Below are 69,963 nucleotides of genomic sequence, written 5' to 3'. Positions count from 1 at the left end.
AAGTTTGTGACTCCACAAACGGGACGCATTTGCTGTTTGTTTTGTGTTTCAGATTATTTTGTGCCCAATGGAAATGGATGGTAAATAATGTATCGTGCCATTTTGGAGTCACGTTTATTGTAAATAAGAATAGAATGTTTCTAAACAGTATTACATTAATGTGGATGCTACCATGATTACGGATAGTTCTGAATGAATCGTGATTAACAGGGGAGATTAGCGTTTTTTTTAGGGGGGGGAGGGGGGGGCTATGATATCATTCAGGACTATCTGTAATGATTGTGGCATTCACATTAATGTAGAATAAATTGAGTAGAAGTATGTAGAAACATTCTATTCTTATTTACAATTTAGGGGGGGGGGGGGGTAACTGTCTGTTGGAGGGGACAAGATCTAATCAAATTGTATTGGTCACATACACGTGATTAGCAGATGTTATTGCGGGTGTAGCAACATTCTTGTGCTTCTAGCTCTGACAGTGCATTAATATGTAACAAGTTATATCTAACAAATTACGCAACATATACCCAATACACATAAATCTAAGTAGGAATGAATTAAGAATATATAAACTCAGCAAAAAAATAAACGTCCCTTTTTCAGGACCCTGTCTTTCAAAAATCATTCGTAAAAATCCAAATAACTTCACAGATCTTCATTGTAAAGGGTTTAAACACAGTTTCCCATGCTTGTTCAATGAACCATAAACAATTAATGAACATGCACCTGTGGAACGGTCGTTAAGACACTAACAGCTTACAGACGGTAGGCAATTAAGGTCATAGTTATGAAAACTTAGGACACTAAAGAGGCCTTTCTACTGACTCTGAAAAACACCAAAAGAAAGATGCCCAGGTTCCCTGCTCATCTGCGTGAACGTGCCTTAGGCATGCTGCAAGGAGGCATGAAAACTGTCGATGTAGCCAGGGCAATAAATTGCAATGTCCGTGCTGTGAGACGCCTAAGACAGCGCTACAGGGAGACAGGACGGACAGCTGATCGTCCTCACAGTGGCAGACCACGTGTAACAACACCTGCACAGGATAGGTACATCCGAACATCACACCTGCAGGACAGGTACAGGATGGCAACAACAACTGCCCGAGGTACACCAGGAACGCACAATCCCTCCATCAGTGCTCAGTCTGTCCGCAATAGGCTGAGAGAGGCTGGACTGAGGGCTTGTAGGCCTGTTGTAAGGCAGGTCCTCAACAGACATCACCGGCAACAACGTCGCCTATGGGCACAAACCCACCGTCGCTGGACCAGACAGGACTGGGCAAAAGTGCTCTTCACCGACGAGTCGCGGTTTTGTCTCACCAGGGGTGATGGTCGGATTCGCGTTTATCTTCGAATGAATGAGCGTTACACCGAGGCCTGTACTCTGGAGCGGGATCGATTTGGAGGTGATCTGGGGCGGTGTGTCACAGCATCATCGGACTGAGCTTGTTGTCATTGCAGGCAATCTCAATGCTGTGCATTACAGGGAAGACATCCTTCCTCATGTGGAACCCTTCCTGCAGGCTCATCCTGACATGACCCTCCAGCATGACAATGCCACCAGCTATACTGCCCGTTCTGTGCGTGATTTCCTGCAAGACAGGAATGTCAGTGTTCTGCCATAGCCAGCGAAGAGCCCGTATCTCAATCACGTCTGGGACCTGTTGGATCGGAGGGTGAGGGGTAGGGCCATTCCCCCCAGAAATGTCCCAGAACTTGCAGGTGCCTTGGTGGAAGAGTGGGGTAACATCTCACAGCAAGAACTGGCAAATCTGGTTCAGTCCATGAGGAGATGTATTGCAGTACTTAATGCAGCTGGTGTCCACACCAGATACTGACTGACTTTTGATTTTGAACACCCCTTTGTTCAGGGACACATTATTCCATTTCTGTTGGTCACATGTCTGTGGAACTTGTTCAGTTTATGTCTCAGTTGTTGAATCTTGTTATGATCATACAAATATTTGCACATGTTAAGTTTGCTAAAAATAAACGCAGTTGACAGTGAGAGGACGTTTCTTTTTTTGCTGAGTTTACATATGGAAGAGCGATGTCAGAGCGGAACGGGCTAAGATACAGTAGAATACTATAGACAAACAGTATATACACATGAGATGAGTAATGCTAGATATGTAAACATTAATTGACTAAGAGACTGTAGAATAGTATAGAATACAGTATACACATATGAGATGAGTAATGCCAGATGTGTAAACATTATTTAGTGACTAGTGTTCTATTCCTTAAAGTGGCCAGTGGTTCCTAGTCTATGCCTATAGGCAGCAGCCTCTAATTTGCTGGTGATGGCTGTTTAACACTCTGATGGCCTTGAGAAAGAAGCTGTTTTTCAGTCTCTCGGTCCCAGCTTTGATTCACCTGTACTGACCCTCGCCTTCTGGATGATAGCGGGGTGTACAGGAAGTGGCTCGGGTGGTTGTTCTTGATGATCTTTTTAGCCTTCCTGTGACATCGGGTGCTGTAGGTGTTCTGGGGGGGGGGTGAATAGTTTGCTCCCAGTATTGCGTTGGGCAGACCGCACCACCCTCTGGAGAGCCTTGCGGTTGCGGACGGTGCAGTTGCCGTACCATACAGCCCGACAAGATGCTTTCAATTGTGCATCTGTAAAAATGTGTGAGGGTTTTAGGTGACAAGTTAAACTTCTTTACCCTCCTGAGGTTGAAGAGGCTCTGTTGTGCCTTCTTCACCACACTGTCTGTATGGGTGGTCCATTTCAGTTTGTCAGTGATGTGTACACCAAGGAACTTGAAGCTTTCCACCTTCTCCCCTGTGGTCCCGTCAATGTAGATAGGGGGGTGCACTCTCTGCTGTTTCTTGAAGTCGACAATCATCTCCTTTGTTTTGTTGACGTTGAGTGAGAGGTTATTTTCTAGGCACCACACTCCCAGAGCTCTCACCTCCTCCCTGTAGGCTGTCTCGTCATCATTGGTAATCAAGCCTACTACTGTTGTCATCTGCAAACTTGATGGTTGAGTTGGAGACGTGTTTGGCCACGCAGTCATGGGTGAACAGGGAGTACAGGACACCAGGTGTTGCAAGATAGCTGACTAGTGGTGTTTTTTCAGCAGCCTGGTGGTCTGGGAGTAGAAGCTATTGGCCAGTCTGTTAGTTTTTGCCATGAGGCCTTGACTGCCCGTGTCTGAGTGATGGAAGCGGGGAAGCTTACTTCCTGCGACACCTGATGTTGTAGGTGTCCTGGAGGGCAGGCAGTGTGCACCCAATTGTGTGTTTGGCTGTGTGTTCGTACCACCCTCTGTAGCGCCTTGCGGTCAGAGGCGGAGGAGTTGCCGTATCAGGCTGTGATACTGCCCGACAGTATGCTCTCGATGGTGCTCCCGTAGAACACTGAGGGTCCTCCGGGACAAGCTGAATTTCTTCACCCTCATGAGTTTGAAGAGTCGCTGTAGTGCCTTTTTCACCATCGTGTCCGTGTGGTTTGAACATTTCAACTCCTCTGAGATGTGTACGCCAAGGAACTTGACGTTTTAGAGCGTCTCCACCGCGGCCCGGTTGATGAGGATGCCCAACCTGATGTGTTGTGTGTCCATAAAGTTACAAACTGGAAACCTGACAAGGCTTTACTTTATTCACACACATTGTAAAGTATTTATTTCCACTGAGTGGCGCTGTTGGCCTATATTTTAGTGGGAGCGCTTACAGGGACCTTTCAATAGTTTGCTTTTTTGAATGTCGGTCAGTAAGGCAAATGGACGGGTACTGTGTTAGCCAGTTAAAATCATCTGATCATATTCCAGCTGAATGGACGTTTTCCAATTGGTCACGCCCCCTTAGCGCTCTAAAATACTGCAATGTGACTTGAGGAACGTTGTTACTGGGTGGTGTGATGAGACTGGTATTCGAAATCAAAGGGGATCGAGTGCAATTGTGTAACAGAATACGTCATATTGTCATCAACATTGCTGAGAATGAGAAATAGCAAGATTGGGTGTTTCACCATCATGTTATTGAGAAAATATAGAGCAGACTACCAAGTTTACTGGTGTATTTTATTTTGTATTTTATTATGGGAAAAAACAATGGGACTCATAATAATTACAATTGCCTACATTGAAAGCTAGTAAAACTACACATTGGCACAGCACTTCAAAAAATGTGACCATGTCATATCTATAGAATTCATTCATAAATGGATTACTCATATTATTAGTATGGTGAGGCTTTATAAAGTATTTATTAAGTAATAATATACTGTATCTGTAATTTAAAAAACAATCAAGCTAACAGCACTTTTTAAGACAAATGTTTATTAAATTATATGCAAAGCAAGAAAGTAGGTAGTATCACAGTGAGGTATAATGTCCACTGACACATTTTAAAATATCAATAACATATATTCAATAAATGCAGATTGGAATACACGTAACATTCATATATAGATATTCATATATACATATTTATAATCACAGAGACAAATAGTAACAGAAAAGCACGATGCAAAGGCTTTGGCAAAAAGAGTGCATACATTTTGCTAAACATTACATACTGTATACATATTACAGATCGAAAGTACAAAACAAGCATAATTAAAAAATCCAGTGCAAGGTCAGTTTGTCTCTGTCCATGAATGAGTAGCAGCCTATAGTTTTTGTTTAATTTAAACCCCTGGTCTTGTGGTTGGTGGTGGTATATTGTCCTGAGATGACCGTACGGCCTGAGACCCAGCTAATTAGGGGAAGGGACCAGCACACTGAGAGGAAGGCTGGAGCCGCTCGACGGACCCTTAGATGCCGCCATCTTGTTGACTTCAGTCGGCCACGTGGCGGTCCTCTTGGTGGTCATGTGTCGGCGAGCATGCTTGGTCAAGTGGTCGCTGCGCATGAAGCGCCGATCGCACATGTTACACACAAACTTCTTCTCGCCGGTGTGTGTTCGCCGGTGGCGGGAGAGCTCGTCGGAGCGCGCAAACTTCTTGTCGCAGCCCTCCCAGTGGCAGCTGAATGGTTTCTCACCTGGACGGCATGGAACAAATGGAAACTATATCAGTAGAAGATAACCCCACTACCTATTCAACATGACCATTAATCAAATTGCCATTGGTTAGAATATCCAGTAAATTGTCTAACAAGTGTGGTGGGGAGGTAGTACCTACCAGTGTGAGTTCTGAGATGGGCCTTGAGGTGGGAACTTTTGAAGTAGGTCTTCTTACAGCCGGGGAAGTTACAGACATAGTTCCGTCTGCGGGAGAAGTCGGCTTGTGTGGCATTACTACTCTGCCCTGAGGGCATGTAAACTGGAGCTGGGGCCAGGGGCAGGAGCTTGGTGTTCCCGAGGGTCATGACAGTCTGTTGGCATGACGAGGCCTGGGAAACAGGGGACTGGGGAACCACAAACATCACCGTCCCGCGAGTCACTGAGGAGCCCACCAGCTGCAGCGACTGGGGGAAGGAGGATGGTGACTGGGCTAGTATTGGCTTGGGCCCCCCCTGGGTCTGCATCTGGACCGGACCCTGATGGACAAACGCAGAGATCATCCCTGTCCGCCCACTGACTGGAAACACCTGGCAGAGGACCTGGGAGCTTTGGATGGGGAGCGAGGACCGGGAGATGGCTGTGGCCTGGGATGGGGAACTTTCAGTGAGAGGAGTGAATTGGCCTGTGCTGCTGTCAGGTGAGGATGGACTAACGTCCTTCTCTACCTTAACACACGGACCAGTGTTGCAGCTTTGTGGTTCAGTCTGCATGGGAATGGTCTCGGCCAAAGAGGCTGCTGTAGGGTTTCTGTTGGAGGAGGTGTGCTGTATCCCTATGAGGGACTGAGGTGGAATGTTGACACTGTGCTGTGAGAGGGCCCTGTCAGCAGTGTGACGGATAACGCTGGTCACCATGGCTCTGCTGGCTAGCTCTTGAGCTCCAGAGCTCTCTAAGAGGGGGGCCGTGCCAAGTTGTTGGCCCAGGAGAGGGGCATTCCTGTGGGGCAGACCTGCACAAAGTCTTGGCCGGGTTAAGACTGGTCTGGGGCCTGAGCTGGAGCTGGCCAATGAGGTGGTGGTGGTGGTGACGACAGCTGTGGAGGTGGAGGTCTCGGCAAAAATGGGGCTCTGAGGGGGGGTCATGCACTGGAAAAAAGAAAGAGAAAGATGAATTAAAGCAGGAATCGCAGGTCGTCCGTGACCTTATGCTGCCCCATTTCTGGTGTAGTGTTTTCACTTTGAACGAAAACAAGCGGGTTGAGCCCTGGGCTGGCCTTCTGGGCTAGGTGTGTCTTTGCGCTAATACCGCCTACTCGAATGACCCTGCTGCCCCGGAGCCAGTGTTGCCAACTTAGTGACTTTGTCATTACATTTCACAACTTTTACTGGGAAAAGTTTCTAGCGAAAATTTCGGCTACTTTTCAGGATGCCCTTTGGAGTGTTTTGACACAGAGGGTTTCTATGGTTTTGATAGCATTTAGCGACTTTCCCCATTCAATTCTGCTGCAAACGTGAATGGGAGAAACTGTCTGTGCAACAGAAGTCACATCAATGGTGCATACACAGACAGAGAAGCACAAGGGGGGGGGGTGCGGCTGGAGAGGGGGTGAAAACGCTACGTCAGGGACTGCAGCTGTGCCGCATCAAGGCAAATTGGCGCTAGGATGTCATCGCAGCAACGTGATCTAGCGACTTCGAGCTTAATCAAGGAGCCAATAGTAGATCTCACTGGAAAATAGTTGGTATTTTTTGTTATGCTTTGTGATTCAATAGTTATTTTGTTGGTAATCGACCAAAATAGTTAGCTATGTTTGCCTATTGAGCACACTGCCTGCCTATATACAGCATTGATTCCTACCTAGTGTGAACTACCCACCAGAACGACTGAATACCCAGCGTGGTCAGACAAGTTAACAATGGCTCATCTGCATGACATATTGGTAGAGTATGGGCCATCAAGTCATAGGATGGTCACATTAGCATTACACATGTTACACTGGTTACATTGCAACATTACATCCTTCGGAAACTATTCAGACCCCTTGACATTTTGTTAAGTTACAGCCTTAATAATCCCCCCCCCCCCCCCCTCATCAATCTACACACAATACCCCATAATGACAAAGCAAAAACAGGTTTAGAACTTTTTGCTAATTTATTAAAAATAAAAAACTTACATAAGTATTCAGACCCTTTACTCAGTACTTTGGCAACGATTACAGCCTTGAGTCTTCTTGGATATGCTGCTACAAGCTTGGCACACTTGTATTTGGAGAGTTTCTCCCATTCTTCTCTGCAGATCCTCTCAAGCTCTGTCAGGTTGCTGCACAGCTATTTTCAGGTCTCTCCAGAGATGTTTGATCCGGTTCAAGTCCAGGCTCTGGCTGGGCCACTCAAGGACATTCAGAGACTTGTCCCAAAGCCACTCCTGCATTGTTTTGGCTGTGTGCTTCGGGTTGTTGTCCTGTTGGAAGATGAACCTTCACCCCAGTCTGAGGTCCTGAGCGCTCTGGAGCAGGTTTTCATCAAGGATCTCTCTGTACTTTGTTCCGTTCATCTTTCCCTCGATCCTGACTAGTTTCCCAGTCCCTGCCGCTGAAAAACATCCCCACAGCATGATGCTGCCACCACCATGCTTAACCGTAGGGATGGTGCCAGGTTTCCTCCAGACGTGACGCTTGGCATTTAGGCCAAAAAGTTCCGTCTTGGTTTCATCAGACCAGAGAATCATGAGTCCTTTAGGTGCCTTTTGGCAAACTCCAAGTGGGTTGTCATGTGCCTTTTATTGAGGAGTGGCTTCCGTCTGGCCACTCTACCATAAAGGCCTGATTGGTGGAGTGCTGCAGAGATGGCTGTCCTTCTGGAAGGTTCTCCCATCTCCACAGAGGAGCTCTATCAGAGTGACTATCGGGTTCTTGGTCACCTCCCTGACCAAGCAAGGCCCTTCCCCCCCGATTGCTCAGTTTCAGCTCTAGGAAGAGTCTTGGTGGTTCCAAACGTCTTCCATTTAAGAATGTGTTCTTGAGGTCCTTCAAGGCTGGAGACATTTTTTGGTACTCTTCCCCAGATCTGTGCCTCGACACAATTGTGTCCCGGGGCTCTACAGACAATTCCTAATTCCTTCAACCACATGGCTTGGTTTTTGCTCTGATATGCACTGTCAACTGTAGGACCTTAAAGACAGGTGTGTGCCTTTCCAAATTATGTCCAATCAATTTAATTTAATGAAGTTGTAGAAACATCTCAAGGATGATGAATGGAAACAACAGGATGCAACTGAGCTCAATTTCGAGTCTCAGATCAAAGGGTCTGAATACTTAAGATATTTCTGTTTTTTTGCTAAAATAAATAAACTGTTTTTGATTTGTCATTATGGGATATTGTGTATAGAATTGTTTTTAGTTAATTTTAGAATAAGGCTGTAATGTAACAAAATGTGGAAAAAGTCAAAGGGTCTGAATACTTCCCAAATGCACTGCACCCCCCCCCCCCCCCCGATTAATCGGAATGGCCGATTAATTAGGGCCGGTATTAAGTTTTCATAACAATCGTTAATCAGTATTTTTGGACACCGATTGTGGCCGATTTTTTTAAATATATATTTTTTCCACCTTTATTTAACTAGGCAACTCAGTTAAGAACACATTCTTATTTTCAATGACGGCCTAGGAACGTAAGGCAACGCTCTAACCACCTGCCTTACATTGCACACCACGAGGAGCCTGCGTGGCAGGCTAACTACCTGTTACGTGAGGGCAGCAAGAAGTTTATCTAGCGTGACCTGCGTTGCATATAATCGATGCGGTGCCTGTTAATTTCTCATCGAAACACAGCCTACTTCGCCAAACGGGTGATGATTGAACAAGCGCATTCGCGAAAAAAGCACTGTCATTGCACCAATTAGTACCTAACCATAAACATCAATGCCTTTATTTAAAATCAATGCACAAGTATATATTTTTAATCCTGCATATTTAGTTAATATTGCCTTCTAACATGAATTTCTTATAAATAGGTAAATTGTGTCACTTCTCTTGCGTTCCGTGCAAGCAGTCAGGGTATATGCAGCAGTTTGGGCCGCCTGGCTCGTTGCAAACTGTGTGAAGTCCATTTACTCATAACAAAGACCGTAATTAATTTGCCATAATTGTACATAACATTGAAAGTTGTACAATGTAACAGCAATATTTAGACTTATGGATGACATCCGTTAGATAAAATACGGAACGGTTCCGTATTTCACTGAAAGAATAAACGTTTTGCTTTTGAAATGATAGTTTCCGGATTCGACCATATTAATGACCAAAGGCTCGTTTTTCTGTGTGTTATTATGTTATAATTAAGTTTATGATTTGATATTTGATAGAGCAGTCTGACTGAGCGATGGTAGGCAGCAGCAGGCTCGTAAGCATTCATTCAAACAGCACTTTCGTGCGTTTGCCAGCAGCTCTTCGCTGTGCTTCAAGCATTGAGCTGTTTATGACTTCAAGCCTATCAATTCCCGAGATTAGGCTGGTGTAACCGATGTGAAATGGCTAGCTAGTTAGCGGGGTGCGCGCTAATAGAGTTTCAAACGTCACTCGCTCTGAGACTTGGAGTAGTTGTTCCCCTTGCTCTGCAAGGGCCGCGGCTTTTGTGGAGTGATGGGTAACGATGCTTCGAGGGTGGCTGTTGTCGATGTGTTCCTGGTTCGAGCCCAAGTAGGGGCGAGGAGAGGGACGGAAGCTATACTGTTACACTGGTAATACTAAAGTGCCTATAAGAACATTCAATAGTCAAAGGTATATGAAATACAAATGGTATAGAGAGAAAAAGTCCTATAATTCCTATAATAACTACAACCTAAAACTTCTTACCTGGGAATATTGAAGACTCATGTTAAAAGGAACCACCAGCTTTCATATGTTCTCATGTTCTGAGCAAGGAACTTAAAGTTAGCTTTTTTACATGGCACATATTGCACTTTTACTTTCTTCTCCAACAGTTTGTTTTTGCATTATTTAAACCAAATTGGACATGTTTAATTATTTATTTGAGGCTAAATTGATTTTATTGATGTATTATATTAAGTTCAAATCAGTGTTCATTCAGTATTGTTGTAATTGTCATTATTACAAATACATTTTTTTATTTTTTTTAAATCGGCTGATTAATCGGTATCGGCTTTTCTTGGTCCTCCAATAATCGGCGTTGAAAAAGCATAATCGGTCGACCTCTAGAATTCCACCATGACATTCGGGGGCTCTCTGTATTGAATGCACGCACTCGCATATTCTAATAATAAAGATTTATTACCTTTTAATGTGGCATGAACACAACCAGTCATGATATTTTCATCTGATTGTCAAACAAACCACTTCAAAAAGTAGGCACGTTCGTCCACTCCAAACAAATCCCAGTATCCAAACTGCATGTACTGTATACTCGCGCCATTTGATGAATGAAAATAGACATCCGTTACAAAACACCATGAAGTGTGCCTAATGACATTCAGCGATTACCATTGTTTAGGTCTACATTGATTAGGCCTACATTAATTGATGAGTCTTGCTGATAAATGGAAACATTTTTGTAGCCTGAAAAGTCTGGACACCTGAAATAGGGCTGTAACTGTCCCGTAAAAACGGGATGGTCACCCTAACACACACGGTCAACTTACTAAACTAGCCTACAATGTGTATTACCATGAACTTCTAATAGGCATACCGGTAGCTAGTGATATGTTAAAAAAAAATAGGTGGGCAAGCTAATTACCGGTAACGGTGAAAAAATGTGGGTAAATGGTGTTTACTTGCATTTACTCTATACTAGGCATACACCACTGCCGGTAGCCTACCCTTTTAGCCAATGCAATTTTAAACACATGAACACACGCAGAACAGGTATCCTACATTCAATATAATACATGAGTTAAATGAAAACATGTTTTACACCCGAGTTATGAGTTGTCCATAACTCATGAGTTAATGCTTGGAGTCTTCACAGATCGTGTGACATAAAACACAACCTTTCGTTCCTTACATTAATGACAGTCTTATTTGTCATTATTAAGCATTTTAACAATTGAATTAGAACATTGAATTGACTTAATCCCTCTACAAATGACGGTTCTTGGAGATCTCGGAAAATGCACTGTGTAAGTGTAACTATGCTTATGTGACATTTCATTACGTGAAAACAGTTCTCACGGGCACAAATAAAAATGTAGGCCTATGCCATCGCAAAATCGAATGCTTCTAACCTAGTCAACTGTCTAGTGATATTGTCGAACTCATCAGCTGATCCAGGAAAGAAAACAAGGATTGATTTAAAAAATCATGAAACTGAATAAATGTTCTGTTACTTCTGGCCACGGAGAACACCAGTACCTGCACGCACCTGGAAAAAGAAAGCAATGAGAGCTCTAAACAGCAGACTGAGAAGAGCACACAATGATAAATCAACGGATAAATCTAATGCATTGGAATAAACTACTTTTTATCAGGGAAAACAAAAATGGCAAAAATGAGGAAGTAGGCCCACAAAGGAAAATCTATGCGTAAAAGGAGCTCAGCTGAGGCCGGAATTCAGCACTACTGGATGGACAGCGCCGCCACCGAAATGTACCACTAGTTCACAACTATGGAGAGCATTGAAGATGTGATTTATAAACGGTGTGTACGTTCTCACTAATGTACTCATATTTGATTAATATTATGGTATTGTTCTGGACCTGTTAGTTGTTTAGCACCCCCTAGTGGCAGTTTAAGTGCAGCAGGGTGGAATTTAACTGTTTGTGTCATGTGACAGGAAGCAGTTTCTGAAGTGAAGCAATGTGTGACAGAGTAGTTAGTTATAATCCTTCAACATCCTTCTATATAAGCTTTGTAAGACACAATGTCTGTAAGTACAATTGTTTATTAAGACAAGATAAATGTTTATCACATGTCATTTTCATGCTTCTGTAAAATATGAAGAATTGAGTTAACGGTTAGCTTCTTTGCATTAGCGTCAGTGCTATTTCTTTCCTGGGACGTCTAGCTGAGTAATATTAAGGATACAGTTGCATTCTAGTAACGTTATTTTATATTTGACTCTAGATTGAGTACTCTTATTCCTTATATTTAGTGCAGAGTTATTGTGGAATACATTCTGTGCTCTATACTACTGTAACTGAAAACATACTTTACTGTTCGTTGCAGTTTCACACTGTGATTCAAGTAAACTTTCTAAACGGCACCCAGTTTCACACTGAGTTATTTGAATGAGTGTTTAGCTAACTGAATAGCTGGGTAAGGGCTATTTATCGCGTCCAGTATAGTTATCAAATCAAAATATATTTTCTTTTGGCATATGCAGGATGTTCAGCATATGGGGATATGGCGTATTGTACCGTGTACTATGAAGTAACAATTTGTTTCATGTTTTCCCAATGTCGACCTATAATGCACGGGATAGTTTGGACTTGTTGGATGGGGGAAACATAGTCAGCCATAGATGTGAATATCCTAACTCTTCAGCTACACTACATGCGTCGCCATCAGCAGTGTCCATGTGACGTTCTACCTGCTACACCAGAAACCAACCAATCAACATTTCAATTCAAGATAGAAATAAGGTTTGCGTCAGCCATTGAGAATTGACCCTCTGTAGCAGGGCAGTAAGGATGCATTGTGGTTATACCAGCTCTTATGACCTTCTAGTGGGAGATGAAAGGTAGGAACCAGGAACAGCACATAACAGTTTGTGGTCTGGAGGTGAGGGTCCTGGCAACAGAGTTGTTATTTTAAGCTGCTGTGTGTGGAAAGTATTGGCCTCCCATGATCCGCTTCAGCAAATTTTAGGCTTGGTAGCTAGCTCTATATGTCCTGCCGTGTGTGTGTGTTTCATTTAAGTTCTACAAGTGTTCAATTGTAATTGTCCCATTTCTTTTTAGAAATCAGTCACATTTTTGTTTTTAATTGTGAATTCAAATGTAAAGGTGGATTTTTACATAACAGATTTGTGGTCAGTTTTTTTTATCATGCAGTAAGTAGTCCAAGTTATCCATGGTTCTGTTACTCTGACAGTGTTGATGGTGATTGGAAAGAAAAAGTAATATCACTTGAATAAATTGAAATCTCTTATTTGCTTAAGTGTCAATGGCCTTTCCAAACCATAAATGTCAGAATTCAGACAATGTTAGCTAGCTTGAACACTGAACACACTACGGTTAGCAGCTAATGTAGCTAGCAGGCTAAAAATGCAACCAACACTTACAGTGCATTCGGAAAGTATTCAGACCCCTTGACTTTTTCCACATTTTGTTAAAAGCCTTTGTTACAAACAAGATTCTCTGGTCTGATGAAACCAAGATTGAACTCTTTGGCCTGCATGCCAAGTGTTACGTCTGGAGGAAACATGGCACCATCCCTACGGTGAAGCATGGTGGTGGCAGCGTCATACTGTGGGGATGTTTTTCAGTGGCAAGGACTGGGAGACTAGTCAGGATCGAGGGATGAAAGGAGCAAAGTAGAGAGTGATCCTTGATGAAAACCTGCTCCAGAGCGCTCAGGACCTCAGAATGGGGCGAAGGTTCACCTTCAAACAGGACAACGACCCTAAGCACACAGCCAAGACAACACAGGAGTGGCTTCGGGACAAGTCTCTGAATGTTCTTGGGTGGCCCAGCCAGAGCCCGGACTTGAACCCGATCGAACATCTCTGGAGAGCTGAAAATAGCGCTACATCAACCTAAAAGAGCTTGAGAGGATCTGCAGGGAAGAATGGGAGAAATTGCCCAAATAAAGGTGTGCCAAGCTTATAGCGTCGTACCCAAGAAGACTCTCGAGGCTGCCAAAGGTGCTTCAACAAAGTACTGTGTAAAAGGTCTGAATACTTATGTAAATGTGATATTTCAGGGTTTTTTGCTTTGTCATTTCGGGGTATTGTGTGTAGATTGATGAGGGGAAAAAACAATTTAATACATTTTAGAATAAGGCTGTAATGTAACAAATGTGGAAAAAGTCAAGGGGTCTGAATACTTTCCGAATGAACTGTACCTAACATTACCAGTCCATGAGAGCGGTGGCCATGTTGGCGTCACTCTTTCACCTTTCAAAATTAACTCCAATGTTTATCCGGTTTCTGGATTGGTCATGAACAGTCTTTTTCTCGCTATTTTTTTCTCTTTTGGGGTCGTTGATTCAGATCCAAGAACAGAGAATGGTACCTGTTGGCTACGTCTGCTCTGTTTGTTTCTGCCGGCTGTAACGTTAGATTGTAAGTGAATTTCACTTCCTCTCCAGCTCTGGGGCAGCAGGGTCATTCGAGTAGGCGGGATTAGCCAGACACACCTAGCCCAAAACTAGCCAGAAGGCTAGCCCAAAACGGTTCAGGGCTCAATCCCCTTGTTTTCGTTCCATTTGAACCCAGTACACATGAAGTGGGGCGGCATAAGGTTGCCCACAACCTGCGGATTCCTGCTTTAAACATTTTAACTCTCAAATGTGACACAGACCCATTCAATTCTCTATTCCAAAAAAGCTGATTGTAGTTTTGATTAAAATGGCAGCCGCTGGTTAGTCACAACCAATAATTTTTCTATACTCAGGCTACTAGACTAACTACGTTAGCATAGAAAAGTGATTTTTTTACAGTAGAAATTCAAACCACTGAGGCCTACATAATGGGATTCCACTCACCAGTGATGAGAGTGCGATCAGATCCTTGGGGGACTCCATGCTCTCAGGGTGTAGGAGGAGAGAGTCGCAGGAGTCAGAGGTAGGTGTCAGGGGGCGTGGCTTGTGGTTTGCTGACCTTTGACGCCAGGAGCTCATGCTGACGAGCGCCTCGGCGGCCTCCAGGTCGTGGTACTCAAAGGTGCTGCAGCAGGACTGCTCACTGTCGTACCTGTTCCTCTCCATCATCATCACCCTGATGTCCATTAGATTAGCCTGATGGGAGGCCACAGGGAAAATGCACCGCCAATCACCATCTGTGTCCCAAAATGGAACCCTTTTCCTTATATAGTGCACTACCTTTGACCAGAGCCCTATGGGCCATTAGATCAGACGGAGTGTGGGAGAGAATGAGTTCACAACGAGGATGCACCGTTAATCAGACCAGAAATCAGTTTAGGCAATACTAACATGCACTCTAGTCTATTTATTCCCCCACCCCCCAAATAAAGAAAATTCTATGCAAAAACTTAAATTGAGACTGGCCCAATGGGCTGAAGATGGACCAGCCCATCTGGCATTTGCCCAAACTGCCCATTAGCCAGTCCACTTCGTACTGCTGCTCTTTAATTATTTTTTGCCTAGATTTTTTACTTGACTCTTATTTTTCTAAACCGCATTGTTGGTTAAGGGCTTGTAAGTAAGCATTTCACTGTTGTATTCGGTGTATGTGACAAATACAATTTGATTTGATCACAATTACAGCTCAATAGCTTCTGATGGCTGCAGACTCTTTTCAACACTGACGTGATCTCACTAAATATCTCTAGAGTCCTACTACTGCAATGGTTCCCTCAGATGGTTTCAGCTCAAGTCCTGAACCATATAAGCCTCAAAATGGTGGAAAACACATAGACAGTAGTCAACGAACAAGGGTTGGGTATTCTTCTAGATGTGCATGTAGCGCCGTTTGTTGTCATACGCTGAATGCTCAGCTGCATGTAGTGAGGCTGCTAGCTGCTTTAGAGGAATGGCGAGAGAGAGAGGGGCCCCACTGCAACGCTAGGTTAACGGCAGCCATTTGAGCGGGTGGCTGGCAGGTGGGTGCATCCAATCCTCCCAGTTCCCAGTAGCTCACATAACATTGGACATGACCAAAAATAGACATGTGAGTAATGTGCCACATCAACAACAAAACCCCAGAATAGTCGATTTCATTAACATGCAAGAACTGTGGAGGGGGTGTGGGCTGCATCAGGAAGTATTGGTTTGAATTGAGAACTCCCCCCCCCCCCCCCCCCCATCTTATTTAACTGCTTGAGGACACTCTCCAGCAATAACAACCAGCCACTTGTTTTATTGACACACATGGAAGCAGCTCATAATCCAATTCCAATCGTCATGCTTTTATCAATTAGCTAACCTATGAATCAATCGTCAATTTATGTCCAAAATGTTCAACCAAGGAGACTGATAAATGGCACATAGTAATACAGCAAACACAGTAGTCTGGTTGAGCCCCGCTAAAATGCAAAATGAGATGTACAGTTCCATTTGGCTTTTAGGGGCCACAATTACAATGTAACACGCTATCAAATAACATTTTATTCGTCACATACACAGTTTACAGCAGGTATATAATGAGCAACGAAATGCTTATCCGCTAGTTCCCGCAACAATGCAGTACATTAATCAATAATAACAATAAAAGTAAAAAAACAAAACACGTAATGGAGTAGGTAGTATGCATATTAATAATGGCTGTATTTACAAATATAAGATGGGCAGTGACTTGGTCACGCAGTAGAATAAATAGTATATAACTGAACAGCAGCGTTGTGTGTGTGTGAGAGTTCTACGCGCGTGTGTGAGTTCTGAGCGCATGTGTGTGTTTGTTTGTGTAACAATGTGTGTGTGTACCAATTTCAAATAACAACGTATAATCATATTGAAAAAAGTATTATTACAATGTAACAATGCAGTGCTATAAAGCGGATATAATGTAGCAATGTGTGATCACACATTTGATACAGTGGCCGTTGCGCAGGGATACACTAGTTTCATTCTGACTAGTTTCATTCTGAATAAACCAGACTGCCTGGGTTAAAAAACATCACGTCCAACTTGGGCTGCTTGCTTCAATGCATTCAATTGAAGTTATATAATAATGTAATGTGTGTGTATGGAACTTATCGATGGTCTTGAAATACCTGAAGATCACTGATTTAAATTTAAAGTAAAAATCAATCAACTTACCCGACAAGATTGCTATTGAATTCGGGGGTGATGTGAAAGTCACCATCTGGAAAGTATGAGTAAAACAATAATAGTAGAGACAGTAGCAATTTAACCACTCAACGAGCCCTGAGCACACAAGTATTCCCGCTGCCAGTTGTTGAGACTGGCCTTAGCTGAGTGAATCAAAAGGGGAGACGAAAAAAACAGAAACAAAATTCAGAGCAGACTGGCGGGTGGTAACATGTTACCAATCAAAAACAAAGGTGTAGCGGACGTCGTCCAATCAGAGCGCAAGCAGCGCGTGATCAGTACGTGTCTGCGTCGCGATTGGAGCAAAGAGGGTGCGTGGCTGTTGGAAGGCGTGACGAAGGAGTCAGTGGTGTCAGAGTAAACCCGGTGAACTCAATGCTCGAGAACTAGGGGAAAGGTTGAAACGGCGAATCGTGAGCTACTTGCACGCGTCTGGCTGGCTTTGGAACGAGAGCGCGCGCTAAGCGGGCATGCGCAAAATTGGCACAAAGAAATGAATAGGGAAACTGCAGAATGTAATACGTTGGCTTCGAAAATAAAGAATTAGCTGTTTTTTATTTTATAAATCCGATAATATCTTATAGCGTCTAAATTGTTTTATCGATTAGTGTAATTGCATTGTAAAAATCTGGTTTATAAATGCCTGTTACTCTAAGTGTAAATAAATGTTGTGAATAAATCGGTTCATAAAATTCATATTAGAGATTTTACATTTATTTTATATATACAGTAATAAGATTATACAATTAGGCTATTATGATAGTTTTCATTTTCTGATCTATGGGAATATACGTTGAAATATAAATAGAGCTTCTTCGTTATGACATTCTGAACAATTACGTCAATACCCATAGTAAACAAAAACAATGCCACAATTTTTTAAAGTAAATAATCAAATTATGTAACATGATCAAATAGGATCACAGAGTAGTGTGTGGAAGAATAGAAAATATCAACAAAGGGCCCACTGAAACACTTCTAAAATGCACAAATTACAGAATGTATAACATACTGAAATGTAATTTATATTTATTTCAATGTATATTTAAATGTTAAATGTACACTCAGTGGCCAGTTTATAAGGTAAACCCATATAGTACCGTGTCGGACCCCTTTGCATCCAGAACAGCCTGAATTCTTTGGGGCATGGAAACGTTGCTCAATTGGTATCAAGGGAACTAACGTGTGCCAGGAAAACATTCCCCACACAATTACACCACCACCAGCCTGTATCGTTGACACCAGACAGGAAAGGGCCATGCTGCTTATGCCAAATCCTGATTCTACCATGAGCATGACACAACAGGAACTGCGATTCGTCAAACCAGGCGTTGTTTTTCCACTCATCAATTGCCCAGTGTTGGTAATTGCGTGCCCACTGGAGCCGCTTCTTTTTGTTTTTAGCGAATAGGAGGGGAACCCGGTGTGGTCGTCTGCTGCAATAGCCCATCCGTAACAAGGACTGACGAGTTGTGTGTTCCGAGATGTCGTTCTGCACACCACTGTTGTACTGCAGTGTTATTTACCGGTTTGTGGCCCGCTGTTAGCTTGCACGATTCTTACCATTCTCCTTTGATCTCTCATCAACAAGCTGTTTTCACCCACAGGACTGCCGCTGACTGGATGTTTTTTGTTTTTCTCACTATTCTCAGTAAACCCTAGACACTGTTGTGCGTGAAAAGCCCAGGAGGCTGGTTATGAGATACTACAACAGGCGTGCCTTGCACCGACAATCATACCATGTTCAAAGTCACTTAGATCACTCGCTTTGCCCATTCTACTGTTCAATCAAACAGTAACTGAATGCCTCGATGCCTGTCTGCCTGCTTTATATAGCAAGCCACGGGCACATGACTCACTGTCTGTAGGAGCGAACCATTTTCGTAAAACGGGGTGAGTGTATATTTCAGTTTAGGTATATATATTCTATGCAGTGGAGGCTGCTGAGGGGTGGACGGCTCATAATAATGGCTGGAATGGAGTCAATGGAATGGTATAAACCAAATGGAAAACACTTATTTGATGTTCTTCATACCATTCCATTGACTCCATTCCAGCCATTATTATGAGCCGTCCTCCCCTCAGCACCCTCCACTGTTTCTGTGTCTCTTATTGTCTTCCTGTGCGCTGTGCTGTTTTCCTCCTCTCGCGTCTCTTATGACTGAATCCCGAATCTGCGCCCCCTTTCCCTCCCCCCCGCCCCCTTTTCCCTCCTTTCCCCCCTCCAGCTGGTGAACCCAAGGACTCCTATGCATTGAGGTTGGTAACAGGCTTCCTATAAATAATTTCAGGGTGGGGCCTGGAAGGGAGCTCGCTTCACCCCTTTTGTTGTGGTTGTACATTACATTAACCCTTAAAAGGACCTTTTTATTTCACTTGGTGCTGCCCAGGCTTGAGCACATCCAGGTCCAATGGGCTTTTCTCCATTTGACAGTGAACTGAACCACAGAAAATGAGCACCACTTGTGTAAATAAGAAATGCAGCAGAAGTCTTCCATGTCGTGCGATCTTGTAGGGTTGAGAGAGAATACATCAGTCATTCAGTCTGAGATAGAGGCAGCAGACAAAGAGCTTTTTCTCATTCCCCACCGGGCTCCCTGGAGGTTGTATTAAGCTCACAGAAAGAACCCTCGTTTCAATCTAGAGTGGGATCCAAATTTATTGACACCCTTGATAAAGATGAACAAAAATGTCTTTATAGAATAAATACAAATACTGAGCTATATTGTATGCACCAAAACATTTGGAAATTATATTATTTTATACTAATACAATTGCTCAGAGCAAGAGATTTTGTTTAACATGTAATATATATCTTTTTTCAAAAAGGTAGTGGTCAAAAATATTGACTCCTCTGTTTTCAATACCTTTCAATACCTCACCTGGTGAGGATAACATCAGCAAAACCAAGGAGTTGATCGTGGACGACAGGAAACGGGGAGGAGCACAGCCCTATTGTCATCGACAGGGTTGCAGCGGAGAGGGTATAATAAAATGTTCCTCGGTGTGCACATCACAGAGAACCTCACATAGTCCAACCACACCACCACGTGGTAAAAAAAAGTTGCAGCCGCACCACTTCAACCTCAGACGCCTGAAGAAATTTGGCATGGGCCCTCAAATCCTAAAGAAGCTCTACAGCCGCACCATCGAGAGCATTTTAAACCGGCTGCATCACCGCCTGTACGGCAACTGCACCGCCCTCAACCAGGAGGCCCTACAGAGGGTGGTGCCGACGGCCCAACACATCACTGGGGTAAGCTACCTGCCCTCCAGGACATCTACAGCAGGCGGTGCCTGAGGAAGGTCCGAAAGATCGTCAAGGAGCCATGGACTGTCGTCTCTGTTACCATCTGGCAAGAGGTATTGGAGTATCGGGTCTTGAACCAACAGTCACCAAAGACAGCTTCTACCACCAGACAATCAGACTTCTGAAAAGCTTAACCCAGCTGTATCTCTTCACAGCCCTGCACCTTCGAGACTATTTGCACCAGAGAGACTATATACACTGTATATACACTACCCACACATCAGATACATATACATATAATACAGTCCATTATTACTTTGCATACGACTCCTTCTATTACTTCTACTACTTGTTATTTTGACACATTTCATTGTTGTTATTCATGAATGTACTGTGTTGTTGAGAGAGCTACCACATAAGCGTTTCACTGCACCTTTTATACCTATTGTAAACTGTATGTGACGAATGCATTTTGATTTGAGCCTTTTTCTAAAATGTTTTCTGAGTTGGAGAGCACATTGGGAAGGATCTTAGACCATTCCTCCATACAGAATCCTTGATATCCTTTGTGTGCACTTAAGGACTGCTCTGTTCAATTAAAACCACAGGTTTGTCATTGTTCCCCTCGAATCAGGGACTGATTTAGACCTGGAACACAAGGTGGGTGCAACTAATGATCAGGTAGAACAGAATACCAGCATGCTCCGGACATTGTAGGGTCAGAGTTGAGTACCCCTGATCTACACGTTGAAGATAAAGAAAAGCTGTCAAACACCTGAGTGCATTTCCAACAAATGCCAATTTCATTCTCTTTGGTTGCCACAATTATTGACACCCTTGACAAAAATGACTCACCGTGCTATCTTCGATTGCGCAAGGGGAGACCTGAAAAGTTACATTGTCTGGCGCACAGGAGACCTGGGCTCGAACCCCGTCAGTCAAACTAACACGTCTTCAGGTCTCAAGCGATAAGGTTGTTCATCACAATGCATGGATCAGAAAACCACTCGCACAGATCCTTCTGCTTCTGTTTGCCACAGAAGGTGTTGTTGTTGTGCAGTAGGCCAGTCAGTTATGTTGGTGCTGTGATCTCTGAGTATGAGGTCAAAAGGGGGTTGAGATGTAACCGAAGTCCACGCTCTTTTGCTGAGTAACCTTGCTGGAGACTTGGAAGATTTGTGTAAGCTTCCTGAACTCATCCCTTTGGACTTTAGCTAAGTGGGCTAACACACTCTTGTGACATGCAGGAGATCCGTTTCGAACCCAGCAGCAATATTAAATAGAGAGTGGAAAAGCTACGCTTAGAAAGGCTATTCAACTGTTAGTAAGCAAGTCAGTTAAGAACAATTTCTTAGTTTACAATGACAGTCTACTGGGGAATAGTGGGTTAACTGCCTTACTCAGAACATATTTTTACCTTGTCAGCTCAGAGATTTGATCCAGCAACCTTTTGGTTACTGGCCCAACGCTCTGACCACTAGGCTACCTGCCACCCCAGGTATATATAGTGTATGTGGAAAAATTACAGGCACAAGGAAGCCAAGAGTATGAAAGAGTCACAGGACTCAAATGAAAGCCATCAATCCAGCAATATTTAAGTGACAAGTGGATCTTGCACCCTTCTAACACAGGAAATAGGCGGCTGAAAAAGACAGATTCTCAAGTGGGCGAGGCATGCGAGGATGTATCTGCAGGGGTTAGACTTTAGTGGTGCTAAAACAAACACACACACATATCTTTCTCTCATTGTGCAACTTTCTTCTCACTAAGTTCCAGAAGAGGCCAGATCAATCCAGTCCCACCTTGTTCACACAGTGAGTTTGTTATCCTCGTTCTATAGATTGTGTTGTTTTAAGGCAACGCGTAGCACCTGTTGAGGCTGTGGGTGTAGAAGGCATTGTAATGTTGTGTGTAGGGCAGGGAGCAGGGAAGCTGTTTGGCTGGGAGTTGCAGGGTGACGCCACACTGCAAGCCAAGGGGCCGCTATGCAGGCAGCTGATAGCCAAGAGACTTAGAGAGAAAGAGAGAGAGACAGAGGGTTGGTGGGAGGGGATGTAAACTGAATGAACTTTGATACTATTTCACGCACACACGCTCATGCACACACCCTCATGCACATACACACACAATGCCTCCAGACTCCAGTAGAGGGGCGGTAGTGTGGTGCACATATATAACCTCTTTAGCTGACAGCCGCTCCATGCTAAAACACACTGAGGGATAACAGATCTGGCTCCTCCACTAACCTGCTGACCCAGCATATATACACTTCTGGTATTTTCTAACCGCAAAATGTTTAAAGCATTGCCTTGCTTTTAAACAAATTCATTTGGACCTCAATAGGATCACATATGAAATGTAGTGTTTTCCAAGACATCCTTTGGGGGCCAGGAGACGAAAGTCATGCAATTTCTTACGAACAAAGAAGTCATTGTTCAACACAGCCAAATGTCAACCCCAGTTTCTGAGTGTGAGCAACCTACATTTCAATTGTTTTACCTTGTATAGTAGTCATGCTTTTACTATATAGGAGCATGTCATGTTAAGCTAAGTGGATGGTCTTTTCTGTGAATAAAATGAGAATTCTAGAACATGGAGAGATATATGAACCAAAATCCCACTATGACATCAACACATGACATCACCCCAAGCTACAGGAAACTGTCGTCTTGGAAACGCTGGATTATGGAGTAAACCAAATCTTTGCTTGCTAGACTCTGCCTAGACTTAATGGGGAGACTTGATTGGTGTTTTGGCATGTGATGGGATAGTAACTTATTATGGTGAGAAAAAACAGGAAGGGATGGGATCATAAGCTGCTGTTCACATCAAGGTTCGTTTATTTTCTATAATAGATCATTTGCATTAGTTATTGAGCTGACCTGTTGGGTTGTGTGCAAATTAGGACTTTAGTGCGTGGAATGCTCGAGGGGTGCCTAAGGTCACGTCCTGTTGTCCTAGCAGTGGTGCACATTACCCAGAGGTCAGAGGTCGCGCTTTCAAGCCTACTCCCAACCCCACATTTGTACCCTTTAGAACTTCTAAAACCCAGGAACACAGACAGTCAATATCCTTCAACTTTGGTACAGTAATGCTACAGAATATGCACTATATTTTCACAGGTGTGGATCCTCATCCTACTCATCACAAAGGCTTGCATCCCAAATGGCACCTTATTCCCTATATAGTGTGCTAATTTTCACCAGAGCCCTGCTGATCCCCAAACGATTAAGAGACTTCAGAAAATACACTTTTAAGGTTGTCAATAATTTGGTCAGCAGTGAGCCCAGAGGCAATGCAGAGTAGGTGGGTGTGAGAAGAGAGAGGCTGCTGAGAGCTCTGGGCAACAGATGTGACGTCCCCCAGGGACACTGAAGAATAATGGGCTCACCAACCAAGGAGGAACTCACACACACACACACACACACCACACACACAAACATGCACACAGGAAAATGAACATCACTTCAGCGAGCCTAGCTAACAGAGGTGGTGTTGTGGTGGGTGGGGTTCTGGAATGTTGGTCACCCCACTCCCCCCAAAAAAGGGAGGGCTTGACTCAAGCACGGAGATGTAACATGCTTGCTGTATTGCATACTGTCCACGCTCCCTCTCACCCAAACTCCCTTAGTGGAAGTGTATGTGGGAGAAGAGAATGCTTCTCTGTTGACCCATGAGGCGAAATATCTCTTTGGTTCATATTTTAACCCCACCAAGCAATTACACAGCACTCCAAGCATCCCACTGGGCACAGACGTCATTTCAACATCAAGTTTTCATTTGCATTTGGTCGAGTTGTCAACGAATGCAAATGCAACGGGTAATCCACAAAAAAATGCACCATGTCAGTGGATTTAGGTTAAAAGTTGTGTGAAAAATATAGTACATCTACTTGGGCTGATTTACTTTTTTCAAATCCAATCAGTTTCCACATTGATTCAGCGTCATCACATTGATTTTTGACATTTATATGGCCAGGTAACAATGTTGATTCGACCAGTTTGAGCCCAGTGGGATGTCGCTCACACCCTCACATGCGCTTTTGGTTAGCTGAGGCATGCAAGCAGGCAGCACTGTGACTGCCAGTTAGACCATGCAGCTAACAATTCACACAGTCAGGAGAGTTGGGCCCCAGCAGAGACCTACAAGGCCTTGCTAAAACACACTGGGATGAATGTAGCCCACGGCCCTGGGGTGGGGTGAAGAGAGGCCAGAGACGAGCTCAGATTACACAAGGAGAAGGGATGTGTCCCAATTGGCACATTATTCCCTGTGGGCCCTGGTCAAAAGTAGTGAACTACACTAAATAGGGACCATTTGAGACTGCACACAGACAAGGCTACCTTGCTCACCTGTAGTTTGCCACTCTCGGCACATAGGCTAGGCCTACAGTCAGTAGGCCTACAGTCAGCATCCCTAGGCCTACAGTCAGCATCCCTAGGCCTACAGTCAGCATCCCGGAGTTGCCTCTTCACTGTTGACGATGAGACTAGTGTTTTGCGGGTACTATTTAATGACGCTGACAGTTGAGGACTTGTGAGGCGTCTGTTTCTCAAACTAGACATTCTAATGTACTTGTCCTCTTGCTCAGTTGTGCACCGGGGCCTCCCACTCCTCTTTCTATTCTGGTTAGAGACAGTTTGCGCTGCCTAACAACAGACCTACAAGCCCTCAATCCAGCCTCGCTCAGCCTATTGCGGACAGACTGAGCACTGATGGAGGGATTGTGCGTTCCTGGTGTAACTCGGGCAGTTGTTGTTGCCATCCTGTACCTGTCCTGCAGGTGTGATGTTCGGATGTACCGATCCTGTGCAGGTGTTGTTACACGTGGTCTGCCACTGCGAGGATGATCAGCTGTCCGTCCTGTCTCCCTGTAGTGCTGTCTTAGGTGTCTCACAGTACGGACATTGCAATTTATTGCCCTGGCCACATCGGCAGTCCTCATGCCTCCTTGCAACATGCCTAAGGCACGTTCACGCAGATAAGCAGGGACCCTGGGCATCTTTCTTTTGGTGTTTTTCAGAGTCAGTAGAATGGCCTCTTTAGTGTCTTAAGTTTTCATAACTGTGACCTTAATTGCATACTGTCTGTATGCTGTTAGTGTCTTAACGAGCATTCCACGGGTGCATGTTCATTAATTGTTTATGGTTCATTGAACAAGCATGGGAAACAGTGTTTAAACCCTTTACAATGAAGATCTGTGAAGTTATTTGGATTTTGACAAATTATCTTTGAAAGACAGGGTCCAGAAAAGGGGACGTTTCTTTTTTGCTGAGTTTATATACAGTACCAGTCAGTAGTTTGGATACACCTACTCATTCAAGAGTTTTTCTTTATTTTTTACTATTTTCTACATTGTAGAATGAAAATGAAGACATCAAAACGGTCAAATAACACATATCGAATCATGTAGTAACCAAACAAGTGTTAAACAAATCCAAATACATTTTATATTTTATATTCTTCAAAGTATCTACCCTTTGCTTTGATGACAGCTTTGCACACTCTTGGCATTCTCTCAACCAGCTTCACCTGGAATGCTTTTCCAACAATCTTGAAGGGCACTTGTTGGCTCCTTTTCCATCACTCTGTGCTCCAACTCATCCCAAACCATCTCAATTGGGTTGAGGTCAGGTGATCGTGGAGGCCAGGTCATCTGATGCAGCACTCCATCATTCTCCTTCTTGGTCAAATAGCCCTTACACAGCCTGTAGGTGTGTTGGGTCATTGTCCTGTTGATAAACAAATGATAGTCCCACTAAGCGCAAACCAGATGGGATGCCGTATCGTTGCAGAATGCTGTGGTAGCCAAGCTGGTTAAGTGTGCCTTGAATTCTAAATAAATCACTGACAGTGTCCCCAGCAAAGCACCCCCACACCATCACACCTCCTCCATTCTTCATGGTGGGAACTACACACGCGGAGATCATCCGTTCACCTACTCTGCGTCTCACAAAGACACAGAGGTTGGAGCAAAAAATCTCAAATTTGGACCAAAGGACTTATTATTGGTGTCTTTTAGTAGGTGTTTCTTTACTGCAATTCGACCATGAAGGCTTGATTTACGCAGTCTCCTGTGAGCAGTTGATGTTAAGATGTGTCTGTTACTTGAACTCTGTGAAGCATTTATTTGGTCTGCAATCTGAAGTGCAGTTAACTCTAATGAACTTATCAAGAAACACGAGCAATGGACATTAGACCGGTGGACATCTGTCCTTTGGTCTGATTAGTCCAAATTTGAGATTTTTGGTTGCAACCGTCATGTCTTTGTGAGACGGAGAGTAAGTGAATGGATGATCTCCGCATGTGTGGTTCCCACCATGAAGCATGGAGAAGGTGTGATGGTGTGGGGGTGCTTCGTTGGTGACACTGTCTGTGATTTATTTAGAATTCAAGGCACACTTAACCAGCACGGCTATCACAGCATTCTGCAGTGATATGCCATCCCATCTTGTTTGTGCTTAGTGGGACATTCCAGGTGAAGCTGGTTGAGATAATGCCAAGTGTGCAAAGCTGTCATCAAGGCAAAGGGTGGCTACTTTGAAGAATCTGAATTATAAAATATATTTTGATTTGTTTAACACTTTTTTGGTTACTACATGATTCCATATGTGTTATGTCATAGTTTTGATGTCCTCACTATTATTCTACAATGTACAAGAGTAAAAATAAAGAAAAACCCTTAAATGAGTGGGTGTGTCCATACTTTTGGCTGGTACTGTATATAAACTTTATCTACCTAGTTGAATGCACTGACTGTAAGTCACTCTGGATAAGAGTGTCTGCTAAATGACGAAAATGTAAATGTATAAATGAAAATATCAAAATGAAATGCAAAGCACACTGGGTATTATTATTGGCCTTATGTCTGACGGAGCTCATTGGAATAATACTTAGCATTTGTATTTGTATTTATTATGGTACCCAATTAGCTGCTGCCAAAGCAGAAGCTACTCTTCCTGAGGTCCAGCAAAATTAAGGCAGTTTATACAATTTTAAAAATTACAATACATTCACAGATTTCACAACACACTGTGTGCCCTCAGGCCCCTACTCCGCCACTACCACATATCTACAGTACTAAATCCGTGTGTGTGTGTGTGTGTGTGTGTGTGTGTGTGTGTGTGTCTGTGCCAATGTTTGTGTTGCTTCACACTCCCCGCTGTTCCATAAGGTGTTTTTTTAATCTGTTTTTTAAATCTAGTTTTACTGCTGGCGTCATTTACTTGATGTGGAATAGAGTTCCAAGGAAGTCATGGCTCTATGTAGTGCTGTGTGCCTCCCATAGTCTGTTCTGGACTTGGGGACTGTGAAGAGACCTCTTGTGGCATGTCTTGTGGGGTATGGGTGTCTGTTAGCTCGGTGCATTCAACATGTCAATACCTCTCATAAATAAAAGTAACGATGAAGTCATCCTCTCCTCCACTTTCAGCCAGGAGAGATTGACATGCATATTATTAATATTAGCTCTCTGTGTACATCCAAGGGCCAGCCGTGCTGCCCTGGTCTGAGCCAATTGCAATTTTCCTAAGTCCTTTATTTTGGCATCTGACCACACGACTGAACAGTAGTCAAGGTGCGACAAAACTAGGGTCTGTAGGACCTGCCTTGTTGATAGACAGACTCTCCATCTGAGCTACTACTGCATCAATATGTTTCGACCATGACAGTTTACAATCTAATGTTACTCCAAGCAGTTTAGTCATCTCAACTTGCTCAATTTCCACATTATTTATTACAAGATTTAGTTCAGGTTTAGAGTTTAGTGAGTGTTTTGTTCCAAATACAATGCTTTAAGTTTTAGAAATATTTAGGGATAACTTATTCCTTGCCACCCACTCTGAAACTAACTGCAGCTCTTTGTTGAGTGTTGCAGTCATTTCAGTCTATGTAGTAGCCGACGTGTATAGTGTTGAGTCATCCGCATGCATAGAAACTCTGGCTTTACTCAGTCAGTAGCATGTCGTTAGTAAAAATTGAAAAAAGCAAGGGGCCTAAACAGCTACCCTGGGAATTCTTGATTTTAACTAAATTATATTTGATAGGCTTCTATTAAAGAACACCCTCTGTGTTCTGTTAGACAAGTAACTCTTTATCCACATTATAGCAACGGGTGTGTAAAGCCATAACACAAACGTTTTTCCAGCAGCAGACTGATCGATAATGTCAAAAGCTGCACTGAAGTCTAACAAGACAGCCCCCACAATCATTTTATGATACATTTTTCTCAGCCAATCATCAGTCATTTGTGTAAGTGCTGCGCTTGTTGAGTGTCCTTCCCTATAAGCATGCTGAAATTCTTTTTTCAATTTGTTTACTGTGAAATAGCATTGTATCTGGTCAAACACAATTTTTTCCAGAAGTTGACTAAGGGTTGGTAACAGGCTGATTGGTTGGCTATTTGAGCCAGTAAAGGGGGCATTTACTCTTCTTGGGTAGTGGAATGACTTTAGCTTCCCTCTAGGCCTGAGGGCACACGCTCTCTAGTAAGCTTAAATTAAAGATGTGGCAAATAGGAGAGGCAATATTTTCTGCTATTATCCTCAGTAATTTTCCATCCAGATTGTCAGACTCCGGTGGCTTGTCATTGTTGATAGACAACAATAATTTTTTCACCTCTTCCACACTGACTTTACGGAATTCAAAAGTACAATTCTTGTCTTTCATAATTTGGTCCGATATACTTGGATGTGTTGTCAGCTTTTGTTGCTAGCATGTCATCCCTAAGTTTGCTTATCTTGCCAATGAAAAAGTCATTAAAGTAGTTTGCAATATCATTGGGCTTTGTGATGAATGAGCCATCTGATTCAAAGAATGAAGGCTTTTTTCCCCAAAATGTCATTTAAGGTGCCCCATTGAATTGCAATTGTCCATTTTTACATGTACAATTATATTTCATTCATTTATAAGATGCTCTAATCACACCATAGTGCCATTAGACTTCTGATACCAATGCAGGGTGAGAGGGGTCCACAAAATTGAAACGCTAAAAAAAAATGGTATTGAAAATACAAATTACAACTCTCAGAAGTATCTTGTCACAAAATACATTGGACTGTAGTTCAACCCAGTGTAATACAAATGTCAGAATACTCAGAAGTGATTGAAATACTGCCCATCTCTGCTGACAAGTTAGTAAAAGCTCTCTGAGGTCATGACATAAGAGGAAAACTGCCCATTCACTACCAATTTTCAAGGCACCGTGTGCTTACTACTATTACATCTCTCAACATCCGTAAGTTAAAAGCAAGACTGATTTCCCCAAAATAAATAATATAACAAAAATAAAGGTCGGGACCCGTGGTCCATATTGACACGGTTCCGGGTCAAGATCCGCCTGTTAAGTATGGTTGCAATAGACTTCGTCTGTGCAAAAATGATTACACAACCATTCCGATGTGTATCTACAGCACTTTTGTAATGATTTTTGTTCTCGAATATCTCTCTGTTGTATCACAACCATTGTGCCAAAAGTGTACAACTTAATGTGTACGGGCCTAGGTGTTTTTGAAACAAGTAGCATGGGACAGCCTGACTGCGTGATGTTCAGGATAGGACTAAAAGAGCTGTGAGAAAGATGGTTCTCAGACTCTGTATTCTTTTTCTAACTCAATTTAAAGGGTAATATAACGCACTGTCTGATGTGGTTCTATTTATATAAAACTCAACTTGCATCCCAAACGGTACCATATTCCCTATATAGTGCACTACTTTTGACCAGAGCCCTATTCCCTATATAGTGCACTACTTTTGACCAGAGCCTAATCCCCAAATCTGCACACATCTCCGCTTCATGCCTCGTTGATGCAGTTGAGTTAAGTTCCCTTACAAAAACACAATGTGCAAAGAAATACTTAGTCTGAAGAGTGACTTTAACAAATTTAATAACCACTGTAGGTAAGCATCTGCTAACAGGACTGATTTCAAATCAGTTCTTGCATGACTGACAAGGTTTTGAAAGACTAACGCACACTTCCTGACCCCCACCCCCATTTCCTGTTGCCAAGAATTATTCACATTGTGTCATCACATATGGAGCTAACACCTATATATCTAGATTCAGATACACACACCACACTTGGCACAACATGTGAATATAAATACATATATTATTGAATTCATATATTACTTTTTCATGATGTAAACATAAAAGATAAAAAAAAAAAACATATCACCTCCAAGAATTCTGAAAAATAATTATAAAAGTACATACTCAGATAGAAATAGCCCTAACCGGTCACCGCATCATGTTTTACAAGTCCATTTCTTAAAACTGACCACTGCATATCTTTGAAAATAATACATAATATGAACTTATATGAACACTGACATTCTAAACAACATTCTGCCATCTCGGCTGGAAAATAATTCATTCACAGCGACATATACTGTAAAGTAGTAGTACAAAAGGTCTACATTTAAGCAAGGAAAATTTAATTGGCCGTTACACAATATTGTTTCCAAATGTTCCTCAAAAATAATTTCAACTTTTAACATGGATACAGTGAATCAATCACTCATATTTGAAGTGAAAATGCAACAAGAATCTTGCCAGCGAACGAGGTAGCAATGTTGGCCAACCAGAAAATGGCCGTGCAGCAGAAAGGCAGAACTCATGAAAATATCTTGTAGAAGTATGTTACAGTTGTGTAAACAGGTGACTAATCTTACTGTTCTGGGTCCCTACTCACGCCCTTGGAGCTCAACATGTGTCCCTCCTCCAAGGTCCTCACCTTGGAGGCACCAAACAGAAATTATAAAACAGAGAGGTCCAATAACTTGTACTGGTCCAATAAGAAATTGTTATTTTCGTTTTCCATTGCGAAACGTTTTGAAACGTTGCTGGCCCTAATGTATACCCCCTTGTCCAGGCTCAGATCTCGGTCAGTGTCAGCAGGACCTTTCCCCCGACCTCCTCCATGCGAATGTGGAAGGCATCCTCGTTGGAGTAATGCTTGATGATGTTGTCGTCCATATGAACTAGGATCCTACAGACAAGAGGGTAGAAGTGATTTACTTATTTTCAAAGTGGAGTTTACTCTAGAAACATGTTCTAGATTATTCACTTTCTGTGCGTCCCAAATGGCACCCTATTCCCTAGGTAATGCACTACTTCTGACCAGAGCCTTATAGCCCTGGTCAAAAGTAGTGCACTATATAGGGAATAGGGTGCCATTTGGGACACAACACATTTCCATTGACCTAGATCATGAGCGGTGACACCGGTCTTACCCTTTTTTGCACCTCTTGTAGACTTTCCCCATTTTTCCAAGCGGCAGCTCATATTTATCAGATACCTAGAGATGTGATGAAAAACATGGGAAACCCCCTATGAGAACTGGGCGCGAACAGTCAGACAATACAATACATTCCACTGAACGCCTGTGTGCCTTCTCTGATGAGTGACTGCTTCCTGACAGACACAAACAGGAAACAAACCTATCTGACTGTGACACTGTGGTTTACATCCAAAATAGCACCTTAAATACTATACAGTGCACTACTTTTGACCAGAACCCTATGACCCGGGTCAAAAGTAGTTCACTATAAAGGGAATAGGGTGTCATTTAGGACGCATCCAGGGTCTCACACTTCACACAAACAGCTATGTCTGCTTACTATGTATTTAAACCCATGGGGGGGAAAAATCAAGGTCACCTATATGGCACACACTCAAAACATACAACACTTATCAGACAAAGTCCGACTCCAGCTATTTTTGAACTTTGCCGGTTGAGAAATGATATCCCTGGTATAAATACAGTAATGTCAAAGAAGACGTTCTGAGCTAAATAGATTCATTTTAGACTCATCTACGAAAATCGAGCCGTTCTGAAAATACGTCTGCAAAAACAAAGGTTCTATGGAACCCAACAACATCTGCTCACAGCCTCCAGTAGTCCTGCCAGAGTGGGCGTCCTCAGCATTACAGCATCAAACACCTCCTCTGTCTCCTTACGGACGTAGAGCAGCACTAGAGGAACACAGAGAGAGACGAAAGCAAATAGTCAGATACCACACTAAAAGATTGCCTACCACACCATCCACCACAGTGTGAGGGAGAAGTACATTCAAATTCCACACCAACCCAGTCAGATACTACCCCACCACACCAACCCCCAGTGTGAGGGAGAGTTGCCATAAGCAAATGGAGGTAGGAATACACACAAAGTATGTTTTTCGACATGGGGTGTGAGACAGTTTCAAACATTAAAATACTGTGTGGGTTTCTCTCCCAGTCAAGTCACTGAGGTAAGATCTTAGCAACTACTACAGCATTGCCCTAATATCCTGTTGGGTGACATTTCCATGGTTGTGGTGTGTATTCATGCTGGAAAAACTGCCACTCTCACCCCCCATAAAGACAGTGAAACTACGTTTACTTGGACTGTCTCCGAATTGGCACCCTATTCCCTATATAGTGCACTACTTTTGACCATAGCCCAGGATAGGGGGCCATTTTGGACACCCCTTTGTTACACTGAGAGCAGGCTGGACCATAATTGCACTTTGCTCCTTTCTTGCTGGCGTCTTGGGAATTGGCTATGAGCCTGGTCAGCAATAGACTAGTCTGACAGAGACCACACCAAACAGTAAACAGCCCCTAATCATTCTCAGAACCTTTCCCCCGCCACACACGTGAGTGGGTAAAAAGCAATCCCCTTTGGACTTCATTTCAGGAAAATGAGCACGTTCCACTTGGAAAACCAGTTGAGTGTGTTTGTGTGTGTTGTGTTTTGTGCATCCAGAGAGAGAGAGAGGGGGGGGGGCTTTGGAAGCCACGTGGCCTGTGTTTACATGAATTCAGTAAGCTGAACTAGGTGGGAGCAGCCTGAACAGCAGCCAGAGCAACAAACACAACTGCAGTGCAGCCAGGCCAGCCAGAAAGCATGTCTCCCTCTCTCTCACGCTATTTTTAATTCTCTTTCCCTCACTCATCCTCTCTATTTTGCTCCTGCGTTCTATAATTCTCTCTCTCTCTCCGGTTTATGCCTTCTCTTTACTGTCTCTAAACGGTCTCCTTTTCACTCTGTCTGTCTGTCTGTCTGTCTGTCTGTCTGTCTGTCTGTCTGTCTGTCTGTCTGTCTGTCTGTCTGTCTCTACTATTTGATGTACCCTTCTCTGGCTCCTCCCTCCTGGCTCTCTTGTGAGTGGCAGAGTCAAATTCCTCATCATAGTGGAGCAGTCTCTTCTGTCCCAAGCTGCAGAAAAACAAACAATACATGTATGACTCATGAGTATGGATGAGTACGGAAAATGCAGTTAATCACTTATTATGGGTATGCAGCATTTCCAATGATTGTATTTTTTACATTTATAGCATCTATACATGTTACCTGATATTACAAGTCTTGTCTAAAAGAAGAACTGTACTCACCCATCCTCACCGTCATCTGATAGGCATGACTGACAAGGGATAAAGAGCAAGATTAGATACCCGATATCCGTATCTATACTGATATCTATGCAAATAACCACTGCTACAAAGCAGTGGAAAAGTAAGTAGAAAAAGCACCCAACTGTCATACTTGAGTAAAAGTAAAAATACCATTATAGAAAATGACTCAAGTAAAATACTACTTGAGTAAGTCTAAAAGTATTTGGTTTTTAAATGTACTCAAGTATCAAAAGTAAATGTAATTGCTAAAATATACTTAAGTATCAACAGTAAAAGTATAAATAATTTACAATCCTTTATATTAAGCAAACCAAACAGCACCATTTTCTTGTTTTACTTATTTTTGGATAGCCAATGGCACACTCCAACACTTAGACATACTTTACTAACAAAGCATGTATGTTTAGCGTGTCCTCCAGATCAGAGGCAGTAGGGAGGACCAGGGATGTTCTCTTGATAAGTGTTTGAATTGCACCATTTTTCTTTCCTGCTACGCATTCAAAAAGTAATGAGTACTTTTGGGTGTCCGGGGAAAAAAAGTACATTATTTTCTTTAGGAATGTAGTGACGTAAAAGTAGTCAAAAATATAAACGTAAAGTTTAAGTAAAGTATAGATACCCCAAAAAACGACTTAATTAGTACTTTAAAGTATTTTTTACTTAAGTACTTTACACCACTGCTAATAAATATAACATGCAAATGACCCAGAGCATAGTCCCTGTTCATGTTTTGGATCGTTAGTCCTCTAGTTGTTTACAGGGACAACCACCTTGAGGGGGAAACCCGAGCCCCTACAAGGACATCATGTGATGTCACATCTCCAGAATGTTCTTTACCTGGGCTATTTGTTCAGCAGCTATTGTCTCAAGCCAACTACACTGAAACTCTCCACCCCTCGAGGGCTGCCGTCTCTTAGCTGTGATCGTCCTTTTGTGTTCTTTATGTTGCACAACACACATTTTCTGAAAAGACGTCTCAAAAATGACATTTCCCCTGTCATGTATTTACATGTGATCTCACACAAATGTATGTCTTGCTATATGAGCTTTACTGCTCTATTTCAGCTGATTATTGTATTTAAATGAACCAGCAGTATTGTACGCAACCAGGTGTATCTTTTTTCATAACTCATTTGTATTACAAATTATCCAGGAAAATGTTGCTCAGGCCTAGCAAAGGCTAAAAACAAAATGTCCTTAGAGTGTGGTAAAATTGACGATATGCTGCAGTGTAACATGGGTAGGGTTGCATTCCAGTTTCTTTCCCAAAGTTCCCAGGTTTATCCAGAAATCACAGTTGGACGATTCCCTCCCTGCTTATTGCCTCGATTCCAGGAATCCTCCAACCGGTATTTCTAAAAAGTCCAGGAACTTTGGGAAAGTTACTAGAATTTTGAAACCCTAAACATGGGTGATGTAAGGGGATTTTCTTGGGGGTGGGGTAGACCAGCTTCAGATAGATTGTAGGTTCTATTCATTTAATTGTTTGCATGATTTCGAATCCCCTTTACTTATCCCCCCACCCTACCATCCCTACCCTACTTGGAGTAAACTAACGGACAACCATACTTCTACTGCTACTTACAGTTATTTCGCTCACATATAACGGTACCCGTCGTTAAATAATTATAAATATCTCCTCTTTCTTCAACTGCTGGATTTTTCACCCACACCGACCCTCCGATGTCCACAGATCAATCCACCTTTCCTAGTATAACGCCATTTAGATATTTCCTTTAGCAATACATCCCTCCATCTTACTATGATGTCTAACGAGGGTCCTGAACCTCCCTATTTACAACATTTCTACTTAGTATATTGCCCTAAAAATAAATACTTTGATATTTCCCATTGACTGATTCTGGTTTTTCAGATCCCCTAACATTACAGTTTGCAGGTCCACCTGAACCCTGATATTATAACAACCATTCCTGGATCTGACTCCAAAAGCGAGCCACCAATGGACAGTACAAGAAAATATGTTTCCTTGTGGTAGAGTCTGTACAAGGCTGACTGTTCAAATGCCCCATATATTGAGCATTCTTTTAGTAGCAAGCATTTTATATAATCGTTGAAACGAGCGGATTGATGTGTCAATTGTTGTTTTATATGTCAGACCCTATGCCAAGGTATTGGGACATCAAAAACCTGTTCCTAACTGACATGAAATGTATACAGTATCACTGTCAAACCTTTTGATTTTAAGTGGAACCGATTTTTGGGGGGATTTATACTAATCATTTTAAGCCATTTATGATTTTTAATGGGAGGCAGACAGACTAACTCTTTACTTTCTTGTTTAAGTAATTGTCTCTTCCAATTTCGTGATAGAGTCGTGATGAGTTGGTTATAATTCCGTATTGAGCATACTCCTCGGTACACTGTTATTAGTTGCTTGTGTGACATCATTTTACCATTTTTGTTTATGCAACAGTATTGCTTCCGTCCCTCTCCTCGCCCCTACCTTGGCTCGAACCAGGGACCCTCTGCACACAGACGACAGTCACCCAACGAAGCATCGTTACCCATCGCGCCACAAAAGTGGCTACTACTTCAGGTCTCAGAGCGAGTGACGTCACCGATTGACGTCACTCGCTCCGCTAACTAGCTAGCCATTTCACATCGGTTACACTTACACTCCCCTCCCCGCCCAAATGTGTTTTTTATCTATCAGTATATTGGAGTTTAGCCATATTATTTGCTGTAATATTAGATCTGCCTTTTCTGGAGGATGAAATTGAAATTGTAGCCAACTCTGTATGACTTCATTTAAAAAGGAGGATACTTTAAACAGGGATCCACTAAGGTTTTAAGATGCAAAAAGCTCACTCTTAAACATAGGATGGATGGGCCTCTCTTAGTACCTTTCTAGAAAACCAATTTGGATTTAGATACAATTTCTGGACAATGGAGGCTTTAAGAGAGCACTTTAATGCTTTAATATTTAATATTGTAACTTTACATGTATTGTAGGACTTACATGGTGGCGCTGGGTGCTGGGGAAGTAAACCTCAGGGATGAAGAGGACCGGCTGGGAGTCCATATCACTCATGGCTTTGAACGATGTTATGTCCACATGCTTCAGCTTCAGAGGGTCTTCCACACCTGCGATAGGACAGCAGGGGGAGGAAGAGCGGTTAACATGGGAGCAGGATGGGACAGTAGTCTCGCTCCCCAAAATAGGGGCCCTCCGTCTGGGCGCTCCACCATCGGTTGTGAGAAGAGACCAATGGGACTGTTGCAAAGAACATGTGCTTTTCCGTTTTCTTCAAGGTGTTTTCATTTTATTGAGGCAGGTCTACTATTGCATGTCAACTCTAGAGACTTCGTTTCGTCACCCTTGACATGCTGTTTCCCTGGCTTGCTTTTTAGGGGTTAGTTGAGGACAGGATTTTGTGAATCACACAAAGAAAAATGTATTCGTTCTAAGCACTGTATATTCATCTCGGTTAACCCAGAACTAAAGACTCGCGTAATTTGTCAGATGTTCGATTTAAGTTCTGGATTCATATGTGTTGAGAAGAGATAGAATGAGGTTCGGAAACGGACTGAAGAGCTCCACCCTCTCTTTGCAAGTTACGGGCAAGTCTATGGGCCAAATGTCCCGAACCCTTCCAAAATTCAAAAGAAGCTAACACCTGTGAAATTGTGATTTGTCCAAAGCACCGGAACTAAGAGCAGGGACACACATAAGATTGTCTACCGTTCACCAGCCGAGAGTAATTGCACCTCTGAACAGTGTAGGCAGTCAATCTCTTTTGTGTTCACACAGAAAAGACGTTTAAGTAATCCGCCACAAAGCCTTGTTAAAATACTCCAAACCAAAAGGTGGCAGTAGCCTTGTTTGGCAATGCATGTCCGCGTGTGTTGCTTAGTTTATGGTGTAGATGCCAATGCTAGCTAGCTGAGCTAATGTTGCTATTTTGTAGAAAGCCCTTGATGATACTAGCCAGATGGCCACAGCTAGATAACTATTTAGAAAGATGACAAAGAAATAATTTAATCCACTTTCCATAATCCCATATATATCATGGGCATTAATATGGAGTTAGTCCCTTCTTTTCTGCTATAATAGCCTCTACTCTTCTAGGAAGACATTCCACTAGATGTTGGAACATTGATGCAGGGACTTGCTTCCATTCATCAACAAGAGCATTAGTGAGGTCGGGCACTGATGTTGGGCGATTACACCCAACTCGCAGTCGGCATTCCAATTCATCCCAAAGGTGCTCGATGGGGTTGAGGTCAGGGCGCTGTGCAGGCCAGTCAAGTTCTTCCACACTGATCTTGACAAACCATTTCTGTATGGACCTTGCTTTGTGCACTGGGCATTGTCATGCTGAAACAGGAAAGGGCTTTCCCCAAACTATGTTGGAAGCTCAGAATCGTCTAGAATGTCATTGTATGCTGTAGCATTAAGATTCCCTTCACTGGAACTAAGGGGTCTAGCCCGAACCATGAAAAACAGTCCCAGACCATTATACCTCCTCCACCAAACTTTACATTTGGCACTATGCATCCGAGCAGGTAGAGCTGGGTGATATACCGGTATTGATGCATGGACCGGTTTGGTTTTTACTTTACCTTCTATAACGGCATTTGAATGTTTGTTAAATGTAATACGCTGGGTGTAATGTCCATATATATAGTTTATTTGCTACTTGAGTCATCTATCTCCACTCTCTCACTCCATGCCACTTTCCACACAGACCCAGCCCCGCCCCCTGTCACTCAAGAGACATTTATGGTCAATGCAGCACATGAAACAATATTAATGGCAATGATGGTGTTTTCAATTTTCTTCTTAATATAAATCCACTAGCTTGTTAGCCGCTAATGCTAATCGCAAGCTAGCTCATAAATGTACTGCGTCCGAGCAAACGTAACTAGCTATACAGCCTGATATACCAGTGATGGTGTAGACCTACATCTGCATGTATTTTGTGCAACAGTATCTTCTACATCAAAGAGGAATACACAACGCAAGAATGTTAACTACATGAAGTAGCTAAGAGAAAACATTAAATGAAGCCAAAGATTATAGGGTCCCCTAGGAAACACTGGTCAACACTTTGGTTCCTACCCTGTCACAATAAATCCTCCCTAGCATTTTCATTTGTCATCATGTAAAACTGTATTTAAAGTCTTTACTAAAATATTCTAACTTTAGAATTTGAATAATAATTACATTTCCATGATTACAACATTTCACCCAAGTGTTTTGCTCTAAATCACAAGTCAAATCGCAATTGCAACATTTGGTTAAAAATAAGGCCAAGATTGTTTGCCCATATTGTGCAGCCCTACGTGGCAGTGTGGAAATGATCTCAAATGAGTGCAGGAAATGCAGAAGTCATCCATCGAACTGCCAAATGGTGAAGTGTGATTCATCACTCCAGAGAACGTGTTTCCACTGCTCCAGAGTCCAAATGTGGCGAGCTTTACACCACTCCAGCCGATGCTTGGCATTGCGCATGGTGATCTTAGGCTTGTGTGTGGCTACTTGGTCATGGAAACTATTCCCTTCACAGAACAAGTCCTCAACTGGCAGCTTCATTAAATAGTACCCGGAAAACACCAGTCTCAACGTCAACAGTGAAGAGGCGACTCGGGGATGCTGGCCTTCTGGGCAGAGGGCCTTCTGGGCAGAGTTCCTCTGTCCAGTGTCCTTTTGCCCATCTTAATATTTTATTTTTATTGGCCAGTCTGAGATATGGCTTTTTCTTTGTAACTCTGCATAGAAGGCCAGCATCCCGGAGTCACCTCTTCACTGTTGACGTTGAGACTGGTGTTTTATGGGTACTATTTAATGAAGCTGCCAGTTAAGGACTTGTGAGGCGTCTGTTTCTCAAACTAGACACTCTAATGTACTTGTCCTCTTGCTCAGTTGTGCACTGGGGCCTCCCACTCCTCTTTCTATTCTGGTTAGAGCCAGTTTGCACTGTTCTGTGAAGGGAGTGGTACACAACGTTGTACGAGATCTTCAGTTTCTTGGCAATTTCTCGCACTGAATAGCCTTCATTTCTCAGAACAAGAATAGACTGACGTGTTTCAGAAGAAAGTTCTTTGTTTCTGGCCATTTTGAGCCAGTAATCGAACCACCAAATGTTGATGCTCCAGATACTCAACTAGTCTAAAGAAGGCCAGTGTTATTGCTTCTTTAATCAGAACAACAGTTTTCAGCTGTGCTAACATAATTGCGAAAGGTTTTTCTAATGATCAATTAGGCTTTTAAAATGATAAACTTGGATTAGCTAACACCAAATGTGCTTTTCTTTCAAAAACAAGAACATTTCGAAGTGACCCCAAACTTTTGAATGGTAGTATATATGTATGTGTGTGTGTGTGTGATTTAAAGACTGATTGATTGTATCAGGTGTACTGTACTCACAGGCTGCAGTTGTCTCCTGTCCCCTTCCCTTCCTTTGAGTCTGCTTCCTCTCCTCGTCTCGGATCTTCCTCTCGGCACCTTTGTCACAGAACACCTTGATCTGGCAGTAGGCTCTGTGCACTAGCTTGTCACCATGGCCACCACAGCTGTAGGTGTCAATCTGGAGGTTGAGAGGAAGGCCCCGCACTCCCTTTTGAGGGGAGAAGTCTGTACTCAGACAGTTCACTGACACAAACACCTGATGGGGGAAAAGATCAAGGTACGTGAGGATTCAAATTCTTAAACACTTTATTGCTCATCCTATTTACTTTGGACAGAAAAGTCTATGGCATGAGGCTCACATACAACATTAAATAAACGCACCAGTAATGACATGAAAGCATACGTGGGTAGAGTAGTAATAGACAGAATGTTTTACATGTAAAGGAACAGTTCTGATGCACATTTATGGGTTTATTTCCATTGAGTATGACATTTCGTTCATGCTGGTTCGAAAACCAAGGTAGAAAATTGTAGTCTCTAGAAACTGTAGTCGTGGGTTGTTTCAAAGTGTTGTGTAAGATTGGTTTACTTGTGTATGTCTCCCCCAGCTGGAGATTGTTTGTAACTACTTTATTTTTTGGACAAAACATAGACATACATTTTGCGCCAAATTCTGGTGTAGAGTGAAGTTGCCTCTAGACTAGAGTCTCTAGAGTCTAGACGCTGATCTTGTATTTTTTACACTATTGGTTCAGGTTAAGATTGGGGGAGGGCAAGTTGATCCTAGATCTGTACCCAGGGGAAACTTCACCAAAATATTGGCCTCTTTTACCCGTGGCTCGTCCTTAGTGTCCCATGTGAAAGAGATGGCATTGTAGGCAATCTCCTCAATACTGGCAATCGTATTGAAGCTCTCTTTGTAGTCAGCTGGGATGAACAAACAGGGAAGAGATACAACAGGATGGTTTACACACAAACAATAATGTTTGTTTGAACATAGTGACTGTTTTGGTTGTGTGTGTGTGTGTGTGTGTGTGTGTGTGTGTGTGTGTGTGTGTGTGTGTGTGTGTGTGTGTGTGTGTGTGTGTGTGTGTGTGTGTGTGTGTGTGTGTGTGTGTGTGTGTGTGTGTAAAGCAGCATCGTTCTTGTTTGGAACAATCGATTGACTGCATTTGACCTAACACAACAGCATGCAAACTTATAACGAATTTAACAGCGAGGAAGAGGAACTGCGCTGCTCAAGTGACAGAGGGCGTGGCTCGATGTGTGCAGAAAGCGGCCACAAGAGCAGAAACAAACATAGTCAATGATAAAAACAGACATTGCACACGGCTGAGGTGCATTTCAAAACATTGCATGCGATACGGATTTCTTGCGATATGAATATCGCAACACGTCAATACTGCGATTTCGATGTGAATTCATTTAATTGAGCAGCCCTAGTGTGAGTGACAGTGTGTGCGTGCATGCGGTTGTGTGTGCGCATGATTGCAGTGTGTGTGTGTGTGAATGCGTGTGTGTAACCCCTTACCAATATCAATGCAGCGCTGCTTGGCTGTGTGCTGTCTGCTGTGCCAATATCTCCAGTGTTTGAGCTGGTCATCTGTGAACTTTTCCTCTCCAAACACCAGCATCACCACACTCTGAAATATTCCATCAGTAAGTCATTCCCAAAACCTTCCCCAAACCTAGAGACACACTAGATACTTGTAGAATAGAAATAGATACGAGGTTGAGAAAGAGAGATGAGAGGGAGGGGGGAGAGAAAGACACAGAGAGGGAGGGGGGAGAGAAAGACACAGAGAGGGAGGGGGGAGAGAAAGACAGAGAGGGAGGGGGGAGAGAAAGACACAGAGAGGGAGAGGGGAGAGAAAGACACAGAGAGGGAGGGGGGGAAGACACAGAGAGGGGGGGGGGGACACAGAGAGGGAGGGGGGAGAGAAAGACACAGAGAGGGAGGGGGGAGAGAAAGACACAGAGAGGGAGGGGAGAGAGAAAGACACAGAGAGGGAGGGGGGAGAGAAAGACACAGAGAGGGGGGGGGGGAGAAAGACACAGAGAGGGGGGGAGAAAGACACAGAGAGGGGGGGGGAGAAAGACACAGAGAGGGAGGGGGGAGAGAAAGACACAGAGAGGGGGGGGAGAGAAAGACACAGAGAGGGAGGGGGAGAGAAAGAGCGATAAGAATAGAAACAGAAGAGATACAATAGAGAAGCTCATACCCGGAATGCTCCATTGAGGTGGGGTAGTACCGTGGGGCCCCCTAGCTCTCTCAGGGTGATGGGATAGAACTGTCCCTTGTTCAGGTAACTCATCTGGCCACTGCCGCTCTTGGGCCGGATAGATTGGGGAGCCTCCAGCATGTACTCAAAGTGTTGACTGAGAGAGAGAATATTCTTTGTCATCATACATCCTGATGTCTTGTGACTATGAAAGCATTTTTGAAAACACACAAAGTTCAGTTCATTTATTTTTTCCTTTAACATGAATGTGTAAAAGGAATGTGTCTCTCAGTGTCTATCCCATGTTTGACTGAGTATATTACCTTGCTGTCAAGCTGTAGTAAGGGTAACCACCGGGAGGGATGGAAGCCATACGTTGCTGGAGCTCCTCCGAGAGAGGGAAGACCTGTGGGTCACAACAGGCGTAAAGTAAGCGTGCGACGCTCTCATTCATTTCAATGGGGCGGCAGGTAGCCTAGTGGTTAGAGCGTTGGGCTGGGCGAAAGGTTGGTGGATCGAATCCCCGAGCTGACAAGGTAAAAATCTGCCATTCTGCCCCTGAACAAGGCAGTTAACCCACTGTTCCTAGGCCGTCATTGTAAGTAAGAATTTGTTCTTTACTGACTTGCCTAGTTAAATAACGGTTAAATGAAAAATGAAAAAATAATAATAATGAAACCTGGGTGTAAGTAGTCCAGCTCCACAAGAGGATTGTGCTGCTCAGTGTAAAAAGATGCCCTGGTTCAATCTGGTTCTGGAGTAACAGTTAGAGGGCCTACCTCATTGGAGCTGTCCTTGTAGGGCTCTGTGTAGGTGGAATCGGGTGTGAGGCTCTTGGCTCTGGGGCTGTACTGGCTGTGGTTGAGCTGGTGACTGAAGGCCATTCCGTTGGACTGAGAACTGTGGGAGCTGTGGGGACCAGGGGGGAGGCCCACTGGGAAGGAGTGCAGGGCCAGGGCCCGCCCTGTGCTGATGGAGTAGGAGGGAGGGCTGGAGAGGCAGACTATGGAGTCTGAGGCTGGGTAGAGAGCCCGGATCTTGTCCCCCCGGCTGGGTTGGCTGCTGCCCTTGGCCGCAGTGTTGCGAGGGACGGCCCTCAGGGCAGAGTCTTGGAGTGGCATCATGACATTTCTGAGGAGATGATCAGAGTAAATGTCATCTCAGAACGCAACTTTCTTTACTTCAACACACTTTGTCTCGATTTACAGTAAATATAAAGTATTCCAAGCCATAACTGGATAAGAACATCATAACTAAGGATATTCATTACATTTTGTTTGGATCAGTATTGCCCAGGAGCACTTCTGTTTTGGGTTGTCCAGTCGTTCTCCTATCTCGTGGCACCTAGAAAAGTAATACAATATATATGATGTATTTATGGCGGTGGAGGTACTTATAGAATCGTTATAGTATAGTAGGTATATAGTAGTAGTAATATAAACTCAGCAAAAAAATAAACATCCTCTAACTGTCAATTGCATTTATTTTCAGCAAACTTAACATGTGTAAATATTTGTATGAACATAACAAGATTCAACAACTGAGACATAAACTGAACAAGTTTCACAAACGTGTGACTAACAGAAATTGAATAATGTGTCCCTGAACAAAGGGGGGGTCAGGATGAGTCTGCAGGAAGGGTACCACATGAGGGAATCTTCCCTCTAACGTACAGCGTTGAGATTGCCTGCAATGACTACAAGCTCAGTCCGATAATGCTGTGACACACCGCCCCAGACCAAGACGGACCCTCCACCTCCAAATCGATCCCGCTCCAGAGTACAGGCCTCGGTGTAACGCTCATTTCTATTGTAGATGGGTTCATAAATTGAATCCAGCTTTTATATAGGAACCCCTGTGCGAGAATACTCACTAACCAACCATTGTCGCCCGAATTTAACCTTTACAGAGGGACAAGGCGCTGTGCGCTGTGCGCGGGTTGTGCGCTGTCGCCTATGCTCTTCACCCTAATTATTGAACCTCTCGCTCAGATCTCATGCAGCAATACACGGCTATAATACTAAAGATACTCTAAATAAGATTTCCCTATACGCAGATTACATTCTCCTCTATGTAACAGAACCCCACGCTAGTATTCCAGCTATTCTTGATGTGATTCATTTGTTTGGTACCTTCTCGGGATACAGAATAAATTGGAACAAGAGCGAATTAATGCCCATACAGTTGCAAAACACCTCTTGGTTTGAACATTTTCCAGTTAAGTTATCTTCAGAAAAATGTACCTACCTAGGAATTGTAGTTACCAAACAATACTCCTCACTATTTAAAGAGAATTTCCCCTCTCTGATGCAAAAACTCAAGGCAAACATACAATTTTGGAGAACTCTCCCAATTTCTCTGCTCGGAAGAATTAATGCCATTAAAATGGTCTCCCTCCCACAACTGCTCTACCTATACCAGAACATGTTAGAAAACACCTTCCGACATTTGGGAATGCTAAACCTTCCATGTTTGACGGATGCATAAAAATACGTCCCACCTCAGACAAACTGATATCTTGTCTATATGACCCTTTTCAATCTGTTAGCACACCTTCTACAGTTGCCATTAAGGCAAAATGGGAGGAAGAACTAGGGACTGACATGTCTGTGGCAGACTGGGAAGATAGCTTGGAGTATATCCACACATGCTCCATTAACTCCAGACATTGTCTCATACAATTCAAGGTATTACACAGATTACACTATTCCAAAACCAAACTGCATAGGATATTTCCTGATACATCCCCTATGTGTGATAAATGTCAGGCTGCACAGGGTACACTACTCCACTGCTTTGCCCTATGCTCTAACTTGTATGGTTATTGGTGTGGAATCTTTAGGATCCTCTCTGAAGTTCTGGAGACTTCAATAGACCCAGACCCGCTTCTGATAATCCTGGGAGTGTCTGATTCCCTAAACGGATCAACCAACCCCCCAAAAACAACTAATCTCTTACAGTCTCATTTCGGCAAACAAATTTATCTTGTTGTTTTGGAAAAGGAGGGAAGCGCCCACTACCAAATTATGGCTCAGCGAATTGGCAAACACTGTACACTTAGAAAGAACCAGATATATTTTGAACAATAAATTATCAACATTTGATCAAATCTGGCAAACTTTCCTCTCTTACTTGGACCAGTCAGCGCTGTGAATTTGTACACTTTAACGCACTCTCAATTGTAATATTTTAATCTACCTTTGGGCAGCATGTGCTGGCCCCACCACCTAAGCAGTCCGGAGGGGAATAGGGGGGGGGGAATAATCGGGGGATAAGGGGGGGGTGACATCTACCCTCTTTCTTTCTACCTGTCCTTGTTCTATACGTCATGTTTTGTATTATTTGTTATGTACTCAGAACTCTGAGTCTTGTTGTTTCTGTCTGCTCTTTTATGTTTAGATAAGAATTGTATACTTGTCTTTTATACCTACACACCATTCTTGTGTGAGTTCAATAAAGAATATTTGAACAAGTAACGCTCACTTCTTCGACGATAAACGTGAATCCGACCATCACCCCTGGTGAGACAAAACCACGACTTGTCAGTGAAGAGCACTTTTTGCTAGTCCTGTCTGGTCCAGCGACGGTGGGTTTGTGCTCATAGGCGACGTTGTTGCCGGTGATGTCTGGTGAGGACCTGCCTTACAACAGGCCTACAAGCCCTCATTCCAGCCTCTCTCAGCCTATTGCGGACAGTCTGAGCACTGATGGAGGGATTGTGCGTTCCTGGTGTAACTCGGGCAATTGTTGTTGCCATTCTGTACCTGTCCCGCAGGCGTGATGTTCAGATGTACCGATCCTGTGCAGGTGTTGTTACACATGATCTGCCACGGCGAGGATGATCAGCTGTCCGTCCTGTCTCCTTGTAGCGCTGTCTTAGGCGTCTCACAGTACGGACATTGCAATTTATTGCCCTGGCCACAACTGCAGTGCTCATGCCTCCTTGCAGCATGCCTAAGGCACTTTCACGCAGATGAGCAGGGACCCTGGGCATCTTTCTTTTGATGTTTTTCAGTCAGTAGAAAGGCCTCTTTAGTGTCCTAAGTTTTCATAACTGTGACCTTAATTCCCTAACCCCTGGAAGCTGTTAGTGTCTTAACGACCGTTCCACAGGTGCATGTTCATTAATTGTTTATGGTTCATTGAACAAGCATGGGAAACAGTGTTTAAACCCTTTACAATGAAGATCTGTGAAGTTATTTGGATTTTGACAAATTATCTTTGAAAGACAGGGTCCTGAAAAAGGGACGTTTCTTTTTTTGCTGAGTTTAGTAGGTCTATATAAAGGTACCTTGTAGTAGTCGTAGAGCAGGCCCAGAGCGTTGGCACTGTCCTCATCTCCATTGATGCTCATCATGGCCTTGGAGGCGGCAGTCAGTGGGTTCTCCAGGAAGGCCCTCCATGCCTCGTCATCCTCTGTGAATGCTTGCCGCTGACCGCCGCTGTACGACGGCTCATTCTGGAGAACCAGAACACCCCTTTTTCTGCACAGTGAGTGGGACAGTCCAACATTTAGTTCAGAATGCCCCTTTCTACAGTGGGACAGTCCAACTTTTAGTTTCGAACCCCCCTCTTTCTGCACAGTGAAACAGTCCAACATTCAGTTCAGAATCTCCCTAATTATGCCCAATAATAGCCATAACCTCTGAAATGTTACATACTACACGGACAGAAGCAGTCCCATAGCAGCAGGTTTGTAAGTGCTACCTTCAAGCAGTAGCACTCTTGACAGATCTATTATCCTGCTCCACCAGCAAGACAGGTATTCAATTCGTTGTCTGTGTCATGGCAATCAGACTAATCACTGTCTATGAATAGGAGTAAATTAATGTAATCGCTTGGTTTAAATATAAGATGTCGGGTACAGAAATGGGACGAATGTGTCAGTATTTTGAGTACATTGTCTAAGTTCAATGCACAATCAAGTGTATTACACAACTGTCATTACTGTAATAGATTTCTTTCGAAAGTTTTCCAAATTTTAAAAATATTAAATGAAACCCATTTCAAACTATTTACAGGATCAGCATTAAACAATCTTAAATACGTCTGTAAAAATACAATAAATATATTTTTTAAATATTACAATTGTGACCCAGTAACTCACAATAGTTTACCTAGGCTACCTGGATAGTTAGGCTATGGAAGTTTATCAACCGAATTACGGTAAACATTTATCATACCTGTTATTGCACACCCGTAAACAGCCGTATTCTGCTCATATTCATACACCCAACACAACTGGACCGTGTAGGCCTACTTACTTGCCAAGCTCCTGTGTCATTTCGCTCTGCCGGACTGGACTTTCTAGTTGGAACGGTAAATCCGATCCGTTCACTATTTAAAAAAACACGAGATGCTGGTAGGTAACCGTATGTCGACCGCGTCCTACAGAACTAGTTTATTTGGCTTTTCTCGATCTGTGAGCTGGAGCCGAAGTTTCACCTTCGATAGACCACGCTATTGGCTTCCTGAGACAATGGGCGGGTTTCAGGTAAACGTACGTAGGCCTTGGAAATGGATTATGCAGGCTCACAAAAAACCGATACATACCAGTTTCGTAGAGAGAAGTACCTGAGACTTGGAACAAAGTATTCCAAAACCACACTAATGGCAGGTAACACCTACTACATGCCCATCAGATTAAAAACTTAAGTAACACGCACATTTGGAATAATAACAGTGCTCTCTCACAGCCTGTACTTAGCCTAAAATGTCAGCCATTCCAAAATGAACAGAGCTACTTATAACATTGTAATAACAGAACAGTTTAATATAATTTCAAAAAGTACATTTTCACAAACTTCATAATGCATTGTAATCATAGGAGCATTGCCATTCATCCATGGCAATGCAATGAGGCAATTTGTACAAAAAAAAAGGCACAATCAATTTGCATTGATATAAGAAGCACATAAATAAATCGACAGTAGTTGTTCCCGATGAAGTCGCTCGTCACCTAGAACAAGTTTTTCTGGTTTGTTTGCGTTTGGGTTGTTTTTTGGGCTGTGTCTCTCTGGGCGTAGCTCTTGCCCTGGGCTGGGACTTGCTGCTCCCGAGGAAGCGCCTCTCCACCTTCAGTACCTCCTCGTATACACAGCCAGGTTTAACCCCCAGGAGGAAGGAGAAGAGGTCCAACAGCCACACGTACATCCTGGGCAGAGTGGCCTCTACCTCCGCATAGTGGCTCTTACAAAACCTGAGGGGGGGGAAATAAAACATGACAGATAAAACTCAATGGTGTTGTTTATAAAAGAAGGTACATGACCCCGGCTCTTTGTGTGCCTGGTGCAGTGCAATCCCTGGGAGGTGTGCAGTAAAGGCCAATCTGAAAAAGTTGAATTGAACTTATATGGAGCAATGGAAATTCTGCAAGTAGAACCAAAAAGTTGGCAGATTTGCAAATGGGAGTATGTCTCACGTCCCTGTGCATGCGACCATTAACCACGGCTAATAACTAGTGCGTAAACAGCATATGACAGACATCCTGGTCCTCTCACCCATATTTAAAACAGAGCGCCCGTCATGGCCTTTTTGTTTCTATATGTATATTCACAAGTCACATCTCTACATTGTCTGCAAAAATTCTGAATGCATGCCTGCATGCTGGGAAAACCCATAGCCAGTGCTGTCTCTAGCTGAAACTAGGTTTTAAAAGGGATGCTTTAGATGGGTTCCACTCTCCGTAGGGCCTTTGTGGGACAGGTTCGAAGGGAGTCGGTCTCCACAGCTAAAAGCATAGACCCCAGGTGTAGATCAATGCTGGGTGCAGTTTCCAATCACTATAGGATTCAGCCTCAGCAAACAGAGGAAGGTGGAAAGGAAAGAGTCTCTCTCACACACACACCACAGGCCTGCATTCCCCCTCTCCTTCACCCAGCATCTACAACCACCGCAGGCTCTCAGCAGTCTGGGAACTGTGCACTGAATGTTTATGTGAGGGCTATCATAGTTAAAAATAAAAAAAATACACCAGTTAGGATGTTTAAGTGAGGTGATTCAGGGTAACCCCAACAAGGGCGTACACTTCCCGCTCCTGCAAGCTGATCAACAGAGAAGTTAAGTCTTATGCTTGTTGCTGACTCTGCGGTTTACTTTGTGCATCACTGACTCTACCTTTAAGGCTGTTGGTTTTTTTTGCAGGCAAGTTGACTGAGAACACATTCTCATTTACAGCAACAACCTCAGGAATAGTTACATGGGAGAGGAGGGGGATGAATGAGCCAATTGGAAGCTGAGGATTAGGTGGCCAGGATGGTATAAGGGCCAGATTGGGAATTTGCCAGGACACCAGGGTAAACACTCCTGCTCTTTAGTGACCACAGAGGCAGGACAACCGTTTAACATCCCATCCGAAAGACAACACCCTGCAAAGGGCAATGTTACCAATCACTGCCCTTGGGCATTGGAATCCTTTTGACCAGAGGAAAGAGTGCCTCCTATTGGCCCTCCAACACCACTTCCCAGCAGCATCTGGTCTCCCATCCAGGGACTGACCAGGACCAACCCGGCTTAGCTTCAGTGGCAAGCCAGCAGCGGGATCCAGGGTGGTATGCTACTGCAACCGGGTACTGGGCCTTACCTGGGCTTGCAGGCCCTCAGGGCTGGGTGCCAGTATTCTGGGTTGGAGGGCTGGAGGCTTGCCCCGCTCTGCCGGACACTGCTGTCCAGGGTCTGGTGGTGCAGGCTGGGCCCGTCCCAGACCTCCTCCCCCTCCTCCTCCTCACCCCAGCGGAAACAGAAGCTGGAGGGAGGGGAGGATGGTGGGGCCACAGGGGAACCAGACAGTTTCTGGAAACTCAACTGGAGCTGCTCTGCAATACCTGGAGAAGGAGGGGGAAAAGTGAGGGTGCAGGAAATGGTGATGGAAAAGGGTGTGGTTAGTTGGTGAGGGAAAGGGGAGTAGTGAGAGAGAAAGGGAGAGGGAAAGGGAGAGATTAGCAATAGCAGAATGACACAGAGTACCAGTCAAGTTTGGACACACCTCCTCATTCAAGTTTTTATTTTATTTATCTTTACTATTATCTACATTGTAGAATAATAGTGAAGATGTCAAAACTATGAAATAACACATGAAATCATGTAGTAAGCAAAAAATAGTATCAAAATATATTTGAGATTCTTCAAAGTAGCCACCCTTTGCATTGATGACAGCTTTGCAAACTCTTGGCATTCTCTCAACCAGCTTCACCTGGAATACATGGAGTTCCCACATATGCTGAAAACTTGTTGGCTCCTTTTCCTTCACTCTGCGGTACAACTTATCCCAAACCATCAATTGGGTTGAGGTCAGGTGATTGTTGAGGCCAGGTCATCTGATGCAGCATTCCATCACTCTCCTTCTTGGTCAAATAGCCCTTACACAGCTTGGAGGTGTGCTGGGTCATTGTCCTGTTAAACTCTGTCTCACAAAGACACGGCGGTTGGAACCAAAAATCTCAAATTTGGACTCAGATTTCTACCGGTCTAATGTCCATTGCTTGTGTTTCTTGGCCCAAACAAGTCTCTTCTTCTTATTGGTGTCCTTTAGTAGTGGTTTCTTTGCAGCAATTCGCCATGAAGGCTTGATTCACACAGTCTCCTCTGAACAGTTGATGTTGAGATGCATCTGTTACATGAGCTCTGTGAAGCATTTATTTGGGCTGCAATTTCTGAGGCTGGTAACTCAAATGAACTTATCCTCTGCAGCAGAGGTAACTCTGGGTCTTCCTTTCCTGTGGCAGTCCTCATGAGAGCCAGTTTTATCATAGTGCTTGATGGTTTTTGCGACTGCACATCAAAAAAAATATGAAAACGTTTTTGAAATGTTCCAGATGTACTGACCTTCATGTCTTAAAGTAATGACGGACTGTCTTTTCGCTCTGCTTATTTGAGCTGTTCTTGCCGTAATATGGACTTGGTCTTTTACCAAATAGGGCCATCTTCTGTTTTCCACCTCTACCGTGTCACAACACAACTGATTGCCTCAAACGCATTAAAAAGGAAAGAAATTCCACAAATTAACAAGGCACACCTGTTAATTGAAATGCATTCCAGGTGACTACCTCATGAAGCTGGTTGAGAGAATGCCAAGAGTGTACAAAGCTGTCATCAAGGCAAAGGGTGGCTACTTTGAAGAATCTCAAATCTATTTTGATTTGTCTAACACTTTTTTGGTTACTACACGATTCCATGTGTTATTTTGATGTCTTCACTATTATTCCACAATGTAGAAAACTATATAAAAAAAAGAAAAACCCTTGAATGAGTATGCGTGTCCAAACTTTGACTGGTACTGTATAGGCCAATGAGTGACAGCATGTTTGTGCCAGCTCTTTTTACAGGCCATTTGCCATACACTAAATAGTGGACATGAGCCAGCTCCGTTTTTCCTCTTTATCTGAACAGACTGATATGAGTGACACCTACGTCTCCTTTTGAGAATGACTGACTTGTCTTTCTTCGAGGTGTATAGAGGTTTCTGGGGCTTCCAATACTTTCTGTGGAAATAAATGTATTCTATTATTCTTTATACTGACATTTGTGAAATGGAGGAGATAGATGAAGGGGGAGCCACAGTAACAAGGGTGGACACAGGAATTGAACCCCAGTTTCCGGTGGGGAGCAGTATATGTGATTGAGCCGGATGTGTTACCACTAGACCACAGTATCTGCACAGCCAACTTTAAAGAGAGCGCCAGTTAAGTGAGGTGTCTCACCTGGCTATGTTTTCCTGCTGTCTCCGTGCAGCTGTGGTCAGGGCAGTCTGCATTGCCTTGTACCACCTCCTCAGGTTAAAGCTGTTCCCATCTGTCGCACATAAAGAGAGGGATGAGTGCCAGACAGAATTTAGGACACTTGGCTTTTGGAATGTCCAACCGAGGAGACTACCCAAAATAAGGGGCCATTTCCTAACTAGTCGCAAAAAAATAGGCTACCACTAGGAACTCACGGTCTTCATTTGTCTCTTAAAGATCGGCTCTACTACTTAAGAGAAGTCCGAATTTTCCATCTGCCTTTTAATTACAACAGAAAATAGCAAGGGGAAACTAAATATTTCAGCCCAGCCATGTAATCTACTCTCACAAACCCACTCTCACTTATCAGCTGTCAAATGGAAGTGAATGAAAAAAGAGGCAGTCAGAAATCAAAGGAATGCAGACAAACAGTACATGCAACATTCCCCCGTTCCAAAGACAAGACCACACCTCAATGGCCGCTCTTTACCAAAAAACGTTTAATCACAATGTGTAGGACAATACAAACTATGATTATCCGTGCTGAAAAAGATAAGATCATGTGAAATGTTAAACAGAACATAAGAATCGAAGAAACGGCATTTACTGCCTTTTAAAGGCATTCCATTAGCTCAAACCCCTTCAGACACATATGTAAATAACTGTCTAAACATGTAAATAACTGCTTCATTTATTCCTCTGTATGTACTATGCATCTCCTTATAGCCCTGGGCCAACTTCACACAAGACTCCTGAGAGATTATTCACATCGATGTCTTCTCAATGACGCAAAATAAAACATTCCACATCAGCCATCAGGAAGGGCTGGTTATTAACTTATCGCACCAAAGTGAGTGAGGTTTACCTGGGTTTTCCTTGTTTTGGTCACTTGCGTCACTGGATAAATCCCTAAAAACACAAAACAGGAGAACTGCTTTAGATATGAGCAGTAGTAAAACAAATCACCAAAAGTGCAACATCTTGCATAGGCATAGTGATCTAAACCATTTATGACATTTCTGTGCAACTGTTTACATGACCAGGGGCATGCAGACCTGATGTTCCAGTCTACATTGAGCTTCCTAAAGAACATTGTGGTTTCTAGACTGTGGTAAAATGTTGACATGGCTAACAGACTATGTAGTGCCTACTATGATTACGTAGTGTCTCAACACTACCCGAGTGGTCCACAATGTAGTTTTAAAAACCTGTATTATGTACTGTCAATTAATGTTGACATTGACAATAGCAAAGGTACATTTTCTAGGAGGTTCTCAAGAGACAATACTGTTGTGTGAACTTGTGAAATTCTCACGTCTCGGGTGCTTCCTCTGGAGGTCGCACCCGACAGTTGCCGCCCTCCGAGCACAGCAGTGTAAACAGAATTGTTTCACTGAGCTCAACATTCCTACAGTATATCAATGGTAATAGCAAAGCAATGTTTTTGAAACAGCTGAAATGTGTAGGCTAGACATTTTCCTTATATTTGAGACTTGTTTATTGAGTTTACTTGAAATGGCCTTTTTCTATGTCGATAATACCTAAAAATGTTGAGATATGCAAGTCAACATCTGTACGTTTGTCTTGAAGCTAAAATGTGTTGTGTATAGACAAAAACATAAACCGTCTGCCCATGCTTGTGAATTGTTGCATTATTCAAGAGTGTAATATATGGTTGTTGCAGTAATTAAGAGTAATATGGTAGATGTGTGAAGAGTTGCTTGGTCAACGTTAACTAGTAGCTAGCTAGTTGAATAGTTTGCAATGCTTAACCTTCTGAGTCCTGGCTAGTGGTTACTGTGACATTTACGGTACTTTTGAGCTGGGAAGCAAGAACGTCAACCGACCCCTTGTCGTCTCGTCAACATTCCCGTCGCTAATGTGAATTGTAAAGTGTTTGTACATGTAAATTGAAATTGTACCTATGACTATTTGGTGAGAATAAGCCCTTAAATACATTTCTCTCCCTCTAGTTAACAGACGGCATAGCTACCACTCAGTGTGGTCGTCTAGTTTGAAGAGCAGCTTCATGGCGATGATGATCAGGGCAGCAGCCTGGACATCGTAGTGTGGGAGAGGGGATCTGCACCTCATGGGTTCAAAGGTAACGAACGACTCCATACCAGCCTTCTCCATGATCCTGCACACCCAGTCATGCAGCTCATCTGAAAAAGAAAATAAGTACTGGTTGATTGGAATAACTTGTGTTGAGACTGGAGTTACACTTTGTAAAGTAAAATAAATAAATAAATAATTGAATGTAAAAAGGGGAACCCAGGTATAAACAACTACAAAAAAAAAACCTACTGGTGTCTCCTCTTTAAAGTGACTGACACAAATGAACCACCGGACAACGAAAGAGTTAAGAGTGTGTAGTTGGCTTGGCAGACCCACCGGGCAGGTTGACTTCGGTGAGGTAGCGGAGAGTGAGCAGGGAGGGGTGCAGCAGGCAGTCCAGGGTGATGGGGGGGAAGAGGGGTAGCTCCAGGAACACAGCCAGGGTCTTGGCCTCCTTGTGCAGGTGGCTGTAAGAGGGGATAGACTAGGGAACACACAGAGAAGATTTAATCTCGTCTTCTATGCAAGGAATTCCTTTGGAGGATCAGGAGAAGACTTCAAGACAATATATGCAAATGCAGAGCGGGGCAACAGGTGTATTGGCGTGTGGGGACAAGCAGCAGTTTCTGTTGCACCTGAGCCAACATTCGGATGTCTTCATACATGTTTCAATGAGAGTAGCGTGGTACAGTGGTCTGAAGACAAGACCACAGAACAAGATTGTGCTTTTGCACAACCACATCAGTCGCCATCAGCTTAATGCACCCCCCCCCCCAGAACACATGTTGGAACCACACAAATTCCAAGCAGTGGATCTGTTGCCTAGATGAAGCTTAACCACATATATAATACCATTAGTAGTACTGCTCATGACTACTTAGGCTTACACACAGCTGTGTTTCATACTCAACACGGCCACAACACGAGAGTCAGTGTGCCAACAGGAAATAGTACGGCAATGTACTCATTCTTCTACACTGGGATGTTGTTGTGGAATGCCTTTTAAAACGGTCTCAGTCCAGGGGTGTTAAAAACAAAAAAGGGACAGGTCAAAGCTCATTTTTGTTGAGTAGCTGAATGACTGAAAGGCATTTATGTCTCTGCTACATCAGAAATGGAAAGGCAGAGGTGTGGCCCAGAGGCCATCGTAACGTTACAGTTTAACTGATAACGATGTAGATTTATTAATGTATAATGCATTTAGAGTCCAGGAGGACAAATGACAGAATCACGATAGGTTGACTGTACTTTTATTTTCCTGTATCTTTCATTTTTTGCATTGTTTATTTGTTCTATGCTGTGTGATGCAGAACGATTACAATTCTTTTATTTTGTTTGTATTCCGTCAGGGACCACGTTGGACAAAAGTGGAATTGCTTTAACGTGTTCTCGCCTAGGTTGTACTCGGCGCCTCTTTTCCCCCAATAAATCAACAACTAAATGTGAGCTCTCACCTCCACTCTGAAGATGAGTGAGTCTCGGCCGTAGAGCCTCATCTCCTCTGGGAAGTCCTCGTAGGCGTTCACATAGGGGATGTGGCCCCCATTCACAAACCTGCCCAGCACAGAGAGAGAGAGACGCTCAATGGACAGGGACGCAAAGCTTGAGACTTAACGTGAACATTTACTTAGTTTAAATTTTTTTTTATCTTTAACCTACATTTAATCCCAGTTTGTCTTAATGAAATCAAAAATGGTAAAATGTGTATATATTAAATTCAATACAACTTTGTTAATCTTCTCTTCCACCCATGTTTCCGCCATCTCCCCTTGGCCCTGACCTGAGCAGGTCTGCCAGTGTGATGGCCTCTCTGGCCCACACCAGGGCCAGGTGGCACAGTGCCAGGGTCTTGGGCATGCTCATCAACCCCTGGCTCCTCCTCTGGCGCGGGGTCAGGTACGAGACGGCGTCAATAGAACCGGAACACACAGAGGAGCCTCCGTCACTGGTGTGACCTGGGGAGCACGCACAAATATTGGAAAACACACACAGATGCATGTACACTCATATGTAATGATTGCGTGTGGCTAGTGTGCATAGGTACCATGGCTGTTCAGCATACTTGTGTTGTTTACTGTACCTGAGACAGAGCCTCCTCCACTGGCCCAATCTCCATCCCCGTCTGTCTCAGAGACAGACATCATAGAGTCACTCATCACGGACGACTCCGGAGCACTGTCTGACTCCCCAGAGCCCTGAGAACGCTAGGGAGGGCAACAAGAAAAAAAAAAAAGAGTGGAAATAAGAAAGGGAGACAGAGACAGACACGCAAAATAAATGACACAGCAACCAAAGGAGGGCGAGGTGTGTATAGGTGAACTGTTATCATCTGAGCGCTGCAAACGGGCAACTAAACGTATTCAATCTCAAAGCACACATTGAGTGAACGTCTCGTCGACCGTCCGCCAGAAGGGGGCGACAACAGACAGGGAAAGTGTGCCACTTCATCAGAAAGTGCCATTTTGCTTGCAGTGATGAGAATACTGACCAGTCTAAATTTCCCATCATGCACAGGATTCTTGGTGTAGGCCTGTCGGCTCTTCTGTAGGTACATTCTCCAAAACTGACACAGCACGTCATCCTACAAAACACGGACCATACAAGACACCTACAGAACTTGTCGAGTGTCTACATTGACGTAAAATAGCAGTATTTGGCTTTACTTTCCGGTTTCTCGGAGACAGATGAAACATTTCAATAGAGATTCTCTATAGAGCATCTATAGAGCATGCTAGTAGTCCTAGCAGTCCAGGACTACTAGGCGTAATCTGTGTCCGGGAAACCGCTCTCCTGTGCTCCCTCTGACCGACCTTGAACTGTGGGCAGACTCCCATGGCCAGGAGAGCCTCAGCCTGGTGCTTTAGGATGAACTGAAAGCCCTCACACACCATCCACGCTCGCCCTTGCTCTGAAACACAGTCACAAAAAAGTCAGGCACATACAGAACAAACAACAACAAAAAACAAATCAAAATGATTTGCTTGTAGGAATCAATGACACAGGAGAGTGGAGACCAACCTAGTTTTTTCCTTCTGGTTCCCTTGGAGATGGAGGACACTCTGCTGGTACCAATCATAAGAGTGTTTGTATCCACAACTTCTTTTGTTCTCTGTGTAGAGAATTTGCAGATAAAAATAAATAAAAATAAATGGTTGTCCACGTGTGCCTCCCAAATGGCACCCTATTAACTAGTACACTGCCTTGACCAGGGCCCATAGGGCTACGGTCCAAAAGTAGTGCACCAAATAGGGAATACGGTGCCATATGGGACGTAGCCCATGACTACTTCAACATGAAGCCATCTTGAATAGGAGTGAAAGGCGAGCGCTTACCTCGATGACATTATGACAGGACCTGCAGTAGAACCGACCCTCATCCGACACCCCCCAGTCCACCTCTCCACACTGGCCACAAATATCGCTGTAGCCCCCCTATAATCAAATTAAATGTTTAGAATGGCGCATTATGCATTGTATTACATACCCACAGAGACATCAGGTCCATCGATCCATAACTACATATGAGAGCATGTAGCTAGCTGCGGCAACAATTGAAACTGAGGGCCACGCTATAACTCGACTGTAGGACCCATTTTGAACTATTTGTGTGGTTGTTGTGTTGTCTATATACTTTGCCCGTCTTTGTATATTCCACTTCATTTGTACTCGAGGGAACTATATGTTGGGTCATGGGTCACTGTCACACAGGTGACTAGGAACTGTAATCAGGGATGCTGCAGTATGGAGAGAGCATAGTCACAGAACAATGAGACCAATATTTCACAAGTAGGCGGTGAGAGAAAGCCCAGTGGCTTGCAGTGGAAGAAAATGCAGCGAGATGGATTTTGGCCGACATTCTACAAATTCTCTCATCGATGAAACATTTTCTCTCAATACAGTTATGTTTCCCAAACTAGAATCTGTTACTAACAGAGTGATCAAAGTTTTGTAGACTTTACCCTTTGCCAAAGTTGTAAAAAATTGCGTTGTTTAGGAGTGCAAGTGCGAAATTAGTAATTGCACTACACACAGAGTAGGCGTTCCCTAAAAGAAATATGCAAATAGAGTGCCTTGCAAAAGTATTCATCCCCCTTGGCGTTTTTCCTATTTTGTTGCATTACAACCTGCAATTTAAATGGATGTTTATTTGGATTTCATGTAATGGACATACACAAAATAGTCCAAATTGGTGAAGTTAAAGAAATAAAAATGTTTACAAAAATTAAAAACTGAAAAGTTTGCTTTGAAGCCCCTAAATAAGATCTGGTGCAACCAATTACCTTCAGAAGTCACATAATTGGTTAAATAAAGCCCACCTGTGTGCAATCTAAGTGTCAAACTATCTGTCACATGATCTCAGTTCTGAAAGGCTCCAGATTCTGCAACACCACTAAGCAATGGGCACCACCAAGACCAAGGAGCTCTCAAGCAAGCGGCACCAAACAGGTCAGGGACAAAGTTGTGGAGAAGCACAGAACAGGGTTTGGTTATAAAAAAATCTAAAACTTTGAACACCCCCGGGGCACCATTAAATCCATTATTAAAAAATGGAAAGAATATGTCACCACAACAAACCTGCCAAGAGAGGGCCGCCCACCAAAACTCAGACCAGGCAAGGAGGTTATTAATCAGAGGCAACAAAGAGACCAAAGATAACCCTGAAGGAGCTGCAAAGCTCCACAGCGGCAATTGGAGTATCTGTCCATAGGACCACGTTTAGCTGTACACTCCACAAAGCTGGGATTTACAGAAGAGTGGCCAGAAAAAAAGCCATTGCTTAAAGAAAAATAAGCAAACACATTTGGTGTTTGCCAAAAGGCACGTGGGAGACTGCCCAAACATATGGAAGAAGGGACTCTGGTCAGATGAGAATAAAATTGAGCTTTTTGGCCATTAAGGAAAACGCTATGTCTGGCGCAAACCCAACACCTCTCATTACCCCGAGAACAACATCCCCACAGTGATGCGTGGTGGCAGCATCATGCTGTAGGATGTTTTTCCTCAGCAGGGACTGGGAAACTGGTCAGAAGTGAAGGAATGGTGGATGGTGCTAAATAGAGGGAAATCCTTGAGGGAAACCTGTTTCAGTCTTCCAGAGAATGGGACTGCGGGTCACTTTCCAGCAGGACAATGACCCTAAGCATACTGCTAATGCAACACTCAAGTGGTTTAAAGGGGAAACATTTAAATTTATTGGAATGGCCTAGTCAAAGCCCAGACCTCAATCCAATTGAGAATCTGGTATTTTTTATTTTACCTTTATTTAACCAGGTAGGCTATTTGAGAACAAGTACTCATTTACAACTGCGACCTGGCCAAGATAAAGCAAAGCAATTCAACATATACAACAGAGTTACACATGGAATAAACATACAGTCAATAATACAGTAGAAAATGTCTATATACAGTGTGTGCAAATGAGGAAAGATAAGGGAGGTAAGGCAATAAATAGGCCATGGTGGTAAAATAATTATAATATAGCAATTAAACACTGGAATGGTAGATATGCAGAAGATGAATGTGCAAGTAGAGATACTGGGGTGCAAAGGAGCAAGATAAATACAGTATGAGGTAGTTGTTTGGGCTATTTATAGATGGGCTATGTACAGGTGCAGTGATCTATGAGCTGCTCTGACAGCTGGTGCTTAAAGCTAGTGAGGGAGATGTGTCTCCAGCCTCAGTGATTTTTGCAGTTCGTTCCAGTCATTGGCAGCAGAGAACTGGAAGGAAAGGCGGCCAAAGGAGGAATTGGCTTTGGGGGTGACCAGTGAGATATACCTGCTGGAGCGCGTGCTGCTATGGTGACCAGTGAGCTGAGAAGGCGGGGCTTTACCTAGCAAAGACTTGTAGATGACCTGGAGCCAGTGGGTTTGGCGACGAGTACGATGCGAGGGACAGCCAACAAGAGAGTACAGGTCGCAGTGGTGGGTAGTATATTGGGCTTTGGTAACAAAACGGATGGCACTGTGATAGACTGCATCCAATTTGCTGAGTAGAGGGTTGGAAACTATTTTGTAAATGACATCGCCAAAGTCGAGGATCAGTAGGATGGTCAGTTTTACGAGGGTATGTTTGGCAGCATGAGTGAAGGATGCTTTGTTGTGAAATAGGAAGCCGATTCTAGATTTAATTTTGGATTGGAGATGTTTAATGCGAGTCTGGAAGGAGAGTTCAGTAACCAGACACCTAGGTATTTGTAGTTGTCCACATATTCTAAGTCAAAACCGTCCAGAGTAGTGATGCTGGACGGGCGGGCGGCGATCGGTTGAAGAGCATGCATTTAGTTTTACCTGCATTTAAGAGCAGTTGGAGGCCACGGAAGGAGAGTTGTATGGCATTGAAGCTCATCTGGAGGTTAGTTAACACAGTGTCCAAAGAAGGGCCAGAAGTATACAGAATGGTGTCGTCTGCGTAGAGGTGGATCAGAGAATCACCAGCAGCAAGAGCGACATCATTGATGTATACAGAGAAGAGAGTCGGCCCGAGAAGTGAACCCTGTGCTACCCCATAGAGACTGCCAGAGGTCCAGACAATAGGCCCTCCATTGACACACTGAACTCTGAGAAGTAGTTAGTGAAACAGGCGAGGCAATCATTTGAGAAACCAAGGCTGTCGAGTCTGCCGATAAGAATATGGCGATTGACAGAGTCGAAAGCCTTGGCCAGGTCGATGAACACGGCTGCACAGTAATGTCTCTCATTGATGGCGGTTATGTTTTCGTTTAGGACCTTGAGCGTGGCTGAGGTGCACCCATGACCAGCTCTGAAACCAGATGGCACAGCGGAGAAGGTACAGTGGGATTCGAAATGGTCGGTAATCTGTTTGTTAACTTGGCTTTCGAAGACCTTAGAAAGGCATGGTAGGATAGATATAGGATGACTTAAAGACTGCTGTACACAAGCGGAATCCATCTTACTGGAAATGGCCGGTGCAGTTTTGCCTTGAAGAATGGGTCAAAATCCCAGTGGCTAGATGTACCAAGCTTAGAGACATACCCCAAGAGACTTGCAGCTGCAATTGCTGCAAAAGGTGGCTCTACAAAGTATTTACTTTGGGGGGGTGAATAGTTATGCACACTCAAGTTCTGATCTGGTTTGATTCTCAAAAAATATTTTGCATCTTCAAAGTGGTAGGCATGATGTGTAAAACAAATGATACAACAACCCCCCCCCCCCCCCCCCCCCACAAAAAAAACATTTACATTTTAATTCCAGGTTGTAAGGCAACAAAATAGGAAAAATGCCAAGAGGGGGGTGAATACTTTCGCAAGCCACTGTACATGCTAGAACGCGCCGATAGGCTCTCGCTAGCTCGTGCTTGGCTCTGCCAACTTACTTCCCTGTTCTGTTATGATTCATTCGCTCCCTGGAAACGACAGGCGGTGGTATGCGGTGAGATCCTATGCACAGACGCCGCTGCAGTGTTACAATTGGAAAAAGTTTAGACACGTGGCAAGTGTTTGTCGAAAGCAATAAATGTGTTGTAGTTGAAGTGTCAGATAAAGCATATTGCTGTAATTGTGATGGGAATCATGTTCTCGGAGTGCCCTGTAAGGACGAAGGAGGTCACAGGAGCTAGGATCAGGGCTACAGTTGAAGTCGGAAGTTTACATTCACTTACTTAGGTTGGAGTCATTAAAACTCGTTTTTCAAACACTCCACAAATTTATCCTTAACAAACTATAGTTTTGGCAAGTCAGTTAGGACATCTTTATGCATGACACAAGTAATTTTTCCAACAATTGTTTACAGACAGATTATTTCACTTATAATCCACTGCATCACAATTCCAGTGGGTCAGAAGTTTACATACAATAAGTTGACTGTGCCTTTAAACAGCTTGGAAAATTCCAGAAAATTATGTCATGGCTTTAGAAGCTTCTGATAGGCTAATTTACATAATTTGAGTCAATTGGAGGTGTACCTGTGGATGTATTTCAAGACCTACCTTCAAACTCAGTGCCTCGTTGCTTGGCATCATGGGAAAATCAAAAGAAGTCAGCCAAGTCTGGTTCATCCTTGGGAGCAATTTACAAACGCCTGAAGGTACCACGTTCATCTATACAACAATAGTATGCATGTAGACACCATGGGACCACGCAGCCGTCATACTGCTCAGGAAGGAGACGCGTTCTGTCTCCGAAAGATAAACGTACTTTGGTGTGAAAAGTGAGAAATAATCCCAGAAAACAGCAAAGGACCTTGTGAAGATGCTGGAGGAAACAGGTACACATGTATCTATATCCACAGTAAAACGAGTCCAATATCGACATAACCTGAAAGGCCGCTCATCAAGGAAGAAGCCATTGCTCCAAAACCGCCATAAAAAAGCCAGACTACGGTTTGCAACTGTACATGGGGACAAAGATTGTACTTTTTGGAGAAATGTCCTCTGGTCTGATGAAACAAAAATAGAACTGTTTGGCCATAATGACCATCGTTATGTTTGGAGGAAAAAGAGGGATGCTTGCAAGCCGAAGAACACCATCCCAACCGTGAAGCACAGGGGTGGCAGCATCATGTTGTGGGGGTGCTTTGCTGCAGGAGGGACTGGTGCACTTCACAAAATAGATGGCATCATGAGGAAAGGAAAATTATGTGTATATATTGAAGCAACATCTCAAGACATCAGTATGGAAGTTAAAGCTTGGTCGCAAATGGGTCTTCCAAATGGACAATGACCCCAAGCATACTTCCAAAGTTGTGGAAAAATGGCTTAAGGACAACAAAGTCAAGGTGTTGGAGTGGCCATCACTAAACCCTGACCTCAATCCTATAGAACATTTGTGGGCAGAACTGAAAAAGCGTGTGCGAGCAAGGAGGCCTACAAACCTGACTCAGTTACACCAGCTCTGTCAGGAGGAATGGGCCAAAATTCCCCCAATTTATTGTGGGAAGCTTATGGAAGGCTACCTGAAACATTTGACCCAAGTTAAACTATTTAAAGGCAATGCTACCAAATACTAATTGAGTGTATGTAAACTTCTGACCCACTGGGAATGTGATGAAAGAAATAAAAGCTGAAATAATTCTCTACTATTATTCTGACATTTCACAATCTTAAAATAACGTGGTGATCCTAACTGACCTAAGACAGGGATTTTTTACAGGATTAAATGTCAGGAATTGTGAAAAACTGAGTTTAAATGTATTTGGCTAAGGTGCATGTAAACTTACAACTTCAACTGTATCTAGCAGGTCTATGTGGAGGCAGTGAAAATAGCTGAAAGAGTGAGTAGAGATGTGATGGTAGTGGATGTCCCAGTCTGCAGTGAATGCCATGCAGGGGAAGGATCCCAACGCACTAACAACAAAGGTGGACTTTGTTGCGTTTATAGCGCAAGTGATAAATTGCACTAGTCAAACTAATAAAATGTAAGAAGCTAGACATCATCGTGAAGGTGGCAAATAGATCTCCAGGACTTTACAACCAAAATGTTACAGGGAATACTCAAGAGGTTCCACGTCCCAGTGGGATTGTTAGAAATTCAGGGCTCACTATAGACAGGTTGTGACCAGCCTCACATTCCAGTACAGTAGGTGGCGGTGTAAGCACCCGTCAGTTGTTTGCGGTCTGCGAATACAAACTTGAAGAAAATGACAGGCCGTTGTCTATCTTGGGTTAGTTATTAAAAATAAATCGTTGATACAGTTCTTACCACAGAACGTTGGTAGCACCTTAATTGTGGAGGACGTACTCATGGTAATGGCTGGAGCGGAATGATATCAAATACGTCAAACATGGTTTCCGTGAGTTTGATGACATGCTATTTGCTCCGTTTCAGCCATTATGAGCCGTTCTTACCGTCAATATATTTCTACCTGCTATACGCATATGGTAAAATCTTCCATTAAGGGGTTCTTAAATGTTTGACTTTACCTGCTAATACATGGGAAAAAGAAAGAATCTGCGTTTGAAAAGCGTTTTGTTTTGCACGCTCTTTAAACATTTTCAATCGCAACTGTGTTTGCTTGTGTCTAAAAAATGAACATTTTGCTAGGTTAGATAGCCACTAACGTTACAACAAGAAAATGTTTTTCAGATCAATCTGGCAGGTATAAAAGTTTAAATTAGCATAAAGACTTTAACACGTCCTACTTTTTACTTGTACAACCTACCGTTTGTTCTTCGTCCATTTTCACACGCTTTAGTTTGTTTCACATTGGTGAACTCTCACGTGTTGGTTTATTGTGGTGGAATAGGAACTTCCTGTGTGTTACCAATAAGTCCACCCGACAGGAATCAACATGATTTTACTGTGCATCACAAGCACATGTGCAAAAACGTGTTGCCAAGGGGTATACATTCAAAATAATAATAAATACATTTTTTTTACTATATCTGAACTACAGAGAATAAAACAATTACAGATATTTAATATCTGAAAAGTATTTTAGCCTGCTCATTCAGGTGGGTTGCAAGTCCAATGTCTGATGTCTCCCTATAGAGGGCAACATTGACTGCAGGAGAATGAGCGCATACTGTTTGTTGTAGCTTGTAGTTATCACCTGAGTCATCCATTACAGTAATTGCTGTGATTTTCCATACCCGAGGCCTCTGCTCTATAATTGCCCTGCTTTACTTGATTATGTCATGAGTTGGTGTATGTGTATGAGTGGCGTTGGTGCTGATTGTGCTGTGTGGTGTGACAGGATTGGAGCTAGCACCATGGAAACCACAAGAAAGAAGAAGAGGGTGTGTAGATGGATTCATTGTTTGGTAAATCCATTTGTAAGTATAAGTATAGCTTGAGTCATACATTCAGACATTAGAATTCTTCTTATATTACTTCAGTTAATCATGCCAAGGTCTATACATAAGGTCATCTGTCCCTTAATACTCATCAGTGGAGGCTGCTGAAGGGAGGAAGGCTCATAATAATGGCTGGAATGGAGTGTAATGGATGAAAAACATGCTGTTGATACCATTCCATTGAGTCCATTCCAGCCATTATTATGAGCCGTCCTCCCCTCAGCAGCCTCCACTGATACTCATTCACTACTTCCCACAAATCTGAAAGCATTGGATTGGTGGCGGGCTCGAGAGAGTTTCCAACATATTTCTTACACCAGCCATTTCCTTTCAAATCAGTTAAGGGAAATGAACAAGTGCACACTTTGGGAAAAAGGAGATATAACTGGGACGAAGACACAGATGTGCCCGATTTCTGTTGACAGTCTGGAGAGTGTTTATGGGGGCTTTGTTATGTTTTTGCAGATACAGATACTGCGTCCTAAATGGCTCCATATCCCCTATATCCCTCAAACTCAACTCTGGACCTCGAAGAAAATTCCACTGCATGTTTTCATTGTTTCCCTCTAATCTGATTTAGACCTGGGAAACCAGATGTGTGCAATTAATTATCAGCTAGAACAGAAAGCCAGCAGGCTCCGGACCTCGTAGGGTAAGAGTTTAATACCCCTGTACTATATAGTGTACTACTTTTGACTAGAGACTTATGGGTCCTGGACAAAAGTACTGTACTTGATAGGGAATACGGTGCTATTTGGGAATGCAGACAAAGTGGGCTATGCTCCTCTTTCACAGCATCATTTTTTATCAGGTTTGAGTCAGAGCTCACTGTTGCCGGCTGGCTGAATTTAATCTTCTATCCCTAAGAGCAACATTAAACGTTAACACAACTTTTCCTTGTAATGACACAGGAGTCACTTTTGACCGGGACCCATAGGGCACCCTATTCCCAAATGGCACCGGCCCGTTCCAAAGGGCACCCTATTACCTATATAGTGCCTGTTGTTAGTACAATGGTGTGATGGCTGGTGGTGGTGTGTTTTAAGTTAAACCAAGCCTACCGTTTTCCCCACAGAAGAGCTACCTGAACGTGAGATGCCTGCCTGCCTTAGCCTCCAAAGGAACCAATTTTATGATTTGCTGCCCCTCAGGCTGACTACTGCATTATTTATGCAAAGCAAAACCCTGTTGCCTATGGAAATCAGTAACAGTCAGTAACTGCCTGTCTGTGTCCCTGCCTGCCTGTCTTCCTGCCTGCCTGCCTGCCACAAACACAGGACAGTTTGAAATGCCCTGCTGCTGCTCTTGCTTTGTGATTCCTTTTGTGTTTCACAAATGGTGGAGGAGGAGATGGGCGTAGGTTGTCAGGTGATGTAGGCTTTGTGATAAGTCTGTTGGAAAATCCCACAGAAAAGGCGCATGCGGAGTCTGATAGCCTAGCGTTGCATGGCACAGTCATAAATATTTCAGTCTTTTTTTATTCCCTCTCTCTATCTCTCTATCACCACCCTCTCCCACTCCGCACAATGATAATGGCTCTACAGCTGCAGCATTGGGCAAAACTGTGCTTTTTATTTTGTACTCTCTTCACTTCAGGCTGTGGAAATGTGTCCTCCTAGTCTCTCAATTGAACATATAATAAAATAAAAAAACAACAGCAAACATTCTCTGAATCGCTTTACATATGTGAACAATACATTCTTTCCACACACGCACACACACACACACACACACAGTTGTGGTAGGGTGATTTGAGTCACACATTCCAGGGCCCCGAGGTTAGGGTCTGTGTGGCATGTTTCCGGGGTGAGGTAATGTGAGAACGCAACACAACACGGACATCTGTGGCTACGTCCCAGTTATCCCTCCCTTTTCCCAAAGTGTGCACTTGTTCGCTTCCCCTTAACTGATTTGAAAGGAAATGGCTGGTATAAGAAATAGAGTGGAAAATCCCTCTAGCTCGTGCCTCCAGCAATCCAATGCTTTCAGATTTGTGGGAAGTAGTGAACGAGTGCACACTTCAGAAGAAAGCAGATATTATTGGGACCCTGCAGGAACAGGAAGGGAACCATCCCCGGGGAGTCTGCACTGTCTGAAAGAGTAACTCTACTGGAGACTAAAATAGACGTTCAGACTTACAGACTCAACAAGCCAAATAAGTATTATTGTTCCATCTCTGTCATTTACAGTAAATCGCCTAGGAGCAGCTCCAAAACCCACAACATGTACTGTTGTTGTTATAATCGGGTTATTATAATAACCCACCTAATTCATCTCATTAGTCTTATGTTACGGGGCCGTGATGTCGGCTCATCTAATGTATACATTGACAAGCACCCTCAGATGTGAATGAAAGAGGAATGAAAGAGGAAGATCGGCTGGCTGATGAAAGAGGGCGAGGGGTTTTTGTGTGTCGGTTTACCGTGGTTTTCCGTGTGTTTCCCCATTCAGCACTGGGTATAGCTCCAGCCTGCAGCCCACCACTCTGCTGCTGCGGTCGGGCTGGTCTCCATAGCAACCAGGGCTGGGGAGCTCAGCCTCAGCAGGGGAGGGTCTCTTTCTCTAATGCATAATCAAAACTGATCAGATTCAGGATGATAAAAACATACCAAACATGTTATACTGTATGTATGTCACAAGTTAGAATTGTTCATTGTAGCTTATTGCAGTAATTGTATCCAAAACATCAGTGTTTGTAACATGTGTGCGGCAGTGAGAACAACATGAACAAAAAGAGCCCGTAGCGTCCATCCATACTGATTACGTATGGTAGATTTTAGAGTTATGGAAACCTATCTGTTATACAGTGGGATTGCAGGATCACTACAATGGTTTCAGGTCATATTTTGAGTGGCAGTTATTTGTGGCACTGTCCTCTACTCTACTGCATAGAAAGCGAATGAGAGTCCACCATATTTAGAAATCAACAATTTCAGACATTTCAGAGGTGTTTCAGAGGTAGCTAGTTAGTAATGCCAGTTACTGTCTGAAGAGGGAGTTGTCTATAAGGGATACCACCAGTCACACTCACGATCCTTCTGTTCTCTCTCCAACCCCCCCACCTCTCTCTCGTTCTCTCTCTCTCTCTCTCTCGCTCTCTCTCTCCCAGTCTCTCTCTCTCTCAGTCTCTCTCTCTCTCTCTTCCCCTGCCAGACCTGTTCCTTAAAGACAAGACAGGCACATTCCCGTCCTGGAGTTCCGGAACAACACAGGAGAAGAAAGTTCTAGAACATTCCTGCAGTCAGGTCTGGACAGGATTCAGCCCCCCTTTAGTGGAAACATTAGCACTGTGCTAGTGTCATCACCAGTAAGTAACGCCTCCTCCTGTGACTTCCGATGGCCGACAGAAACCTGTCTTTTTGGTACTATAACTCAACTGTATATACAAACACAAACAACAATTCCAAATGGAATTGGGTACAAAAAGCGAAGTAGCCATGCTAGGTTGACACCATATCATCCTCCCCCCTAAAGGAATCTCTCTGCCCCCCCCCCTCCATTTTTAGGAAATTGTTTGTGTTACGACATTGTGAATCATACAAAGTGCTGATATTCTCATAGTCTACATTAAATATCAACTGGAGGAATGGGTGGGGGAATTTCCCTGCATGGCTGCACTCAAGAGCTCCTCCACACATCTGGCCCCTGGGCCAAAGGCTCTCCTCAGCAAGCACAGCTTGTTGGACTGGTAGAGTAGACCTGAACCCTTCCCTAACTGAACTCCATGGGGCTCCGGTCAAAAGTAGGCCTGATAGTAGAAAACCCTTCACAGCCTTGTCACCTCGCCCCCTCTTTCATGAACATTTCACCCTACTTGAGAACTTATAGAACATATGAGTGGACGTGTAGTGGCACAGTGCAATGACCCCATCCCTGTCACTCTGGAACAAATGAACTCACCTCAGAGGGGCCATTAGTCACTATGGCTGTCAGGCTGTTTGCCCAGGACCCTGCGTACAGTATCTATCGCCACCACAATGACTGACTGCATTTTCCTCTCTGTCTCTCCCCGGTATTTCCCCGGTCTCTCTCTCTCTCTCTCTCTCTCTCTCTCTCTCTCTCTCTCTCTCTCTCTCTCTCTCTCTCTCTCTCTGTCGCGCTCTCTTTCATTCATACACCGGGGAAGACCACAACTAGGATCAATAGCAGTCATATATTGAGCGAGATATTTTAGGTCTTTTATTGATCAATTGCACAACAATGTCCACGGTCACCACACAGTTGATTGTGTGTTTTATGAAACGCCATACATTATGAAAAGTGGCATACTCAGTCCAAACATCCCCTCAGTCTGCACACTAAAAGTATTTTGCCTAATGCCTCAGCTAATGAAAGGCTGAATCAAGAAGGGACCCAAATCCCCCTCAACAAGCAATATGTTTGAGCGTGTAGCCGCTGAGCGATATGGGGTAATTCAATGACAACAGGACCAGCCAACACTATTACCATAAATTACCATAAACTCTGTCCCCATCTGACCTCTGAGGCTCTGCCAGAGGCAGGGTGGTTATTTACAGATGTGGAAAAACCCCATGTACTCACTCTACTTCTTTAGACTTGTACTGTATTTAGCTTCTACTTAGCTCGGCTTTCATTTGAGTGGATGGCTTTTGTGGCATTACATGTTGGTGTTTGGAGAGTGCCTTGTAATGTAAACTCAGTAAAACAGAAATGTCCTCTCACTGTCAACTGCTTTTATTTTCAGCAAACTTAACATGTGTAAATATTTGTATGAACATAACAAGATTCAGCAACTGAGACATAAACTGAACAAGTTCCACAGACATGTGACTAACAGAAATGGAATAATGTGTCCCTGAACAAAGGGGGGTTAAATCAAAAGTAACAGTCAGTATCTGGTGTGGCCACCAGCTGCATTAAGTACTGCACTGCATCTCCTCCTCATGGACTGCACCAGATTTGTCAATTATTGCTGTGAGATGTTACCCCACTCATCCACCAAGGCACCTGCAAGTTCCCGGATATTTCTGGGGGGAATGGCCCTAGCCCTCACCCTCCAATCCAACAGGTCCCAGACGTGTTCAATGGGTTTGAGATCCGGGCTCTTCGCTGGCCACGGCAGAACACTGACATTCCTGTCTTGCAGGAAATCACACACAGAATGAGCAGTATGGCTGGTGGCATTGTCATGCTGGAGGGTCATGTCAGGATGAGCCTACAGGAAGGGTACCACATGAGGGAGGAGGATGTCTTCCCTGTAACGCACAGCGTTGAGATTGCCTGCAATGACAACAAGCTCAGTCTGATGATGCTGTGACACACCGCCCCAGACCATGACAGACCCGCCACTTCCAAATCGATCCCGCTCCAGAGTACAG

The 69,963-nt window shown here is 43.5% G+C and overlaps 3 protein-coding genes across 3 annotated transcripts; all 3 read right to left on the bottom strand.

Moving 5' to 3' along the window:
- Positions 1-4,011: 4,011 nt before the first annotated feature.
- Positions 4,012-17,031, bottom strand: klf11a (Kruppel like factor 11a). Its single transcript, XM_055884494.1, has 4 exons — positions 16,844-17,031; positions 14,612-14,863; positions 5,129-6,095; positions 4,012-4,988 (listed from the first exon to the last, which is right to left on the bottom strand). The coding sequence occupies exons 2-4, from the start codon at positions 14,852-14,854 to the stop codon at positions 4,702-4,704; spliced, it is 1,497 nt and encodes a 498-aa protein (XP_055740469.1). The 5' UTR covers positions 14,855-14,863; positions 16,844-17,031; the 3' UTR covers positions 4,012-4,701.
- A 12,941-nt stretch (positions 17,032-29,972) lies between these two features.
- Positions 29,973-47,668, bottom strand: LOC129824921 (grainyhead-like protein 1 homolog). Its single transcript, XM_055884484.1, has 15 exons — positions 47,364-47,668; positions 46,391-46,583; positions 43,370-43,443; positions 42,879-43,230; positions 42,423-42,505; positions 42,100-42,256; positions 41,409-41,520; positions 40,710-40,804; positions 39,896-40,133; positions 36,485-36,609; positions 33,484-33,512; positions 33,222-33,307; positions 31,994-32,079; positions 31,338-31,402; positions 29,973-31,093 (listed from the first exon to the last, which is right to left on the bottom strand). The coding sequence occupies exons 1-15, from the start codon at positions 47,381-47,383 to the stop codon at positions 30,979-30,981; spliced, it is 1,830 nt and encodes a 609-aa protein (XP_055740459.1). The 5' UTR covers positions 47,384-47,668; the 3' UTR covers positions 29,973-30,978.
- A 175-nt stretch (positions 47,669-47,843) lies between these two features.
- Positions 47,844-64,097, bottom strand: taf1b (TATA box binding protein (Tbp)-associated factor, RNA polymerase I, B). The gene is made up of 15 exons (XM_055884486.1): positions 63,991-64,097; positions 57,206-57,304; positions 56,892-56,982; positions 56,684-56,781; positions 56,362-56,454; positions 55,954-56,077; positions 55,654-55,828; positions 55,328-55,427; positions 54,210-54,357; positions 53,809-53,980; positions 52,681-52,724; positions 51,798-51,888; positions 51,508-51,578; positions 49,682-49,922; positions 47,844-48,298 (listed from the first exon to the last, which is right to left on the bottom strand). Exons 1-15 carry the CDS (start codon positions 64,006-64,008, stop codon positions 48,055-48,057), a joined length of 1,809 nt encoding a protein of 602 aa, XP_055740461.1. The 5' UTR covers positions 64,009-64,097; the 3' UTR covers positions 47,844-48,054.
- Between the last annotated feature and the right edge of the window lie 5,866 nt (positions 64,098-69,963).

The sequence above is a fragment of the Salvelinus fontinalis genome, chromosome 27 (genome assembly GCF_029448725.1).
Source record: "Salvelinus fontinalis isolate EN_2023a chromosome 27, ASM2944872v1, whole genome shotgun sequence".
Lineage (NCBI taxonomy): Eukaryota > Metazoa > Chordata > Actinopteri > Salmoniformes > Salmonidae > Salvelinus > Salvelinus fontinalis.
The sequence above is the reverse complement of the archived record's forward strand: the minus strand, read 5'-3'. Positions and strand labels throughout refer to the sequence as shown.

Bases quoted from the DNA above. Each gene is read 5' to 3' on its own strand.
- klf11a (XM_055884494.1), bottom strand. From the start codon at position 14,854: ATGGACATCAGGGTGATGATGATGGAGAGGAACAGGTACGACAGTGAG. The intron at 6,096-14,611 runs GTGAGTGGAATC...TCTTTTTTCCAG, and splicing joins TGATCGCACTCTCATCACTG to TGCATGACCCCCCCTCAGAG. The intron at 4,989-5,128 runs GTAGGTACTACC...CATGCCGTCCAG, and splicing joins CCATCTCAGAACTCACACTG to GTGAGAAACCATTCAGCTGC.
- taf1b (XM_055884486.1), bottom strand. The intron at 56,078-56,361 runs GTCAGTATTCTC...TGCCCTCCCTAG, and splicing joins ATGATGGGAAATTTAGACTG to CGTTCTCAGGGCTCTGGGGA. The intron at 51,579-51,797 runs GTGAGACACCTC...TTATTTCCACAG, and splicing joins CAGCAGGAAAACATAGCCAG to AAAGTATTGGAAGCCCCAGA.
- LOC129824921 (XM_055884484.1), bottom strand. From the start codon at position 47,383: ATGACACAGGAGCTTGGCAA. The intron at 42,506-42,878 runs GTAGGCCCTCTA...TGTGACCCACAG, and splicing joins ACAAGGACAGCTCCAATGAG to GTCTTCCCTCTCTCGGAGGA. The intron at 33,513-36,484 runs GTAAGTCCTACA...ATCCCTTGTCAG, and splicing joins CCAGCACCCAGCGCCACCAT to TCATGCCTATCAGATGACGG.